The 72,089-nt window shown below is 37.2% G+C and overlaps 4 protein-coding genes across 4 annotated transcripts; 1 reads left to right on the top strand and 3 right to left on the bottom strand.

Moving 5' to 3' along the window:
* Nucleotides 1-17,411: 17,411 nt before the first annotated feature.
* On the bottom strand, nt 17,412-27,706 carry ccdc51 (coiled-coil domain containing 51). The gene is made up of 7 exons (XM_059329047.1): nt 27,598-27,706; nt 26,634-26,726; nt 26,339-26,531; nt 25,110-25,247; nt 24,018-24,182; nt 23,013-23,219; nt 17,412-20,048 (listed from the first exon to the last, which is right to left on the bottom strand). The coding sequence occupies exons 2-7, from the start codon at nt 26,636-26,638 to the stop codon at nt 19,389-19,391; spliced, it is 1,368 nt and encodes a 455-aa protein (XP_059185030.1). The 5' UTR covers nt 26,639-26,726; nt 27,598-27,706; the 3' UTR covers nt 17,412-19,388.
* Nucleotides 27,707-27,730: 24 nt separating this feature from the next.
* Nucleotides 27,731-33,663, top strand: tma7 (translation machinery associated 7 homolog). The gene is made up of 4 exons (XM_059329048.1): nt 27,731-27,857; nt 30,982-31,037; nt 31,250-31,337; nt 33,149-33,663. Exons 1-4 carry the CDS (start codon nt 27,842-27,844, stop codon nt 33,181-33,183), a joined length of 195 nt encoding a protein of 64 aa, XP_059185031.1. The 5' UTR covers nt 27,731-27,841; the 3' UTR covers nt 33,184-33,663.
* Nucleotides 33,664-36,461: 2,798 nt separating this feature from the next.
* Nucleotides 36,462-49,636, bottom strand: LOC131968250 (inter-alpha-trypsin inhibitor heavy chain H3-like). The gene is made up of 20 exons (XM_059329046.1): nt 49,479-49,636; nt 47,701-47,861; nt 47,491-47,595; nt 46,734-46,896; nt 46,528-46,638; nt 46,023-46,151; nt 44,713-44,829; nt 44,415-44,583; nt 44,212-44,322; nt 43,826-44,007; nt 43,522-43,701; nt 43,306-43,427; nt 42,010-42,332; nt 40,495-40,563; nt 40,301-40,366; nt 39,957-40,064; nt 38,985-39,153; nt 38,141-38,289; nt 37,380-37,464; nt 36,462-36,691 (listed from the first exon to the last, which is right to left on the bottom strand). Exons 1-20 carry the CDS (start codon nt 49,548-49,550, stop codon nt 36,577-36,579), a joined length of 2,706 nt encoding a protein of 901 aa, XP_059185029.1. The 5' UTR covers nt 49,551-49,636; the 3' UTR covers nt 36,462-36,576.
* A 1,508-nt stretch (nt 49,637-51,144) lies between these two features.
* On the bottom strand, nt 51,145-70,245 carry LOC131962983 (deoxyribonuclease-1-like). Its single transcript, XM_059328106.1, has 10 exons — nt 70,124-70,245; nt 63,816-63,900; nt 59,168-59,256; nt 57,771-57,857; nt 57,213-57,325; nt 56,855-56,967; nt 53,405-53,562; nt 52,579-52,675; nt 52,410-52,494; nt 51,145-51,568 (listed from the first exon to the last, which is right to left on the bottom strand). The coding sequence occupies exons 2-10, from the start codon at nt 63,894-63,896 to the stop codon at nt 51,402-51,404; spliced, it is 990 nt and encodes a 329-aa protein (XP_059184089.1). The 5' UTR covers nt 63,897-63,900; nt 70,124-70,245; the 3' UTR covers nt 51,145-51,401.
* Between the last annotated feature and the right edge of the window lie 1,844 nt (nt 70,246-72,089).

Below are 72,089 nucleotides of genomic sequence, written 5' to 3'. Positions count from 1 at the left end.
AAAGGAAACACCAACAGTATCAACAGCAGTAGCTCCACATTCAGATGTTTTGTTCCACAGTTTGTTCCACAGTGAAAATGATCTGGTAGCTGTACATCTAGTCCCGTCTGCTTCATGGAAACAGATAAAAAACAAACATTTCTGATGCTGAAGGCCTCCGTCCTCACAATAACTTAGTCGGGTCCACCCAAAACGTTCTGCAGGTTTAAACACCAACATTTGTTGTTTGAGTAGCTTTGACGTCTTAGGTCCCTCAAAGAAGAGATTTACTTTTTGTCTCAGACGATGCATCATTTGGGTGTGTGTGTGTGTGTGTTTGTGTGTGTGTGTGTGTGTGTGTGTGTGTGTGGGTGTTATATAATAATGAATAAACAAATTCTTTGAGAATGTTATAACAGGCCAAATGTCAGAAGTCTTTACTCATATTTGAGATTGATGTGGCGTTTAATCCTGACAGGAACAGGCGAACCTCTGATTCACCAACAGCTGATTGGTTCAAACTGGTTAAAGAAACAAACCGAAACTCTTAGAAAACTCACAGCACCCTTGTGATGGGCGAGCCGGTCGATTTGAGACCTTTTTAGTGTTTGTGAGACCACAACTGTGGGAGGAGTAGTCGACCGAAAAAAACACGGAAGAAACGGAAGAATAAAATCTTGGATTAAGCCTGTGGATAGTATATAGTGTGATTTTTCAATAAAGTTTCAACCCGAAAAAACACTTTAAACTATATTTCTTTTTTAGATTTTTTAATTTTTGACCCGTAACATCACTGGAGGGCTTAAAGACATAAAAACAGATTTCTGTGGGTCTGTTTTCCCGTTAGAGAACGTTTTGGACTAAAACTGAGGATTCCAGAGTCTGAAAGGACCAAATGAGCCTCCAGAAGGTTCAGAGGTCGTCCAGTTCAGAGTGTTGGTCGTAACTCAGCTCAGCGTCTCTATGGGAACAAGCTGCATTCACCTGTCAGATCAGACATGAGGAATGTTAAACCTGTCGGGTCGTTCGTCTTTACGTAACCTCCAACCTGCTGCAGCAGCAACTACTAACCCTCAGCCTCAGAGACTCTGCTGCATTCCTCCTGAAGGAGAGGTGAGAAAACGGATTTTAATCTCAGAGCTGCTGGCGCTCTCACGCCACTTCTCCATCTCCTCAGGCTGAGATGATGTGACTCCATATCAAAGATGACAGATCTGATTAGTTTAGACTCAACTAGATTTGGACTGGAGCCCTTTGACTGGGAAATACTTGTTCCTTTCACCAAAACAACAACAAACAAGTAAATAAATTCATCTTCATTCCCTAATAAACTGATGTTACTGCTTTTACGGTAAGATCATTTAGTTTGATTACAAAAACTACGAGGAAGTCTTAAAAAAAACTCCAAACCGTAACCCTTGTGTTGTCTGACCACCGTGTTTAACAGCACAGGAAACACACTAATGATCTTTTTTTAACTTGAAATTCAACGACTTTTCTATTAATGACCCCAACGTGAGAAAAAGTTAAACACTGCCTTTGTTCATATTTCCATGAAAGCTGAACACCAACAATCTTTTATGAGAGGTTCTAAAATAAAACAAACTTCTCCATCTCCTCAGGCTGAGATGATGTGACTCCATATCAAAGATGACAGGTTTGATTAGATAACTTGGACTGGAGCCCTTTGACTGGGAAATACTTGTTCCTTTCACCAGAACACAGATTAAAGAGTAAGCTGTTTTTTAAACGTGTCCAACAAACAAGTAAATAAATTCATCTTCATTGCCTAATAAACGTGTTATCGCTTTCACAGCAAGATCATTTAGTTTGCTCACAAAAAAAAACAAGGAAGTCTTAAAAAAACGTAGCCCTTGTGTTGTCTGACCACCGTGTTTAACAGAACAGGAAATACACTAATGATCTTTTTTTAACTTGAAATTCGACTTGAAAACGACTTTTCTAAGAATGACCCCAACATGAGAAAAAGTTAAACATTTCCTTTGTTCATATTTCCATGAAAGCTGAACACCAACATGATACAATCTTTTATGAGAGGTTCTAAAATAAACCAAAGAAAACTATTATGACAATCCAACAATGTTGTAATGAAAACAGGTGGATTTCTGCACTGTGAAGGTGGGTCATTGTTTTACCCTGAGAGAATCCATGCTGTGATTTGGTATCAAAAAAGTTTGATATTTTGTAGATTTCTGCAGTTTTTCTGCATTTTTGGAATTTGAGCATTTCTTTTCTCTAAACTGCTGAGATATTGTGAATATAGTTTGGGAGAGCCATCCATCCTCTGAATGCTCCAGGTCTCTATGATGAGGCTGTGCTTATCCTACACTGTAAAAAAAAAAAAAACTGTTGTTTTTACGGTAAAAAAACCGGCAGCTGTGATGCCAGAACTTTACTGTAATAAAAACAGAAGAACTTTTTTTAATATTACGGTAAAAAGATATTGGCACTGTTGATTTCACATTTAAGATTGACATTTTATTCAATTTTTTACTGTATAAATAAAAGGTTTTTCCATCAAAAGAAACGCTGTTTTGTCATATAATTGACAAGAAAATACTTTATAAATGAAAACGCATAAATTAAAGATTTTACCATTGAATATTACAGTATATTTTTGTTAGAGGTACAGTGTTTAGTACATTTTACAGTGAGAAAATTTATTTTTTCCAAAAGATAAATGCAAAAAAATTACAGTGGTGGCTTGTATATTACTTACTTTTTAACTACGCAATGTTTGACTTGTGCTTTTTATTATTTTATCTTTTTATTATTTTATCTCTTTTTTTATCCTGCTGTATCTTATTTTATCCTATTTGTATTTTTATTCCTATTTCCCTGTTTTAATTGACTGTTTTTACTGTTTTCAATTGTGTCTTGCTGTTTTTAATGTTTATGTAAAGCACTTTGAATTACCTTGTGTTGAAGTGTGCTACACAAATAAACTTGCCTTACATTAAATACATATTACAGTGTATTTTACAGTGGACTCATGTCATTTTCAAAAAACAAAACTGTAAAAAAAAAAAAAAAACTGTTTTGGCTGAAATATACATTCACGCTGTTTCATTGTTACTGAAACTGAATTCATCATTTTATGTCTTTTATTGTCGTGGTTTAGCAGTTTTTCACCGTAAAATCCACAGACATTTTTTACAGTGTGGAGGTTTCAGCAGCTCATTTTATACACTGAGCTCAAGTTTCACCACAGTGAGAGAAATATTACAATAAGCCTCTAAAAGTCAATCTGACGATCATTAAGTGGCTTTAAAGGTGCAAAGTTACCAAACAAACCAAAACCAGCATGAAGAGAAATCTTTCTTGATTTATTTTTATTGATTATGAAGAACTTCCTGCACTGAAGAAGAGAGATAATTCTCCTGATTATTGTTGAACCTGAATGAGTTCCTGTGGATCATCAAAGCTTCTGTCACTGTTTCACTGTTTCATCGCCTCTTTAACACATTTATTTTTCCACCGTTTCCTCTTATCTCTGCAGTAACTTTCCCTCCTTCATCCAGTCTTCTATCTCTCCGCTCTGTCGTCAACATTTCAGTCTAAAGTTCACTTTTACTGCTAAGAGTTTGTTTTTTTGCAGTGTTAAAGCAAAAAAAAAAACACAAAACTATTTGTTATAAAGCTGAGATAGCTTTTAAATCTTCACATTTAGTTTCTCTGAATGAGAAGAAAACAGAGAAGAAGAGTCAGATTATGTTTAAGAAACTATTGAACAGCTCAGATTACATAACGGTGAAATGTAAACATGACAGATGAGTGTTTGCTGATTGAATTTCTTTTGTTTCATGTGTCGTTCTGCATGTGAACATGTTTCACCTGGTAACCCACCAGCCGTTCTTTGTCTCGTCTTGTTCAGGACGTTTGTTTTCTGCAGAAACAGACAGAAAGACGACAGCGTTGCTAAGAGACGATGACGAGCAGCGACGCCACCAAACCTGCTGCATCTGCAGCTCGTTTACATTAAACAGGCCTCAAATTACCTGGAGGCAGCAGCACAATGAGCAAAAAAAGACACAAAATTACTAAAAAAGACACAAAATTATCTTTAAAAAGACACAAAATTATTAATAAAAAGACACAAAATTACTAAAAAAGACACAAAATTATTAAAAAAGACACAAAATTATTTTTAAAAAGACACAAAATTATTTAAAAAGACAAAATTATAAAAAAGACACAAAATTACCAAAAACGACACAAAACGACCAAAAAAGACACAAAATGACAAAAAAGACATAAAATGACAGAAAAAAAAATTACTCAAAGAAGAAACAAAATGACCAAAATAAAATAGAATTACCAAAAAAGACACAAAATTATTTTTAAAAAAGACACAAAATTACAAAACAGACACAAAATTATTTAAAAACGACACAAAATTACAAAACAGACACAAAATTATTTAAAAAAGACACAAAATTACAAAACAGACACAAAATTATTTAAAAACGACACAAAATTACAAAACAGACACAAAATTATTTAAAAAAGACACAAAATTACAAAACAGACACAAAAGTATTTAAAAAAGACACAAAATACCAAAAACAGTAATTAAAGGGACCTTCCACACAACACGGTAAAGTGCCATTCATATAAAACTCATATTAAACTTTCATATCAAGGTGGGGGCCACAAAATATCATCACGAGGGCCACAATTGGCCCGCGGGCCGCCAGTTTGAGACCCCTGCTGTAAACATTGGATATTTGGATAAAACTGAAATTAGATACATCAGTTGACAGGTTGATGCTGTCTGATGTTTAAACTATTAAAACTTTTTTGACACTATATATAATGCAGAAAATGTTATTTAGAAATGCTGTTAGCTATTAATTAATTCATTAATTATTTTTTAATCGTCAGCAATTGACTGAAACGGAACAGTTGTGATGTTTATTTTAATCCTATTTCTTCTTTGTTTTCTCTGAACAGTTCGGTCGACTGTCAGCTACAACCTGATTTTCATCAATGTCATAAAATAAACAATAAGCACAATATTTCAGGGTGAAGAACTAAAACCACCGACACATAAACAAGATATTCTTGGTAATAGAACCAGAACGGTTTTGAGGGAAATCCGCTTTTATGTAATATACCGGTATGTGAATTTTTTAGACTTATATTATATACGTATTTTCTCAACATTGTATTTCATCTTTAAAATGTATAATAATGTTATATATCATTTAATACAGTTTTATGTTTGATAAAATAGCTCTCTGGGTACATTTGCATGAAAAATTGGTGCACAATCCACTTAAAAAATAATCGAAACTAATCGAAAATAAAGTTGAGAATAAAGTTGAGATGTCGAGAATAAGACTGAAATACGATTTCAAGAAAAAAGTAAAAATGATGAGTAAAGTCGACTTTTTGTTTTGTGTAAAGTTGTAAAGATATTCACAGATTTGAGTCAATAAGTGATCAGAGGAACATTGTTTTCTATCAGAACAGTTACTGCAACTACAGCCTGATTTCATTAATATCATAAAATGAGCAATAAACACAATATTTAAGGTGTAGTAGAACTAAAATCCCCAGATACATAAATGAGATATTCTTGGTAGCTACTACAACTATTGTTTGGGGGAAAATCTTCTTTTATGCAATTTATGTGAATTTTTTAGACATATATTGTATTATATTATATACGTTTTTTCTCAGCATTGTATTTAAATTTTAATTTTAACTTTAAAAAGGTCCAGTTTAAAAAAAGAAGTATCTGCATCGGCCTCAGAAATCTCATATCATATCATATATTTTTTAATCTGAATATTTTATTTTTAAATGTGTTTTATAGTTCCTTTAACAGCAAAACGTCTTAGTGAGGCTTCAGTCTCATCTGTCCTCTGGACCGGCTGGCTTCATGGACTTTAACGCTCTTTATACTTCATCACCATCATATTTTTATGATATTATATTATATTATTATATTATACCTGAGTCCCTCAGGCTCCTTCAGGACTCTCTGACTGTTAGAAAGTCTTTAAAGTTAATTAATAAGTTAACTGGTCCAGTTAGTTGGTGAACGTGTTCTTCTGTCTCTGAGTCACAGCAAAGATCAGAAGAAGCTTCCTGCTTTTTATTTAACGAGGTCTTTGTTCCTTTATGAAGACCTGAAACCTTCAAACGTCTCTTTGAATAAAAACACAGCGGTCCCCACAAAGACAGAAGAACAAACACACGTCATGCCAGCAGCCGGGGACACGTCTAGACACGTTCAGTCACATGGTTGACCCCCGACCCCCCCGAGTCAACACACACACACACACACACACACACACACACAGGTCACACACACACACACAAATACACACGCACACGCACAAAGGTCACACACACACACACACACACACACACACACACACAGGCACGCGCACACACACACACACACACACACAGAGGTCACACACACACACAGGTCACACACACACACACAGGTCACACACACACACACACACACACACACACAGGTCACACACACACACACACACACACACACACACACAGGTCACACAAACACACACACACACACACACACACACAGGCACGCGCACACACACACACACACACACACAGAGGTCACACACACACACACAGGTCACACACACACACACAGGTCACACACACACACACACTCTCTCTCCGTCTCTAATCTTCAGTCTGGTGAACTCGTTGACCGTCTGAACAGAGAAAATCTCGACAGAATGTTTAATTCTTGTTCTTTTATTTTTTTAATTTTCGTAGAATATTTTTTTTGTTCTCAACTTTTATTGTGAGCCAAAAAATGTATTTTAATAACTGGTTGAATCCTCGTCAGTCTTTTTTCTGCCTCCTGACTAACTTGGTGTTGTTCAGCAGGTTTAAGCTGCTCTGTAACATTCAGAGTTCCATGAATGAAGAAACTTCCTGCAGATTAAAGCTCATGTTGCCTTCAGGGGGAGCTACGAGGTCAGGGGGAGCTACGAGGTCAGCGGGGAGCTACGAGGTCAGCGGGGAGCTACGAGGTCAGGGGGAGCTACGAGGTCAGGGGGAGCTACGAGGTCAGGGGGAGCTACGAGGTCAGGGGGAGCTACGAGGTCAGCGGGGAGCTACGAGGTCAGGGGGAGCTACGAGGTCAGGGGGAGCTACGAGGTCAGCGGGGAGCTACGAGGTCAGGGGGAGCTACGAGGTCAGCGGGAGCTACGAGGTCAGGGGGAGCTACGAGGTCAGGGGGAGCTACGAGGTCAGGGGGAGCTACGAGGTCAGCGGGGAGCTACGAGGTCAGGGGGAGCTACGAGGTCAGGGGGAGCTACGAGGTCAGGGGGAGCTACGAGGTCAGGGGGAGCTACGAGGTCAGCGGGGAGCTACGAGGTCAGGGGGAGCTACGAGGTCAGGGGGAGCTACGAGGTCAGCGGGGAGCTACGAGGTCAGGGGGAGCTACGAGGTCAGCGGGGAGCTACGAGGTCAGGGGGAGCTACGAGGTCAGGGGGGACGAGCACTAACAACAGCAACAACATTTTTCAGTTTCTGCATTTTTTTAAAGTCCTGCATTCAGAACTTACTGAAGTAAAAGTACAAAAGTATCAGCATCAAAATGTACTCAAAGTATCAGTAAAGTCTCGATATGCAGAACGGACAGATTGTTTAATAGATTCCAAATATATTATTAGGTTATTATTATTGATGCATTTATGTAAGCAGCATTTTAATGTTGTCAGGATGAACCAAGGCTCATTTTAACTACTTCATATACTTTCATGTGCTTTAATTTATGACAACAATTTTAAATCGATCATGTTTTTGCAGAAGAGGACTCGGGCCACGGAGGAGGAAAAAATATGGAGGATTTTTTTTTTCATTATGCAATTCGAGAAAAAATGTCAAAATAACGAAAATAAAGTTGAGATGTCGAAAATAAAGTTGAGATGTCGAGAATAAGATTGAAATACGATTTCAAGAAAAAAGTAAAAATGATGAGTAAAGTCGACTTTTTGTTTTGGGTAAAGTTGTAAAGATATTCACAGATTTGTGTCAATAAGTCATCAGAGGAACATTGTTTTCTATCAGAACAGTTACTGCAACTACAGCCTGATTTCATTAATATCATAAAATGAGCAATAAACACAATATTTAAGGTGTCGTAGAACTAAAATCCCCCGACACATAAATGAGATATTGTTGGTTATAGCTACAACTATTGTTTGGGGGAAAATCTTATTTTATGCAATTTATGTGAATTTTTTAGACATATATTGTATTATATTATATATTATATACGTTTTTTCTCAGCATATTTAAATTTTATTCTCGTCATTTCAACTTTTTTCTCAAACTTAATGATTTTTTTCTCTCTCCTCCCTGGTCCTAATCCTCTTCTGGATGTTTTTCATGTTAAATCTCAGACAGAGAGGACAGGTGAGGTGTTAGAGGAGATGCTCTCAGAGCCTCTGAAGGTGATACATATATATATATGTAGGCTTCACACAGCTGGTCTACATCAGGTAATTAGAGACACACCTGAGCTGACCTGGTCACTGATCACTAGCCAACATGGTCTCACAGGAATCCGTGGAATAGCCACGGAATCACTCAAATTTCCGTGAAACTGACACGGATTTGGCTACAATGCAAGTTAATGACAATCATATCCCGTGGCTATTCCAACATACAAAGTGATTATGTACATTCACTGAGTGAATATTTGGAAAATAAAACATATATAATATATCATGCTCTAATTTTTTAGTTTTTTATTATTTTCATCTTTTTATCTAGCTTTTTTACTTTTTTAGTTGTTATTTACTTTTGTTTTTATTATATTTTATTTTACCTTACCTTATTTTATTTTATTTTTTATTTATTTGATCTAATTAATTTCTAAGCTGCCTCCAGTGTTTCCTCAGTTTGTTTATAATGGGGTGGAGGGTGTTTGCTTGTTTTTATGTTTTATTAGGGCCTCGGGGCAATCTCCCCAGCACTGGTCCCATCCAGCAATATCTGTAGGGACCAGTGCTGCACTACTGTTATACTGTGGATTTCTTCTTATTCCTCTTCCGGACGCAATTTCGTCCCGCTACTAGTGTGCGGTTTGATCGGGATCGGTGTGCTATTACTTTTCTCTACAGAATACAAATTTTTTGCGACATAAGTCGCGAAAAACTGGCCAAAATTTTGCATTGAAATGAATGGGACGGCCGACAACAAATGAGCGAAAAAGAACAATAATTGTAGATTTTTAAACGTCTACTTCTCCGGCATAATTTCACCTAGAGACTCCATTTAAACTTTAAACAGTAGACACAAGTCTTGTGTATCGGTGTATTAATCCACGTTTCGATAGGTCATATAGTTTTTTATCAATCCCTGTTCAATGACCATGATCATTTTTGGAGAAATTCTGAGATTATAATGGGTGTGTATTGCACGGAATGTTCGTGTCACAGTGTGTGACATCATCGCCAGAGTGTAGAGGGAGAGAAAAAACTGTCAAAAAATAAATTTGAAAACTGCGCTCCAGGCCGCAAATTCCACTCTACAGAAATAATTTATACATAGAAATGTAGGAAAATTAGTCTTCTCCCTCACAATCCTCTGGTAAAGCTGTCAGAGTTATAGTTTGGGCGTAGGACGCAGAGATGATCCACCAACACCACCAACAGCCTCATTGGCTCCCATATTAAAAACGCAGGAAGATTTCTGAGCTGTCTGAGATTTAACAGTTTTTTTAGATCGCTCTAACAAAGCTATTTTTAAATTTTTCTTCACAAAAAACATATGTAGACGTTCAGGAAGAACTCAGGACGCTCAAAGTGAAGTCGGATCAATGATAGGTATTATGGTTTTGCCAAAAATGCTTTCTGTTCGAGGCCAGAAATTCCAGTCTGTCCACCTCTGCTGTCACTATGCGGGAACAGGTGTCAGTTAATTCTGTTGATTGCTTTGATCTTTGATGTGATTACAGTTACAGATACACACACACACACACACACATGCGCGTAAGCGCTCACACTCCTCACACATGCATATGGGGTTAGAACACTGACAAAAATCGCGCGAGCGCAAACACATCTGCACGCGCATTATTTCGTGTCACGCGCAGTTGAAATTTTCAACTGCGCACGCACTTTTTTGATCTTCGTGCACATATTCAGCAACCGCGTGAAGCAGATTCTCCCCCGTGCTCGCTCGTGGTGGAGCTCTGCTCGCGTGGAGCGAGGACTTTTGACACATTGGGGGCGGGGCCAAGGCTGACCCCGGGCCTCTTATGATTGGTCATTTTCCAGCCCTCCACGTGGCCTTTTCAGTTTACTGCTGACAGCTGGTAGCGGCGGCATCATCTAAACAACAACAACGGTTGTTTCATGACGTTCACGACCACAACTCTACGCTTAATCACTGGTAATAAAATGGTTAAAAAATGCTCTTTCTTGTTTCTAAATGATCATACAGTATCTCCGCAGTCCGTCAACACACACCGGATCCGTCTGTGTCCCGAGGACGCACGAGATCTCGCGAATTCACGCGTAATGAAGTGATATAAACGGAAGAGAATCAACATCTTCTCATTAACAACTGGAGACAAATCCAGCGACTCTTAACGAGCGCTAACGAGGTCGGCCGGAGCCGACAAGAGCCTCTTGTTAACAAGCCGGCCGACCTCGTTAGCGGCAGTTAGCTCTGTAGCAGTACAGTGTGTATGTGCTAACAGGCTAACAGTTAGCTCTGTAGCAGTACAGTGTGTATGTGCTAACAGGCTAACAGTTAGCTCTGTAGCAGTACAGTGTGTATGTGCTAACAGGCTAACAGTTAGCTCTGTAGCAGTACAGTGTGTATGTGCTAACAGGCTAACAGTTAGCTCTGTAGCAGTACAGTGTGTACGTGCTAACAGGCTAACAGTTAGCTCTGTAGCAGTACAGTGTGTATGTGCTAACAGGCTAACAGTTAGCTCTGTAGCAGTACAGTGTGTATGTGCTAACAGGCTAACAGTTAGCTCTGTAGCAGTACAGTGTGTATGTGCTAACAGGCTAACAGTTAGCTCTGTAGCAGTACAGTGTGTATGTGCTAACAGGCTAACAGTTAGCTCTGTAGCAGTACAGTGTGTATGTGCTAACAGGCTAACAGTTAGCTCTGTAGCAGTACAGTGTGTATGTGCTAACAGGCTAACAGTTAGCTCTGTAGCAGTACAGTGTGTATGTGCTAACAGGCTAACAGTTAGCTCTGTAGCAGTACAGTGTGTATGTGCTGCTGCTGCAGGAGGTGTTCACTTAGCGATCTCTGTTTGTTTCATAGACTGTATAAAAATAAACTTCAGGTCTGTCCCCGCCCATCATGACGTCTTCAAGTTGTGAAATACGTTAACCTGAGGTACTTTATTTTGAAAATGTTTTATTTTGTGTCTGTGCACGACTTCCTGTCCCGAACGATCTGCTCTGTGCTGAGATTATCACGTGGAGGGCTGGAAAATGACCAATCATAAGAGGCCTGGGGTCAGCCTTGGCCCCGCCCCCAATGTGTCAAAAGTCCTCGCTCCGCGCGAGCAGAGCTCCGCGCGAGCAGAGCTCCACCGCGAGCGAGCACGGGGGAGAATCTGCTTCATGCAGTTGCTGAATATGTGCACGAAGATCAAAAAAGTGCGTGCGCAGTTGAAATCTGCACGTGACACGAAATAATGCGCGTGCAGATGTGTTTTTGCTCGCGCGATTTTTGTCAGTGTTCTAACCCCATATGCATACACATGCTTCAAACACGTGCGTGCGCGCACACACACACACACACACACACACACACACACAGGTAACTTTATGTGATTTTAATTACACAGACAAACACACACACAGACACACACACACACACAAACACACGCACAGGTAACTTTATGCGATTTTCACTACACACACACACACGCACACACACACAGGTAACTTTATGTGATTTTAATTACACAGACAAACACACACACACACACACACACACACACACACATTTTGAGGTTAAAGGGCATAGTTTGAAATCTCTGAAGAATCTCATCATAGTGTACACACACCGGCAGTAGCCCCCGTGGCCCTTTCAAAATTTCCCCAGAGGAAATTTTCTAGTTATTACTATTATTATTATTATTTATTTTTTTATGTGAAGCATTTTGTGTAACATCTCTCTTGTGTGAAAAGTGTGATACAAATAAAGTCTGATTGATTGATTGATTGATAGTTCAGAAGCTTCTAACAGTGAATGAAACAAAAGAAGCAGATTGAAACTGTGTTCAGGATCTTTTCTAAACGAACCGGCAGATAATAAAATGTGCTGATGAAAGAGCCTCATCTGGTAATAAACTATGAGTGTAAATATTGTGTTTGCATAACGTGGATGTTAGTCCTCTCGTCCTTATCGCTCAGTAAATAATGTCACATGACACATGACGCAGCACATGACATAACATCCTGTCATAAAGTCTCACTCATCACTAATGTCACTCACAGTGTGACTTATGAACAGAGTTGGAGTGGTTTTATTTGTTTTCATGTTAGTTTCATGGCAGTTTGTTTTTATTAGGACTAATCTCTCATTCGTATATAGCTATAAATACTTTTTTTTCTTTCATTTTAATGTTTTATTTTTGCGCTAAATAAAATATCTGATCTGACAATTGTGGCATTTACTGAAATGTCAAGTTAATGTTTTTATGGTTCAAGGTCACAAGAGTTGCTGATGTTAAAAACTGAAAATCTAAATGTTTTTACTTGGAAATATTAATTCAGTTTAGTTTTTCTTAAGTTCTATCATTTTGTTTAGTTTCGGTTTAATAATTATATTTTTCAAAAATATGATAGAATAAATAATTAAACAGATACAATAAATATATATTTGTATTATTATTATTATTATTAATGAGAGAAACAAAAACAATAAAAAAATAAAGCTCAATTAAAGAACAGATTTAAAAGGAAAATACAATAAATAATTAAACAGATAAAAATAATAACAGTAATAATAACAATAAAGCTCAATTAAAAACAAGGATAAAAAAGTAAAATACAATAAACAATGAAACAGATAAAATAAATAAATCATTGTTATTAATATAATAATAATAATAAATGAATGACCAGATTAAAAAATAACAATACAATCAAAAATTTGACAGATATATAGATAAATAAGATATATATTTTCAGATTAGTTTCAGTTTTAGTCTACAATAATAACCCTGTTTGTGTATTTATTTAAGTTAGTGAAATGATCGGTGGTCAAAGAAATATGAGAACATCTGGAAAAAAACTGTGTTAAACTGTTAAAGAACATAAACCTGGTAATAAACCTGGTAATAAACCTGGTAATAAACCTGGTAATAAACCTGGTAATAAACCTGGTAATAAACCTGGTGATGAAGGTAAAACTAAAACGTGACTAACAACCACGTGCTGTTTTTATTTACAGTCAAAGCGTTTTAAACTTTTCCACAGTGAACGTTTCATCAGCGAGTCTTTTTCTCCACGAAGATAACAGAACAATGACGGTTAAAGTTTAGACGTTTTTACAGTCGACGGCTGTAAAACTTTCCACCACAGTGTCGCTGCTGTTTAAAAAAACAACAGAAAAATTAAATTTAATGTACCACAGATTCACATCTTAAACTTCCACTGTTATTTTATTTTTCTAAATTTTTTAAAATGTATTTTTAAGCCTGATTTAAGTCTGTTTTCACTGCTGGTGTGTTAATGGAAATTTATTTCGTTTTTTCCAGTGAAAAAAAGTGAGATGTTGTGTAAACAGACTGGCAGTTAAAGTAAGAATATCATTAAAATTTGATATATTTCAGGCTGAAGTAGTTGTTAAAGACTGACTTGTTCATAGTGGAAAAAAATATGTATATATATATATATATACATATATAAACACTCGTTTAAAGTGGAAAAAAATATTGATATATATCTATATATAGAAGATTTTTACAGCAGTTTTTGGTCGTTTTGTGTCTCTCGGGACAAATTAATCCTTTTCTTTAAGGATCACATGAGATTTATATGAACTGAGAGGTTTGTTTGAAGTGTCAGTCGGCTGCTGAATCATCTCAACAGAAAAAGAAAAGTCACTCTGACCTAATTCCTCCTTTAACACTCAGAGTTTTATGCTTTCTCTTGTTAAGTCCTCGTGATTTAAGAGCTGTCTCACTGAACACTCAGCAGAATCTGGTTGACCTTTCTGCAGACTTTTCTTCAGGGGAAACTCCCAGAATGCATTGCACCGTCAGCGTCAGCATGACTCTCACATCCGACAAAAGGAAATCAGATAAAGACAGAAGAGTTAATGACCAACACTAAAGTGTCTTCAGCTCCAACAATACAGTAACAACAACAGCTTCAATAAGAATAGAAACTAAAACTGAGGAAAGGAAATAAGAAATAAACACCAGAGACAGCAACCTGTACCAAGAGGTAAAAATAAAATAACATTTAAATTAAATTAAATAAATAAATCAAAAAGCTCAACTATAGCCATAGATAGATAGATAGATAGATAGATAGATAGATAGATAGATAGATAGATAGGTAGATAGATAGATAAATAGATAGATAATTATATTAATAATACTGTACAATAAATTATCAGACAGATATATAAATAAATAAAGCTCAACTCGCGACACTAAACGCAAATTAAAAAGTAAATAATTGGACAGATAAAAAATAGATGAAGCTTTATTAAAAGGCAACTAAAACGATGGAATAGAATAAATTATTGAACAGATAAATAATAAATAAATAATTAATAATAACAATAAAGCTCAAATAAAGACCAGACTAAAAAATAAAAATGCAATAAATTAGGCAGATAATGATAATAATAATAAAAAATCTCAATTAGAGTAGATAATTTCAATATAATTAATAATTAGACATATATTATTAATAATAGCAATAACAACAATAATAATAAAATGCAATACAGTAAATAATTAGACAGATAAATGAATAAATATCTATTAAAGCCAGACTAGTGTTTGTCTATAATTCATGTGTTGTTTTGTTGTTTCAGCTGGTTGTTGACTGAAAGTTTTTCCTCTCTGTAATCTTTTCCTGAACAAACTGTTTATTCAGCCTGAACTTTAAAGAGCTTAATGAAAGAACACAGACACACATCACAACACGCCATGGTTAATAATGTGTGTGTGTGTGTGTGTGTGTGTGTGTGTGTGTGTGTGTGTGTGTGTGTTGGTCACTGTGCTAACTAAAGCCCAACACCTGCTGCAGAGGATTTAGAGACAGTGGAGAGAGATGAGGCCTAAAGTTTGTGGACACCTGAACAATTGTTGAACACAGTTTAAAACAACCTTCGTCTGTTTAATTAGTATTATTATTATTAATCGCACCGAGCACTAGTGTTATACTGTGGATTTTCTTCTTCTTCCTCTTCCGGACGCAATTTCGTCCCGCTACTCTTCAAATTGCAGGACAAAAAAACGACGTAAGAGTTAGACGTAAAAACTGCCCAAAATTTTGCATTGAAATGAATGGGACGGCCGAAAGAAAATGAGCTAAAAAGAACAATAATTGGAGATTTTTAAACGTCTACTTCTCCGGCATAATTTCACCTAGAGACTCCATTTAAACTTTAAACAGTAGACACAAGTCTTGTGTATCGGTGTATTAATCCACGTTTCGATAGGTCATATAGTTTTTTATCAATCCCTGTTCAATGACCATGATCATTTTTGGAGAAATTCTGAGATTATAATGGGTGTGTATTGCACGGAATGTTCGTGTCACAGTGTGTGATGTCATCGCTCAGAGTGTAGAGGGAGAGAAAAAACTGTCAAAAAATACATTTGAAAACTGCAATCCAGGCCGCAAATTCCACTCTACAGAAATAATTTATACATAGAAACGTAGGAAAATGAGTCTTCTCCCTCACAATCCTCTGGTAAAGCTGTCAGAGTTATAGTTTGGGCGTAGGACGCATAGATGCGCCACCAACACCACCAACAGCCTCATTGGCTCCCATATTAAAAACGCAGGGAGATTTTGGAAAAAGTGAGATTCAACAGTTTTTTTAGATCGCTCTAACAAAGCTATTTTTTCATTTTTCTTAAAAAAAAATATATGTAGAGGTTCAGGAAGAACTCAGGACGCTCAAAGTGAAGTCAGATCAATGATAGGTATTATGGTTTTGCCAAAAATGCTTTCTGTTCGAGGCCAGAAATTTCACCCAACGCTTTGATGCTTTGATGTGATTACAGTCACAGATACACACACACACACACACACACGCACATGCACATACACATACACACACACATATGCGCGCGTAATCGCGCACACTCCTCCAGATACAAATGTTTCACACACACACATGTTGAGGTTAAAGGTCATAGGTTGCTGTATAAATAAATACTTGTAAAGGAATGCTTGTTGTAGGTGTGCTCCTTGTATATTATATAGTATCATAACATTACTAGTATTAATTGTTTGAAATCTCTGAAGAATCTCATCATAGTGTATACACACCGGCAGTAGCCCCCGTGGCCCTTTCACTATTTACCCAGAGGACATTTTCTAGTTGTTTTTTATCATATATATTTGTTGGGTATTTTATTTAATTTAATTTTTGTTATATTTTAATTATCTGATTTTATTTGCCTCACTACAGTCCTGAACTGTTTTTTTAGTGTGGGTAGGAGTTCCATAAAAAAAACGAATAAATCTGTAAAATTAAAAAATAAATGTGGATAAAATTAGCAATAAATAAAATAATAAATAGTATATTTTAAAAATGTGGAAATATAAAATCTTTAAAAAAAATAGAATATATATTTTTTAATGATTTATAAATTAAATATAATAAATATATTTATTGCATATAGCTTTTTGTTTTCTCTATTTTTTTCCTGTGCATTGTACTGTAGATACAGAACAAACAGCAGATTGATGAAGATGAAGACGAGAGAAAATAAATCAGACTGAGCAGGTTTCAGGTTTTCTTTGTGTCTCTCTGCTGCTCCCTGCTGGCCGCTGCTGGAACTACCACACACTTTCTAAAGGGATTCACTAAATATATTAAAAATGGACAATTAAGAGAAAATGCTTCAATTTTAACAAATCGATATTGTCACAAACTGATTAATTATATTTTCTGTTTTTTGTATTACACGTTTTCTGAAACGTTATGTTTAAATATGACAGATTACCTTGTTAAATAAATCTGTCAACAGCATTTTTTTTTCTAAATGGAGTTTTACGTATAAAAATGCTAAATAAACCAGTCGATGAGAGTTAAAGAAACTTTTAGACTATAGAAAGAAACTAGAAAGTTTTACTGAAATGGAGAGATTTCTGCATCAAGTTTGAGAAGAAAAATAAAACTCATTTTGAGAAAATGGCCTTTAAAAGATATGTATTGTAAAAGTCCATACATTATCAAGACACTCCAGCTGAATATATATATATATATATATATATATATATCACCATGCAACTTCCCCAGGAAATTACTCACATTAAGACACATTTAACAACATTAAGACAAGTTATCTCAGATTTTGTGTTCACAGATGGAAATGATGATTACTTCTGGTGAATTTAGGCCTCTACAGTTCTCTGAACTCTACAGATGTAAATAGACAAATGCGTATTATGGATGTTATCTTGGCTCATCTTTAAGAACAAAAAACAGCAAATAATATAATATATAATATAATAATATGACAAAGCTAAGTTTTTGTCTGCTGTATTTAGGTCATTAATTATGTAAACACGCCAAAAGAAAATAAAAAAAAAGCTGGTTTCAACCTCACAAATGTGGAGATTTCCAGTTTTTCTTTGTCTTATATGATAATAAACTAAATATTTTTACAATTAGAATCATTCAAAAACATTTAAAAAGGCGAAAGTCCTCAGAGCAGATCATCATCGATAATGAAAATAATTATTATTTACAGGCCTCAGTTTTGTTTGATAATAAACAGGAATAATTCTGTAGAGCTCGTGTGAAACAATGAATCAAGTCTTTCTTCATCAAACAAACAGTGATTTAGTTTGTTATTAAACAAACAATAACTCAGCAGCACAGACAGTTTAATAACAGAGTTCATCATCATCATCATCATCATGTTCAAGCAGCAGGAGGTTCAGACCTGCAGAGACTCAGTCTGCACCTCTCCACAAAGGTTTTATACATTTTAACACACAGTTCATTTCACTTATTTATATTTGATCTAAAGAGCAGAAAAGACTGCAGCGATTAAAGGCAATCAGAGCTTTGTAAAACTTTAATAATAGGGCTTAAATTGGTAATTTTTATTTTGTCATTCATAAGGACTGTTTTCTAACATGACAGTTAATTTATTCTTGTTCATTTTTGCTCCTTCAGGTGTTCATACTGACCTTCATGTCCTGTGGAACGTCATAAATTAACATGTTGGAGGTTTTCCTGACACGTCTGGCAAAAAAAGTCAAGTGCAACTCATCAAGGAGCTCTCTCCCTCTGAGGCTGACGAGGCTGAATCAAAAACTCACGTGGCTCGACTAACTTTGCCTAATATACCCATCAATTACAGTCATGGAAAAAAATATTAGACCACCCTTGTTTTCTTCAATTTCTTGTTCATTTCAATGCCTGGTACAACTAAAGGTACATTTGTTTGGACAAATATAATGATAACAACAAAAATAGCTGATAAGAGTTTAATTTAAGAGCTGATATCTAGACATTTAACATGGTTTACTTGATAGTAACCAAAATCATTATCAATGAAACCATGTTAAATGTCTAAATATATCAGCTCCAACTCCAACGCTGCTCTGCTGGGGAACAGTTTACCTCACATTCTTTGGTCATTTTGTTGGTAATTTTGCCCTTTTTGGGGGGTAATTGTGTGTCATTTTTGTAATTTGTGTCTTTTTTGATCATTTTTACATATTTTTTGGGTCAATTAGTTTCTATTTCGATAATTTTTCGTCGTCATTTTTACATCTATTTTTTTGTTATTTTGTGTCCTTTTTTGATCATTTTTACATCTACAGTCATGGAAACATTCTTGATAATGATTTTGGTTATTATCAAGAATGTTTCCATCACTGTAAATGTAAAAATGATCAAAAAAGGACACAAAATTATCGAAATAAAAACAAATTGTTAAATGTCTAGATATCAGCTCTTAAATTAAACTCTTATCAGCTATTTTTGTTGTTATCATTATATTTGTCCAAACAAATGAACCTTTAGTTGTACCAGGCATTAAAATGAACAAGAAACTGAAGAAAACAAGGCTCTAATATTTCTTCCATGACTGTATAAGCTCAGTTATTGTTGTATTTTGGCTCCCAGTAGCTGATGGTGGTTCAGTGCATGTGAACATATTTATTAATATTATTATTTTAATGGTATAAAGTCTATCCGGCTCCTCTGAGCAGCAGGTAGACGGCAGAGATGGTGATGGCGGTGGCGGTGTAGGTGAACACGGCGTTATAAACCGTGTTAGTGTGGATCCGTTCTCCCAGAGTCCTCTGGGTCTCCTCCAGACGCTTCACCACCTCCTCCGCCTCCCACTGCTCCCACTGCTCCCACTGCTCCGCCCTCTCTGGGCTCACTGGAGCTGGAGCTGGAGGCGGAGCAGCCTGAGGGTCAGCTGGAGCTTCAGATCGTGGTTCAGATCGTGTTTCAGCTGGAGCTTCAGATGGTGTTTCAGGCTTCGCTCTGGTCTCCAGCAGCTTCCTCACCACCGACATCTCTCCCTCCACTCTCCCCAGTCCTCGCTCCAGCGTTCCCAGTTGAGGCTGCAGGGCCTCCAGGAGGGCCTCAGTCTTCTGGCGGCCCGTCTGGAGGTCTTTGAGGACGGAGAGAGGCAGCGTGGGCGGGGCCGGGCTGGGAGCTTTGCTGTCCTGGAGGACGGCGTCCCTCTGAGAGTAGGCGTGGCTCAGGGCGAGCCCCAGGCTGTCGATGAGCGTCTGCAGCTCCTCCTGCTGGGAGCGATGGTTTCCAGCCTGGACCCGGAGCGCCTCCTGCAGGCTCTCTGGACCTTTCTGAGCCTCCAGCAGCAGATTCTTCAGCTCCTACAGATGACAGAGAGACTAATGCTGAGCTTATACCAAAACATTCCCCCAGTCCCTAAAGACTAGAAGCTGAAAGTCTTTAGTAAATCTAGTTTTACTGGAGTCACGTTGCTCCGTCATCTCCATAGTTAGTTTAAGGTAGTAATCTGTTTCATATCAGTCTTTAACTAGTCTTGGTTTGGATCATATCAAACGTGTTTGATATCTCAGTGACGTAACACAATCACCAACCAATAGATGAGCAGGGAAAGGTCCCCGGTTCAGACCGGCCAGTAAAACCAGTAAAACCACTTCCACAGGAAAAAGGAACATCACAATAATGCCTCAATAAAAATATAGTGATGTCATATATTTAGATGTTTCTTAGTAAAGAGAAAGGAGACCCAGTTAACATGTATAAATAAATCTATACATAAATAAATAATTGATGATTAATGTATGATTAACTAAATGGAAGTTGATAGAGCTGATAAATATAATTATTCAATTAAACACATTATAATTAAATAGGACGTAAATGTATATCATAATGTATATTCAAAAGACCTCTATGAGGCGGACCCATGAATATCAGTGCACCTCGCCCGGCACGGGTAAACCGGGGCCCCCTCCTGGAGCCAGACCCGGGAGGGGAGCACGCAGGCGAGCGTCTGGTGGCCGGGCTTTTGTCCACGGGGCCCGGCCGGGCTCAGCCCGAAGAAGCTACATGGATCCGCCGACCTGTGGGCCCACCCCCCGCAGAGTAGGGCATAGGGGTCGGGTGCAGTGGGAGTCGGGCAGCAGGCGAAGGCGGGTACCTGGCCGTGCTGACCCCCGGCTCCAGCGGCTAACTCTGGGGACGTGGAACATCACCTCGCTGGCGGGGAAGGAGCCCGAGCTTGTGCCGGAGGTGAATCGTTACCAACTAGAAATAGTTGGGCTCACCTCCAGGAACGTCTAGCGGAGGCCCCTGTCTGCAGGGTCTTCAACTCACACCTCCGGAAGAATTTCTCCAACATCCCGGGTGAGGCTGGGGACATGGAGTCCGAATGGGCCATGTTCAAAGCCTCAATTGTTGACGCGGCTGGTAGGAGCTGTGGCCTGAAGGCCGTCGGTGTCGTGGCGGCAACCCAAGAACCCGCTGGTGGACACCAGGGGTGAGGGAGGCCGTCAAGCTGAAGAAGGAGGCCTTTCAGTCTTGGCTGGCCGAGGGGTCTCTGGACTCAGCAGACAGGTACCGTTCGGCCAGAAGGGCTGCAGCACCGGCAGTCGCTGAAGCGAAAACTCGGGTATGGGAGGAATTCGGGGAGGCCGAATTCCTGGCAGAGGTCGCCGAGGTAGTCAAAAAGCTACCCGGCGGCAAGGCGCCAGGGTTGGATGAGATTCACCCTGAGATGCTGAAGGCTCTGGACATTGTTGGGCTGTCATGGTTGACACGCCTCTTCAGTGTCGCGTGGAGGTCTGGGACAGTGCCAGTGGAGTGGCAGACTGGGGTGGTGGTTCCCATTTTCAAAAAGGGGGACCGGAGGGTGTGTTCCAATTACCGTGGAATCACACTCCTCAGCCACCCGGGAAAGTCTACTCCAGGGTGCTGGAAAGGAGGCTCCGGCCAATTGTCGAACCTCGGATTCAGGAGGAACAATGCGGCTTCCGTCCTGGTCGTGGAACAACGGACCAGCTCTTTACCCTTGCGAGACTTCTGGAGGGGTCATGGGAGTTTGCCCATCCAGTCTACATGTGTTTTGTGGACTTGGAGAAGGCTTACGACCGTGTCCCTCGGGGAGTCTTGTGGGGGGTACTGAGGGAATATGGGGCACCGGGCTCATTGCTACGAGCTATCCGGTCCCTATAGAACCAAAGTGAGAGCTGTGTCCGCATACTTGGCACAACGTAAAACACGTTCCCAGTGGGCGTTGGCCTCCGCCAGGGTTGCCCCTTGTCTCCGATTCTGTTCGTGGTCTTCATGGACAGGATATCAAGGCGCAGCCGCGGGGAGGAAGGGATCCGGTTTGGTGACCTAAGAATTGCATCTCTGCTTTTTGCAGATGATGTGGTTCTTTTGGCTTCATCAAGCCGAGACCTCCAGCACTCACTGGGGCGGTTTGCAGCCGAGTGCGAAGCGGTTGGGATGAGAGTTAGCACCTCCAAGTCTGAGGCCATGGTTCTCTGCCGGAAAACGGTGGACTGCCCCCTCTGGGTGGGGAGAGGTACTGCCTCAAGCGAAGGAGTTCAAGTATCTCGGGGTCTTGTTCACGAGTGAGGGTAGAACAGAGTGTGAGATGGAGGCGGTTTGGTGCAGCGTCAGCAGTGATGCGGGCGTTGTACCGGACCGTCGTGGTGAAGAAGGAGCTGAGCCGGAAGGCAAAGCTCTCGATTTTCCGGTCCATCTACGTTCCAACCCTCACCTATGGTCATGAACTTGGGTAGTGACCGAAAGAGCAAGAGGGCGCCTCTCGTTAGAGGAGTTCCAGGTCCACCTGGTAGGAGGACCCGGGGAAGACCCAGAACACGGTGGAGGGATTATATCTCTCTCCTGGTCTGGGAACGCCTCGGGGTCCAGGAGGAGCTGGACGTTGTGGCTGGGGAGAGGGACGTCTGGAAGGCCCTGCTTAGCCTGCTGCCCCCGCGACCCGGCCCCGGATAAGCGGAAGAAAATGGATGGATGGATGGATGGATAAATGTATATCATGAATTCATTTCTAAATGTTCCTTTCCTTTATTCTTTCTTATATCTATTTTTACTGTAAAATAGTCAACTTTTCATGTGATAAAAACAGAAACCCCTTTTCAGCTTTGTGAGGGGCATTTTCCATCATATTCTAATTTATTGAGATGTTAAACGGAAGAAATCCTGTCAAAAGAATCATAAAAATCCCCCGACCTGGCCTCTGAGTGTATCAAACAAGACATTTCCTGTCTGTTTTGTCATTTAAAATGTTATATTTAGTGCGTTAACTATGAGTAAAAGCGTCTTCTCCTCCTGACCTGCAGGCGGACTCTGTTGATGTAGGTGGAGCCCATGACCCCGATCAGGGCCCCCAGCACCGAGCCCAGGATGGACCAGTTCTTGGTGCGTTCGGCTCTGGACCGCTCCTTCTCGTGGCTCGCCCTGACGCCGGCTGAGAACAAGGAGAACTTCTCCCTCTCCGAGCCCTCGGCGTTCTCATACGCTGTGCGGAGACGCCGCTCCTCCTGCAGGAGAAACAACAAGGTTCATTAGGATTTATTTCAGCTGATCTCTCTGTTTGACCAAACACTATATTTCCTATTATAGCAGCACTAATAATATCATTATAATCATATTAGGGATGCTAATATAGAAGCTATATCAGAGAACCTTAAAAAACCCCGGTTGGTGTAAAAAGTATGTTTGTTTGTTTTTAAACTGCCAAAAATACAGCCTTTATTATAATAAGTAACCAAAAGAAGCTTAAAATTGTAATATTTCTTTAAAATCACGTCTCATTTAAAACGACGCCAGAAATAAACCGTTTGCAGCAACTGGATCCACTTGGGCACTTTGAAAAGTTTTCTATATATTGATTGTGTTTAATTAAAATGTTTTAAAAAAAAATTTATCAAAGAAATTCAACTCAACAATAATAATAATAATAATAATAATAATACATTGCATTTATATAGCGCTTTTCTAAACACTCAAAGATGCTTAACAGGAAATAAATAAATGAAAAAAAATTATCTTTTTTTAAAAAAGATTTATGTTGTTATAGCAGTGTTAGACTGCAGACTGATGAACTGTATTTAGAAAATATATAGCAGCTATTATATATATATAAATATAAATATTTTTTATTATTGTTATTATTTATGTCATTATTGTTTAATATTGTTATTTTTTTACTTATTTTCACTAGTTAACTAATAATATTAATTAATCCAAATTCTCAGTTAATGGTTAAACAGTTAATTATGAAATCCCTAAATAATATGATTACTAAGTGGTTTTATTTCCTCTTTCTGTCCACTAACCTGCAGCAGTTTGTGCTCCAGCGTGGCCAGCTCCAGGTAGTGCGCCTCCTCCCTGGAGACTCGGTCCAGCCGGTCTCTGACCTCCTTCAGACGGACCTGCAGGGCCTCCAGGCTGCTGTGAGCCTCTCGGACCATCCCTCTGGCCACCATGAACGCTGACTCAGCCTGGAGGAACGGAGACACAATGAGCTGTGGAGACCTCACAGTCTGTGGAATATCTGGTGGTTTTCACTGACTATCAACAGGCTTATTTATAACAGAGACACAACAGAAAAAAAACAAGAAGCAACCCTGAAGGGCTTATCTCACACACAAAACTTACAACAAATACAGAAAATGCTCATACAAACATCATGTAATCGACAAAAGTACATAAACAGGCTAAGAATAACATTAATTATGCAAATAAATAAATAAAATAATATAATATAATAAACAAAATTAAATAATTTATAAAATATAGTTAATACAATATTTTTGAATAAATTAATATAGTAAATAAAATAAAGTATTTAAAAATAAAATAAAGTAAATAAAATATTTTTAAATAAATGAATATAGTAAATAAAATAAAGTATTTGAAAATAAAATATAGTAAATAAAATACCAATTTAAATAAATTAATATAGTAAATAACATATTTTAAAATAAAATATAATAAAGTATTTAAAAATAAAATATAGTAAATAGAATATTTTTAAATAAATGAATATAGTAAATTAAATAATGTATTTTAAAATAAAATATAGTAAATAAAATATTTTTTAATAAATTCAAATCATAAACAAAATTAAGTATTTAAAAATAAAAGTAAATAATAATAATAATAGTAAATTAAATATCTATTTAAATGAATGAATATAGTAAATACAATATTTTTAAATTATTGTAATTAATTAAATTATTTGTAAATTAAATTACAAAATAAATTAATACAGTAAATAAAATTAAATGAAAATCTTTTTGATATAATAAAATAATATAGAAGATGAAATAAAATAAAATATTTTTTATTTTATTTTATTTTCTTTATTAATTTATTTTATTCAACTTTGGATTTCCGAGGTTTCCCGCTCCTTACTGTCTGCTGACCTCTGTGACCTTGGTCTGGGCCTCTCGGACCTCGTTGAGTCCAACAAACTCCTCGTACTTCTCCCACCAGTAGCTGACGGTGGCGTTGGCTGCCTGAGCCGACCTCTGACCCCACTGCTGACCCAACTCACCTGCATGCTGGAGGAGGGAGAGAGGGGGAAAAAGGAGGACGGCATTTTAGTTTAGTTTCAACTTTTTTATTTGAATCAGGCCTGGAGCTCTCAGAAACATCTTCAGCACAAAGGCAGACATCAGTCTTTTGACAAAATATTCAACTTTATTTCTTAAAACGATGGCAGCCCTGAAAGCGAAGACACATTTTATGTGTCTTTTCTAAATAGTTTTCGCTCCTGTCTTTATGACTTAAGAACAGGTGAAAAAATAAGTTCCTAAGTTCTTTACTTTTAGAAAAAAAAGATTGGACAAATTATATTATTATTTTGTCTGGATCTTTTTCTTTTTGCATTTGTTGTTGTAATACTCTTTTTGGCCACAAGAGGCTGAAAAGCACCACTATAGAACTAAAATCTTTTATGTTAAAACCTAAAGTTTTAACCCCGACGGGACCCGACGGGGCGGTGTGTGGACTTCAGTCGGGTGGAAAAAAGCAGTGAAACACGTCGCCACGACGACTGCCGACTACACAGCAGCCTGTACGTTCTGCACTAGCGCGAGATGCAATAAGTCTCCCTAACAACGGGGGGCGCTAGTCTCCTGACTGTAATCCAAAACAGGAAATGACGTAACAGAGAAATCATAGAAGAAGTAGATGGAAGTAACCGTGGAGATTAAAAACAAAGCCACACAGCATGAAGCTTGTTATTAGTTTTGAGACGTTTTGGACGTTTTGTAGAACAAAGCTTGGCTGCAGCTGATGGAGCGAAGCTTTGCTGGTCGCTCTGACTGAGCTGATGGTCGTTGTCTGCTCTCGGACTCGTTCTTGCCCGAAGATAGTAATTAATTAATAGTCTCCGCCCCTCCCACACACCGCGCTGATTCGCTAGAGCACCACCAATCAGATCCACCATAGCTAGCACACAGCCAATCAGAGGACCTAATGAGTCTACTGTCCCGACGGCGGACGCTCCCCGACTGAGCCTGTTGAATCGGGCCGACGAGGCCGACAGCTTCCCGACGCAGATGAACAGACGCGTACCGACGTCGTCCGACTGTCGGGGACAGTCGGACGGTGTGTTCCTGGCTTAAAGAATAAGAGGGACTCTCTGTACCTGGAGGGCAGCCAGGGCTTGCTGCTTCACCACCTCAGCCCGGCCCTTCTCATCAGGAGGCCTGGGGTCTGTGGGTGGAGGCTGGTTGTAGGTCCGGACCAGAGCCAGTCTGCTGGGCAGAGATCCAGGCAGGCAGAGCCGCGACAGACAGCAGGAGCCCGGAGCCCGGAGCCAGACCTGAGCTCCTCTGGACCTGACACAGGAAAGAGAGTCCATCATCAGCTTCAGGGTTGTTGTTTTTTACTGGAACAAGTTAAAACCAAGTCTCACTATGAGCAACGTTGTGCAGAAATACCTCATTGAGAAGAACAGCAGTCAGAAATGCAGCTGGAAAACTGTCACAGCTCCACGTTTACTGCAGCTCCAGAGTCCAGACTGAACCAGGGACCTGAGAGAAAAACAGATCAAACAGATCAATCTGATCAAGTATCAAGTGAGCATGTTGCAGAAGTTCAAACCATCAAACATGTGATTCACTGTTCAGTTATTGACCAAAACATTGAAGAATGACATATTTCTTTAAATGCAACTCTTCGTTTATTTAATAACAACAAAAACAGCTAATAATGGTTTAACTTAAGAGCTGATATCTAGGGATTTCCCATGTTTTTCTTGATAATGATTTTGGTTATTATCAAACTCTTATCAGCTATTTTTGTTATCATTATATTTGTCCAAACACATGTACCTTTAGTTGAACCAGCCATTAAAAATCTCCAACACTGCTCTGCTAGGGAACAGTTTACCTCAGATTCTTTGGCCATTTTGTTAGTAATTTTGCTGATTTTTGTTTACTTGGTGTCTTTTTTGTCATTTTGTGTCTTTTTTTAAACCAATTTTACATCTATTTTTTGGAATTTTGTGTCTTTTTTTAAAATCAATTTTTACATCTATAGTCATGGAAACATTCTTGATATTAACCAAAATCATTATGAATAAAACCATGTTAAATGTCTAGATATCAGCTCTTAAATTAAACTCTTATCAGCTATTTTTGTTGTTATCATTATATTTGTCCAAACAAATGTTCCTTTAGTTGTACCAGGCATTAAAATGAATAAGACATTGAAGAAAACAAGGATGGTCTGATAGTTTTTTTTCCCATGAATATTTTTCCTCCAAGGTTAAGTGATTCATTTCCCTGTTCCATTCACGGCTAGTTAGCATTTAGCTCCACGTTGCTGTCAGTTACCGGTAAACCGACTTTCAGGTAGTTTTTAAAGAGTCTCTGGTTGTTTCTCTCAGACATATAAACGAACCTGTTTTCCTCAGTGTTGTCAGATCTTTCATGTCACACGGACCAACTTTCTTTTGGCTAACTAGTTAGCATCTTGATGTCAAATTAAACAGCAAGCAGTTAGCTTTCAGTCAGGCGCGGAACGGTCATACTACTTCCGGTTCAGAGGTCACCAGGGGTCCTCACAGCGCGGATCACTGAAACCGACCGGCGGCGTCAGAAACTGATTATTTCTCCTCTTTACAACACTGAGATCAGATCTAAACATGTCTGGAAGAGAAGGTGAGTTACACCTGACCATTATCATAAAATATATATATATTTATATATATTTACTGTTAGTGGGATGAAGCGTGTCGTAGTTTGTATAAATCAGATGGTAGCATGTGGCTATTAGCCAGCAAGCTAACGGCTGCTAACGTTCTCTTCTTTCACCAAACTGCATTAAAAAAAGCCACATAAATGTTTCTGTTGTTGTCGTGAAATAAATACGTAGAGAATACATTGTGTTGAGATCAGATACGAATCACTACGGTCTTCTGGGGTTTTCGGCGTATAAACATTTTCTCCCAACAGCTAAAGGAGGCTAAATAAAGCAGATATCTCCTTCAGGCTGCTCTACATTGTTGGTAAAAAACTAATTTAGCTGTGATGCACCCACACACATTTCTGTGTTTTTTGCTTTTATTTTCTAGCATATTTTATCCTTTTTTATTCATATGTGTTTGTGCGTTTTTGATTTTATTTTTTCATGTATTTTTTTGTATATTTAGCTTATTGTCAACAACGTGGCCTGAATAAGACCTGTTAATTTCCAATCAATCAAAATCAAAATTACTTTATTTATCCCCGAGGGGAAATCCAGTGAGTCTGGTAGAATGAGACAGCCTGATGGCTGCAGGAGAGAATAATAATAATAATAATAATAGGAGAGAAGGATCTTCTGAATCTCTCCGTCCTGCAGCAGAGAGAGAGGAGCTCCATATTGTTTTGCTCCATAAAGGTTTTATTAGCAGATGATCTGGTATTTCAGGATCCTCCAACATGTTGACAGGTCATCTCTCCACCACCTCCTCCAGTGGTCCAACCTGGCTCCAACCACAGAACCAGCTCTTTAGACCAGAACCAGCTCTGTAGACCAGAACCAGCTCTTTAGACCAGAACCAGCTCTGTAGACCAGAACCAGCTCTATAGACCAGAACCAGCTCTTTAGACCAGAACCAGCTCTGTAGACCAGAACCAGCTCTATAGACCAGAACCAGCTCTTTAGACCAGAACCAGCTCTATAGACCAGAACCAGCTCTTTAGACCAGAACCAGCTCTATAGACCAGAACCAGCTCTGTAGACCAGAATCAGCTCTATAGACCAGAACCAGCTCTTTAGACCAGAACCAGCTCTGTAGACCAGAACCAGCTCTTTAGACCAGAACCAGCTCTGTAGACCAGAACCAGCTCTGTAGACCAGAATCAGCTCTGTAGACTAGAACCAGCTCTGTAGACCAGAACCAGCTCTGTAGACTAGAACCAGCTCTGTAGACCAGTCTGATCATCTCTGTGTGTGATGCTGCAGCATAAAACAACACACTACCACCACAGACTGATAAAACATCTGCAGCATCACTACACATGTCCAGAGATCTGAGCTGAGAGAAGAAAAAGAGGAGGCTCCGCCCCTTTTAGTAGAGAGCGTCTGTGTTTAGGGACCAGTCCAACTTATTATCCAGGTAAACACCTAGATAGTCTCTGAGGTGTTCAGTAGGAGATAGTTCTTCTGAAGGCTTTTATCAGATCCTATATTCAGATTCCTGATACACGCCTCAATAGCAGTGTCTTCTGAGTACTTCTGGATTTGTCCTTGCTCGAATAAAAAGTATAGTCACTGTATCCACATCAGACATGTTTTGGCTTTGGTGTCACCACCATTCAGGCCTTCTTTGGCCTCCTTCTGTTTCTGGCGTCTTTCGGTCCCACGGTGAAGCAGTCTGCAGCCTGTGGATGACCAGACGGGACGGCAGATCTTTCTGGCCACCATGTCTACCAGAACTTTGCCATACCGGGGAAACTGCAAATTCTGGCAATACATGCCCATGAAGCCAGCCAGCCATGGCATAAAGATGTGGGTCACCTGCGACGTACAAATGACATGCATGGAGGGTTTCTGTTCACACCAGCTGATCAGATGGAGAGCCGTCAGAACTAAACCAAGGACAGAGAGAGGGTGGTGTTGGACCTGACGGAGGAGCTGAGAGCGCTGACTGGGACCTGCGATCATTTTTTTCCCTCCTACGGGCTGGAGAGGAGCTGCTCCGAAAAGCAGGTGGGGGCCCATGGTCCTTTTCTTCAACATGCTGGGAAGAAACTGGTCTCCCCACAGAGAAGCCTCCCACTGACAGCCGGGGCCTCCAGCCTCATCTTAGAAGCTCGGGGTCCCTCAGGGGCCCCTCCTCAGACCACCGGCCCCGTGTCAGGAGGAGGCAGGTTGTGCTCTGCACTACATGGAGAGTTGTGAACCTGCAGAAAATGTGGAAAACCTGCATGCAAGGAGCATTACTGCACCATCTGCAGCTGCTGCTCCCCTGAGCTGTTCTCTATGCCGTTGTTGTCTTATGTTTTTGTTATGTTCATTTTATAGATGCTGTTTTATCTTGTTATAATAAAGTGGAAATGTTACCTGGGCAATAGGTGAGTTTCTTTGTTATAGCACAAACATTATGAATATTTGGTATCTGTGATCAGGACTGAAGCAGGTTTAACACATTTAAATTCAAAGAAAGTAGAAAATCATTCATTAAGAATATTGTACAGATTTTTGTGCAAAGGGCTTAACGTGAGTATTAGATGGAGCAGCGTTTCTACTCTGAGCTCCTCCCTCTCTAAGGCTCTAAGGCCCAGTCAGCCTCATTTCTGCCGCTTGTATCCTCCATCTTGGTCACTCCCAAAGCTCCTGACCAGAGGAGAGGGTTGGAACATGATGGAGCGGGAAATCGAGCGATTCGCCTTCTAGTTCAGCTCCTTTTTTCACCACAACGGTCCACTACAACGGCACAACAAACAGCCTGTCATGACAAAAACATACCAATTTAAGGGTTCAATTTTTAAAAAAAATAATATTTGATATGTCTACTTAGGACTGATGGTTTTTTTATGAGCACATTTTTGTGCACAGGGACATTAACTTAACAATTTTGAATGTGCATGAAAAGGTGAGATGATTAAATGTTAAAGAATCGCTATACAGTGCCTGTTGGATCGTTTGTGTTTGCAGTCAGGCAATATTTCTTGATAAGCAAATTCATATTTATCGAAGGTTTTTATCTTTGGCGTTCCGGTGACGCCAGAACAAATAAAGAGTCATTCCTACAGGGCAGTACTCCAATTCTAATATTTATTAATTTGTTGTCCACAGGAGGCAAGAAGAAACCACTGAAGGCTCCCAAGAAGGCGTCCAAGGAGATGGATGACGTGAGTATCCTTAAACACTCTAATGTTATTTTTATTAGCAGTTAAAGTAGCAGCTATTTTCTTTAATACTTTATACAATGAACATGTGCACATCTTCTGAGACATTATGTACATCCTGTTATTATTATCTTCACCACTTTATAGCTCTTTAGATTTATAGCTGAATGAAATAATGACTCTGATTGACCAAAGTTAAAATAAACTGTGTGCAGGATGAGATTGCCTTCAAGCAGAAGCAGAAGGAGGAACAGAAGGCTCTGGACGCGTTGAAAGCTAAAGCTGCAGGGAAAGGACCTTTAGGTAAGAGCTGGAAACCAGCCATGATGTTTGAGACGTGGACAGGTTCATCTCAATAAACTAGAATATCATAGAAAAGATTATTTATGTCAGTACACATTACATACACATTATATAGATCCATTACACACAGAATGAAACATTCCATGTCTTCATTTATTTAATTTCTTCTAATCATAATGATTATGGCTTACATTTAGTGAAGACCTAAAATTCAGTGTCTCATTACAAAAGACCAATTTTAAAAAGTATGTTTAATATGTAAATGTCATCTATATGACTCAGTACTTGGTTGGGGCTGTTTGACTTCGACTACTGTAAATTAACTTTTCCATCATATTCTAATGTATTGAGATGCTCCTGTATGTATGACTGGAGAGTTGCCGGTTCGAATCCCGGTACTGACAGGTCTAGGACTGAAGTGCCTTTGAGCAAGGCACTAACCCCCCTGCAGCTCCCCGGGGCAGTAATGTGCTGCCCACTGCTCCTTGCATGGTGTGTTCACTTGTGTGTAAAAAAGGATAAAGGGTTAAATGCAGAGCTTGAATTTCCCCATTGTGGGATTAATAAAGTAATTAATCTTAAAGGAAAAGGTTTAGACTTTGACTTTTACTGACTTAATGCTAGGGCTCAGCCTGAAATGATAGACTATCTGATATAAAATGACCTGCCAAATACAGTTTGTCAGCACGTTCTTGTCCTGTATTTATGCTTTTTATTTGCACTGTTAAGATAAGGAACTATTAACTAGCTTCTAGTCTTTGGGGCCTGACGTCGCTTTAACTCACTGCACTGAATGTCTCCTTCATTTCACTCAGCCACTAAAATACAGACAATACTAGAATAACATCATCCACAAAATCCCTTTTAATTAAACCAGTAGAAATATGCTTTCCATTCCCGCCCAGTATGTAGAAAGTTATGCAGATGTACAAACTAAAAACTAAAACTAGTCATGTAATTAGGGCTGCAACTCACGATTGCTTTCATTATCGATTCATCTGTGGATTATTTAAAAGAGGAATCGATTACTTGTTTGGTCAATAAAATGTTGAAAAATCCCAAATCACAAGATGACGTCCTCAAACCAAATATATATTCCGTTTATTGTCATAAAGGAACAAAGAAACCAGAAATATTCACATTAAAGAAGCTGAAATCAGAGAATTTGGACTAATTGTCTTTAAAACCAACTCAAACCAATTATTTCATTATCAAAATAGTTGACGGTTAATTTAATAATCGATTAATCGAATAATTATTGCAGCTCTACATGAAATATAAAATGACAGCTTCTTTTCTCTGCTATCACAAACACACTACCAGAAGTGTTTTTACAGGTTTAGAACCGACTTCAGCTCTCGGCAGCTCTGATTACTGGACCAGACATCAGTTACTCTAAGTTATCACTGTATATATCTACTGATACACTCACTAGTTATTACGGAGGGAAATCACCTTCAGCCAGTCTTTAAAACAAAAACCCACCAATGAAAAAGGGAACAAAGCTGAAGAAAGTTCTCAGAGCAGCAGCCAGACCTTCATGCACCGTGCAAACATTAATCACTTGAATTCAAAATTTTTTTTAAATCATTTTTAATTTTATTTAATTAAATTATTATTATTATTATTATTATTTATTTAACTTGCCATTTCTTAACTGGCATTTCTTAACTCCCACTGTCTTAAGTTGAATGATGTGTGCCTCTTTTGTGTGTGTGTGTGAAAAAATCTAAATCTACCTCTGGCTACAAATAAAGTAACTTGAATTTAATAGTTTCTTATGCAGACTATTTTTACTTTTCTCCCTCCAGGCGGCAGCGGCATGAAGAAATCTGGGAAGAAGTAAGACGTGACCCTGACGCCGTGTTGATCGCTCCTCGCTTCCTGTCTGAGACGTTTGTTTGCTGCTCTGAAGAAGAATCCAGTTTGTTTATTTGCTGTTAGACAAGAACCCAAAAACCCAAAACCTGCCCTGGTGTTTCTCCCCTCCACCAGAGAAATGTACAGAATGAGTTTAAGAACGGACCAGGAGTATCTGCTGCCAGCCAGGCCCGGTACACGCATCATAACCCTCTAATGGCATGTTATAACAGGCTTCACAGTGATGGTTGTTGTTGTTGACGGGTCACTCAGTCACACTGGCTTTAATCTCTAGAAGTCCAGTTTACTAATTCAGTTCTGCAGCTTTAGAAAAGGAAAGAAACATCCTGATGTCCACCGTATTTCATTTGGTTCCACATGAGACTAACAGAAACACAAAGTTCCTTTTTCTTCTGGTTTTTGTTGTGTTGTAAAGAGGGAGATACTAATAAAGATTTTGTAATTACTGCTCGTCATTTTAATTCATGGTTGTTTGAAAAGGAACCGGTCAAGAATCTTAAAAATCAAAGTGTTTAGAGTTACAGAAATCCTAAAGTTTTTCTTTTAAACTGCAAGTAATTCACTTCTACAGACCTCCATTTAATAATTAGTTTAGTAAGTACAGTGTATTTTAATTAAAGCAGAAGATATGTTTTAGTTTCTCCCTAGAGTAGCTTTCCCATCACTGCTTCTCAAGCAGATACGGATTTTCACAGCAAGTTTTCTGTGTTTATATTGGTTAGAGAATCTGATCAATTTGATTGTAATTTTAAGTCAAATGCTTAATATAAAATAATAATATTAATTTTTTTAGGTCTTCATTTTAGGTAAGACATACTCATAATTAGAAGAAATTAAATAAATTAAGACATGAAATGTTTCTTCTGTGTGTAATGGATCAATATAATGTGTTATTTCCACTTTTTGAATCTAATTACTGACATAAAAAAACTTTTCTATGATATTTTAATTTATTGATATGTGGCTTAAAACAAGAACTATTTATACTTTAAAACAATCCAGCACTGAGTCTTATATTATTCACCCCTGTAGCCATTTTTAAGGTTAAGAAAACATTAAGAATTTGGAGAAATACGTTAATATACTGTCTTGGCAAGTTAAATGAGAAGATTGATACAACTCACTAAATACTGAGCTACAGTTAGCAGCTGGTTAGCTTAGCTTAGCATAAAGACTTGAAACAAACAGGAGGAAACAGCTAGCGTGACTCTGCTCAAAGGAAATAAAATCCATCTAAAGCTCACTTACTAAAACATTATATTGGTAAAAACTCTTCACTGTTTGCTTGGATGTGGCTTCATATTTAATATTTACTGCATAGACAATCTTGTCATTTAAGTCTTGACAACGTTGAACTTTCCCGCCATCGAATACATTTGAAAAATTCCCCAGCAATGCCTGTCTCCAGAAACAATGAGCCAGTTACTCAGACCTTGTTTTGCAGTTTATTGTAGGAACTATTTTCTGTCTAGTCGGTGGATTATTTTGAGTAACCCGGTCATGATTTCTGGAAAGAGGTGTAGCTTTTGAGTTTGTTAAGTTATTTTTTTTGGCACTTGCCAAGTGCAATCAAGTTCTATTATATTAGAGAGAAGGCAACTCAAAACTATCTGGATTGATAAGTAGCACTACACTTAGAGGAGGAAAAATATGTGTTTTTGATTTTGTGTTGAACCAGAAAAGAGTGACATGAGAACTTGACTTTGACCTGTGTGGAGCAAGGTTATTATAGTTAACGAAAACTAACGAAATAACGAAAACTAGAATTGAAAAAACATTTTCGTTAACTGAAATAAAAATAAAAACTAGAGTTTTTAAAAAAACGATAACTAACTGAAACTGTATTTTGTGGTTACAAAACTAACTAAAACTAACTAAAATTATAGTGGAAATGTCCTTAGTTTTGGTTTTTGTCAACTTTTTTCATTCATAATTCAGTGTTTCTATTTGAACATGCAACACATGGTGAATATGTTTACTGAGACTGGGATGTTTACACTAGAACCAAAATTCAAAACAGTTAATAACCTTACTGGGGCTGAGATGATAAACCAAAGGAAATAAAGGAAACATTTATTATGACCTCTTTGAATCTGGCACCAACACATAGCCCATTACAAAAAAACTGAAACTAACACTAAAACTAATAAAAACTAAACTAAAACTAAGCATTTTCAAAAACTAAAAACTAAACTAAAACTAGAAAACTCACTCTAAAAACTAACTAAAACTAACTGAATTTGAAAACAAAAATTCACAACAAAATTAAAACTAAAACTGATGAAAAATCCAAAACTATTATAACCTTGGTTCCACACTGGCTTCCCCCTTCAGGCCCTGAAGTTATCACATCTGTGTGCATGGCTTCTTTTTCCACAGCTGTGTAACAGGATGTATGACACTTTGCTTTTCCCTTTATCGGTGCCTTAGTTAACTTATTTACTTAACATTGGCTACATTTGATTACAAATTTACATAATTATGGTAGAATTACCAGCGATTACCAGGTTTCTCAACTAAAACATAAACAGCAGTGTAACATCCAATTGCTTACACTTTCAGTTTTCATTGTGCAAATGGATTTATACAGAGCTGTAAGTACATTTTGAGGCATCCTTTACCCACAGGGTACTAATATGCTGAACAGGAGCAGAGGCTATGTCATTTACAGCAGTAGTTCTCAACCTTTTTGAGTCGAGACCCCCAATTTAACATGCATGTTGTCTGTGACCCCCACTCACTTAACAGAATCTCACACACAGTTCAGATCACCCAAAAAAGACACAAAATGACCAAAAAAAGACACAAATTGACCAAAACATGATCAAAAAATACATAAAATGAACGAAAAAAGCCAGAAAATGGCCAGAAAAGACACAAAATGACCAAAAAAAGACACAAATTGACCAAAAAAGACACAAAATGACTAAAAAAAACACATTAAATGACCAAAAAGACTAAAACACATGAACACTTTAACACAGTGGAGACAGAGCTGACTTCCAAAATGATTTGGCGACCCCCAGAAATCATCTCGCGACCCCAATTGGGGTCCCGACCCCAAGGTTGAGAATAGCTGATTTAGAGACTGAAGGATTTTAAGTCCAAACTGTGGCAGCAAGTTTTTAGAACCAGCTCATTTTCAGTCTTTGTAGAATGAAGTTTGAATTTCGAAGAATTATTCCTAACAAGTTCATTTTTCAGGTAAACATTAATTAAACAAGTTCATTCAAGACCAAGAAATATCTGGAATATTATTTATTTGTTAATGTTAGTAACAGGTCTTTCTTCCATGATGAATGACTATTTGACTCATCTTTTGAATGAAATCTCTGCAAGTGATTCAACATGTTCCCAGTTAAAGTTGTGTAACCATGAAATCCTCCAGGCGTCTCTGCAGGACGGACCCAGCAGACATGAGCCAGCAGTCCAGAGTCGGAGGGGAGACGATACTGTAGTCGACAGCATCGGCCCTACAGAAAATACATAAATAGCCAAATATCTTTGTGTATACACTGTAAAAAATGTCTGTAGATTTTACGGTGAAAATACCGTAAAATACCGTAAAATGATAAATGAGTTAATTCAGTTTCAGTAACAATGAAACACTGTAAATATATATATCAGCCAAAACTGTTTTTTTTAAATACATAACTCCACTGTAAAATACACTGGCACCTTGTTTGTAACAAAATATATTGTAATATATATACAAGCCATCACTATAATTTTTGCATTTATTTTTTGTAAAAATACTTTTTCTCCCTTTTAAATGGACTAAACACCATATCTCTAACAGAAATATACTGTGATATTTAATGTTAAAATCTTTGTATTATGCGGCATTTATAATTATAATTAGTATTAGTATTTTCTTGTCAATTATATGGCAGAACAGAGTTTCTTTTGATTGAAAAACGTTTTCTTTTTTACAGTAAAATACGGAATAAAATGGCAATCTTAAACATGAAATCAACAGTGCTAATATCATTTTACCGTAATATTAGAAAAAGTTGCACCGTATTTATTACGGTAAATTTCTGGCAACCACAGCTGCCAGGTTTTTACCGTAAAAACAACAGGGTTTTTTTTTACAGTGTAATAGAGATAAAATAAGAAAGCTGTTTAAGAATGCTTTATTATTATTAAACTAATATGTACCTGGTTACGTCAACCTCCTGGTCTTTGATCTTCAGTTTGATTGAGGGAGTTTGTTGCAGCTCCTCATAAACTGCTGGCTTCAGAGCTGGACACACAGAGGACAAACAATGAAGCAATGACACTGAAAAACACCTTTTAATGAATTATTTCGCCATTAACCAGCGCGGCTGGATGTAAACACTGATTCAATACATTGTCCTCCTTAACCCATAAGAACCTATGGTGACACAGGTGTAACAAACACTTTAAATCTTCTAGAATCTCCCATATTCAGCTTTATTTTTCACCTTAACTCATTAAATCCCTAAGTGACTGGAAACAGAAATGTGGAAAAAGTAGCTAATTTCAAAAAGTTCATTTTTTGTTATAATTATAACTAATTTAACAATTCTATTCTGTTAATATGGTGCACTTTATTGCATTTAAACCATTTAACAGCACTAATAATGTCACAATTTTAATATATGTTGCGGAGATGCAGCGAAAAATGCAAATTTGTGTCTCTGTAAGCAGAAAAGGTGTTGAGTTTATTTATATTAAAAAAAGAAATATCATAAACATAAATACCATAAATGCCCAATGTGACATATATGTCACATCACAGATCTTTGACATTTAAGGGTAGTATTTAAAAAAACATGATAAATGTGTTCTATGTGGTCCACTTGGTCTGTGGTAGATCTCCCATCATTTTCTTTCAAGGATAAATGGGTCTGGGTTCTTATGGGTTAAATAGAAATAATTCCATCTTTTTCACCCACCTAAAATTCCTGTGACGTTGTCTTCCAGTGGCTGCTGTCTTAAAACCGGCCAGAGGAGTTTTTCTCCGTCCTTCACATGAAGTAGGATGACCACGCGTGTGTCTCCAACTGCAACATCTATTTCCTCGTCCCGCCTTATCACGGACAAACTAGAAAAATATGTGCATCGTCTTAACTTTCTTTTGAATAGTTTGTACTTACTTACAGGAAAATCTTAGTCACTTAAATGAATATACAGACAACAGTAAATTAGCTTAGCTTAGCACAGGGGTAGGCAACCTGAGGCTCCGGAGCCAAATGTGGCTCTTCAGTGGCTCCCTGTGGCTGTGACAAAAATTTTTTGCAAAGCTATTTGTATTCTTCAATTGTAAAAATGTATATATTTTATACATTTTTATTATGCTATATTAAAAAAAAAAGTTCACATTTTAATCAACTAAATTTAGTGTATTATAGCTTCCAAAAGTCTACGTTCCGGCACCTTAACCTCTAAATTTTGCCAACTTCAAGTGAAGTTTTCCATAACTAGGCTAGCTTTCGATTCCACATTTGCACTTGGGTCCTGGCTGCATTCTGATAAAATAATATTAATAAATGCTCATTATAACCTATTAGTAATATTTGTAGGCTAATTTATACTAGCAGGCAGTTTCATCTCCATTGCAAGGCTCAAAATAAGGTTTGCGGCTCCATTCCAACATGTTTTCTCTATTTTTGGGCAAAAATGGCTCTTTTGTTAGTAACGGTTGCCGACCCCTGGCTCAGCATAAAGAATGGAAACAGTGTAACAGGAAGTGGTGGGCCTGACTATTTCTTGGTTGGGAACATCACAATGCAACGTCACCTTCCAGCTGTGAAGACATCCTGTCCACGGTGGCGTGTCAGCGTCTGTCCATCTCGTACAATGATTTTATTGGTGTCCACCTCAACATGCAGGTCAGTGTTTAAGTGGATGACAATCTTTTTGAAGCCTCCATTCATGACTGAATCAAGCTCACCATTCACAGACAGCTCTGATACAAAAGACAACAGATTTGGTAGAGGTTTGACAAGGCTGTTGGAGGAATTTAACCCATAAGAACCTATGGTGACACCCGTGTAACAAACACTTCTTCTAGAATCTCCCATATTCAGCTTTATGCTTCACCTTAACTCATTAACTCTATGGAGTCTTGGGCTATTTTGTGCATTTTTGAATCATTTTCGTGTCTTTGTAAGTAATTTTGTGTCTTTTTGTGTCATTTGTGTCTTTTTGTGTCTGTTGTTGTGTCTTTTTTAGTTATTTTGTGTCTTTTTGTTTGCCTTTTTCAGTCTTTTTTGGTCATTTGTGTCTTTTTTTGTCATTTTCTGTCTTTTTTAGCCATTTGTGTCTTTTTACGTCTTTTTTGGTCTTTGTGCCTCTGTTGTGTCATTTTTAGTTATTATGTGTCTTTTGTTGGTCATTTTGTGTCTTTTTTTTGTCATTTTGTGTCTTCTGTGGGTTTTTTTTGGTTATTCTGTCTTCTCATTTTGTGTCTTTTTTGGTGATTTAGTATCTTTTTTGTGTCTTTTTTAAGTAATTTAGTGTTTTTTTTCAGTAATTTTGTGTCTTTTTTTAGTAATTGTGTGTCTTTTTTAAGTAATTTAGTTTTTTCTGTCATTTTGTGTCTTTTTTTTTAAGTAATTGGTCATTTTGATACTGCCTCCAGTGGCCCCCAGATAATTTGAGTTTGAGACCCCTGTTCAAGAAGATTTAAAGTGTTTGTTACACGGGTGTCACCGTGGGTTCTTATGGGTTAAGGAAAACTGTGATGGCACAAAGAGGAACATCACTGACCCCTGGTGGGATGATGAAGTAGTTTAAGGCGAACATCTCCAGTGACGTCGAAGCACAGTGGAAGAGAAAGATTCTCAGATTTTAGCAAAAACCTGTGGGAGACAGGAGCTGGAGAGGAACACAGAGACACATGTTGGGAAAATGCTTTTGTTCTCAACACCAGTTTACTAACCAAAATGTATTTTATCATGTTTAATAATGGTTAAACAGTGATCATCAACATGCCATTTGAGATTTAAATATGTTCAAGGTAAAAACAGGCCTGTACTTGTTTGGCATTGACAGAAAGTATTAAAGACTATCATGAAAATAATAATATATGCATAATACATTAAATATTCTACCTTTAGTTGCTCTGTCTGGCACAAAGGTGGGACGCACTTTCCCCCTCGCGGTATCAACGTGAGGAGCTTCAAAACAAAGCAGTTAATACACACATTATTTTAATATTTGCCAGTCATCTACACAACTATTTCTTACAGAAAGGGTTTGATTTTAAATCACTAACAGCATGAATTACATCCATATTATACACTACCACGAGATGGTGTGAGCCCAGTCTCTGGCGGAAAGGGAAGCATTCCAGACATCAAATAACTTTCATCATCTGTAAACAAATGAAAACAAAGCTGGTTATACAAATATATATTCCAAAGCAGTGGAGGATATTTCTAGATATTGTAATTATTGACACCCATATTCTGACACCTAACCTCAGCTCCAAAACAAACCCACTAAATACATGTGTTAAGATGCAAATGCAGAAAAATGATATTCATTGGATCAAGAACACCTGGAGAACATTGACGTTTGAGAATTAACATCTGTATTTATCTTGCATTTGTATTTTCTTTAAAAAAATAACAACATACATATAACGTACATATTTGTCACAACTATAGCAAGTAAAATATAAATAGCTTCTAAAAGCCCAAAATATTAGACATTTCAAATTATTGCAGTGTTTCACCAGAATCACAGACGCATTCATCAAAGAAACAATTATAATGTTGATAAAGTGAAACTATTCAATATCAAGTAAATGATCCCATATAGTACAACATGAAAGCATTATGGGCATAGAGAATGTTTTAATGTGTCTTATCCTCTCTAGTCAAGAGCCTGAGATACTTTACCTGAGGAAGAATGAAACAGCATATCTGTCCCGTTTTAAAACTGCAACTATGTTTGTTTTTTAAGAGTTATTAGCAAATAACTTATTTTGTCATTTGGGGTTTTCGAAAGTGTTGTTGATAAGAACCACCTTATTGACACTTCTTCTAAGAAGAAGGTGAATATTACACTGTTACGGTGCGTTCAGACCGGACGCGTAGCGAATATTTCGCGCGACAAGATTACATACAAAGTCAATGCAAACACGCGAATAGACGCAAATTTTTGCCGGCGGCGCGAATCGCGGGTTTCGCACGACGCGAATGCCGCGATTGACGCGAATGTCGCGGCGCGAATGAAACAACGCGAATTCGCGTGAGTTCAATAAATTCAACTTTGGCGAAATATTGGCGTGACGCTGTGTCGGGACAGCCTATCAGCGTTGAGATTCTGGACGACAGTGTCCGAGATACATGAGAGAGAGGAGAAAAGAGGCAGGAAGGAGGAGTGGGTCGGCAGGAGGGAAAAAGGTGGAAGTACTCTGCGGTCCTCTCTCCGTGCTGAGTGCGCCTCCGGATGATGTCACTCACCCAGACACGACGGCGTGTTTTCCGACGTATCTCGGACTTCCAGAGCAGGTACAGGGACGCTATGCTTGTCATGGTTGATGACAGAATGAAATGGAGGGAATTATTTGGCGCTAAATAGTCTCTTGGGCGAAAATTCGCGAGTTATTTACTCGCGCGAGTAACGCGACGCGAAAATTCGCTACGCGTCCGGTCTGAACACACAGTTACAGTTGTAGCATACATGCTTTTGTTTTCAGGAAATATAAAACCTGAGACACTGCAGCAACATGCACTGTAACCACCTAACTACCCAGACACTCACACATTTGTGTTGTTACGAGTAAAGGTGGTGTGTCTCCTGTGAGATTTACCTGGAACTTGAACTTGGTGTGGTCTGGTACTTAGCCTTCTTCTACCTGACGCATCATGGAGCTGCGGTGAGAAACCTCCAGATCTAAACCGTCCAGATCGTATGGGTGGACTGTACCCTACAGGATAGTGCTGTGCCCATGTTCCACCTGACATGGGTGGACTGTGTGCTTCCCCTTCCTTGGGTTTATGGAGCACATCTGTCTTCTCCCCCGGAGGCTTGGTGACCACCATGGATGTGAGCGGGGTCACAAAGTTGTACTTCAGCGACAGCTCCAGGATCTCTTTCTTCACATTCTCCTTCTCAGCTCCAGATAACAGCAGCCTGTGTTACAATGTGTGCAGTGGCGGAAAAGGTATTCAGATCCCTTACTTAAGTCAAGTACAACACTGTAAAATTACTCCACTACAACTAAAAGTCCTGCTTCAAGAATTACTTAAGTAAAAGAACATAAGTATCAGCATCGAAATGTACTTAAAGTATCAAAAGTAAAAGTACTCTCGATGCAGAATGACCCCACTCAGATTGTTTTATATATTCCAAATATATTTTTACATTATTTGTATTAATTATTTTATGCAAGCAGTGTTTTAATTTTGTAAAGACATGTAATTATTTAATATACTGTTGTAAGATCTCATTAAAAAAAAGTCTAATCACTTTAAATTGAACTTGAACTTTTTTATGTTAAATCTCAACCTGTATAGTAACTAAAGCAGTCAGCTAAATGTAGTGAAGTAAAAAGTACAATATTTGCTTAAAATGTAGTGGAGTAGAAATATAAAGTTACATAAAATGGAAATACTCAAATAAAGTACAAGTACCTCAAAATTGAATTTAAGTACAGTACTTGAGTGAATGTACTTAGTTACTTTCCACCACTGAATATGTGCGCATATGTTCCAAACACAGACATCCATCTTATTATAGTCAATAGTAGAAGGCTAAACTTTGGACCTTGAACGGTCAATCGCAAGCCAGAAAATCAAACAACAATTGGAAATTGTGAAATAGTCATGGTCCTTCTCTGAATATGCAGCAGCACAGAAAGATGCTTGTTCAAAGGTTTCAAAGCATTTTATTGACTTAATTAACTGAGTAGAAATATGAGATTTGCAGCCACTCAAAAAAGAATTCTTTACAAATCTTTGGAGGTAGTGGTTGTAGTCTTTTTTTCTTTGTTTGTCATGTTTGAGTGTGGAACTGAGCAGTATCAGCTGGAAGTTGCTATCAGAGCATGCAGCTGCACGGAAAGATGCTTGTTCAAAGGAAAAGAGTTGGTCGACACCACACTTACTCTTTCTCCAGAAGCTGTTTGACTGTGAGGTAGGCCCAGACCCTCTGGATGTGGCTGTTGGAAACTGTTCCAGTGGACTCCACAGTGGTGTTAGTTTCAGAAAAGGTCACCTTTCTACTCCTCTGTCATAGTCAAAATTAATTAATAACATGTCAGTATAATTTCACCAACCTTTCAGAGGATTATGGATGCTGTGCAGTGCTGAGTGATCCTTACCGAAATGGCCACAACTTGTGGAGTAAAGGTTTCGATGTCATTGTCAGTGATCTGACCAGCCACCACGATCTCAGAGCCATTATAAAACTGGCTGAAGTTGGTCTGGGTTAGGTTGGTCCCACCGTTATAGATCATTGTCACATCTATCAATAGAGGAGTAGCCACCTCTTCATAGAAACCCTGTTGACAGTCGGTATGTTGGTTTAATCTCTCCACAGTAAACCATAGTAAATGTTATTTACAGAAATGTACAAAATCACATCACAAAGTAGGCTATTTATGTTGGAGCAAGTGATTTAAAAACCTTCAGCTGTAAATCTGCATCAGAGTCTTCATAAATCCGTCGGGCCACACCGTTGTTCTGCAGTGACATCTTCTCAAGGAACTCAAAATTGACATCAAAACCAAAACCAAGACAGTAGAGTGGGAATTTATCTGCAATGGCCTGCCTGACATTTGAATGGATTACTTCGACATTTGTCACCCCTGTAAAGAGACAAGACATGCAGTCTAAAAAGTCCAATCAGCAACTGTCCTGTGATTAGAAGAAGTGTGTACATGACCACATTCTATAACTAAAGTGTAAACCATTTTGATTTTATTTTCATTTAAATATCCATGGTCTGGGTGAAAAAGATCTGAATATCAAGACCCCATAATATAAGTATTTGCTGTGTGTGTTATTGTAACCTGAGGTTGGGTCTCCATCGGTGAGAAGTATGAGGATGGACGCTGAACCTTCTCTGGGATGTGCATTCAGCATACGTGCTCCTTCCAACACTGCTCTGTTAATGTCTGTGGCTGTATTAGGATGAAAAAGTATCATTACTGCCATTCTGCTGCAAATGTTTGCATCCCTTCGTAAAAACCATATCCACTTTAAAAAACCTCACCTCCTCGATCTACGATATTCCGTGCAAATGTCTTGGCACTCTCAACGTTTTCCTTGTTGGCCTGAACAAGTTCTCGTTTCCAGTGAAAAAGGTTGCTATCAAAAGTGAAAAGACCAAAGTGGTCCTCCTCTGCCAGGTCGCTCAAGATGTGGATCAATGCTATTCGGGTCTGGGCATAAACATCATTCAAACATCAAGATAATATGTGCCTTAAGTTATCCCAAAAATGGGAATGCATGAACTTAATAGGAATTAAAGTGTTCTGTAAAGTGAATGACAGAGTGATTATTGACTGTACCTGTTGTATTTTCTTGCCGTGCATTGAGCCACTTTGATCAATAATGAAGACAACATTTTTTGGTATGCGGGCAAGACTGGATGGAGCAAAGTGATGAACGAAGTATCCATCTGATTTCTTGGGGGGAGGAAGAAGAAAGTTTGATTAAACACAGACAAAGAGAATTTCAGTCTTAATATTGCTGGATCTCGGTGTGGCATTCGACACAGTTGATCACAACTTATTACTAGACTGACTGGAAAACTAGGTGGGACTTTCTAGCACAGCATTAAAATGGTTTGGATCCTACTTGAAGGACAGGGACTACTTTGTGTCAATAGATAATTATGCATCTGAAAATGCAAAAATGACATGTGGAGTTCCCCAAGGCTCCATACTGGGGCCTCTTCTGATTAACATCGGTAATGCTAAAAACCACAAACCAAGCCAGAAACTTAGGTGTAGTCATGGACTCAGACCTGAACTTCAACAGTTACAAAGTCAGCCTACTATCACCTAAAGAATATATCAAGGATTAAAGGATTTATGTCTCAGCAGGATTTGGAAAAACGTATCCATATAATTATCTTCAGCAGGCTTGACTACTGTAACAGTGTTTTTACAGGTCTCCCTAAAAAGTCGATCAGACAGCTGCAGCTCATTCAGAATGCTGCTGCTCGAGTCCTCACTAAGACCAGAAAAGTAGATTATATTATTCCAGTTCTGAAGTCCTTGCACTGGCTTCCTATCTGTCAAAGAATTGATTTCAAATACTATTGTTGGTCTACAAAGCACTGACTGGTTCAGGGCTGAAATACATTTCTGATCTTCTGCTTAGCTACAAACCACCCAGAACTCTCAGATCATCAGGGACTGGTTTGCTCTGTATTCCCAGAGTCAGAACTAAACATAGAAAGGCACCACAAATCTGGAACAAACTACCAGAAAACTGCAGGTCTGCTGCAACTCTCAATTCTTTTAAATCAAGACTGATTGCCACTGCCTTCAGTAATACTGCACTGTAACTAATACATTTCTTGCTTTAAATTTTAAAATTTTAGATTTGAATTTACTTTTGTATTCTTTCTTGAATATTTTATCTGCTTGTTTTTCGGTCTTAAAATTGTATATTTGAATGTCAATTTATATAGCTCTAATAATGTAAATCACTTTGAATTGCATTGTTGTTGAAAGGTGCTACAGAAATAAACTTGCCTGGCCTTGTCTTGGTTAGAGTAAGTTGAAAACAGGGGAAGATAAAATACTAAGTATGATATTTTTTGAACAAACTTAAAGTCAACAATCTTCTAGGAAATGAGGTCTTGCTGTACCTTGATTTCTCCCAGAGAGGTGTCCCTGTTGACATCATACACAATAACCAGATCTCCATTCATACCCTGCTCCCCACAGCTGTCACACGTTTTCTGTTGGTCCTCTGTCGGGTAGAAATACACCCACGCCTGGAAAAGGGATGAATCAGGTTTCACACACTTTCTATTGACCAAGAAGTTGATGAATGGGTTTTATCAGTGAAAGACTTTCTCACTGTTGAATTTGATTAGATTCAACTTTATTGTCTCTTCACAGAGTGGAGCACTACTGATACAATTAAATGTCGTTTGGCATCACACCAGAATGCAAAAACTGTTGAAAAAGTGCATATAGATATACCAAATCAAAAAAATTATGAATAATACTTGGAGAGTTGCAGAATGATGCACAATAACACCGTATGTAGAACGTCCAGAGCAATTGCGATGCCAAACAGTTTGATATGAGTCAAATTAAGATACCAGTGGAGTTGAATACAGGATTGTGCATCACTGCATGCTGTACCTGTTTGTCGGCGTGTGTTTTGGTGATGGCATTAGCCAGGGCTTTGGTGCTCAGTCCTCCTTTAATCTCGATGAAATTGATGCCGGTTTTCTCGTTAATGTGCACATCAACCTGGCATTGACAATCAAATAAAACAAAATGTAATAGTTAGAAGCTCTGGCCGTGGGAGATGTTTTTACACCAACATGGTTTTTTGAAAGACACACCTTGAAGTCTTTGACAGGCTGCATGGGTCGAGCGTGGATTTGCAGCTCGTACTTTCCAAGCGTTCGCTTCAGCAGCTCCTCATATGTGAGTTCAAAGGTGACCTTTTTGTGAGCAGCCACAGTAACAGAGGTTTTGAATTCCTCCAGAGTCCTCCCTACAGAACTGCAACAGACACAATAATGATTGCATTAAAGCAGTGCTTTCCCCTTCTGGCTTGTCACCCCGTAAAATTAAACAATGCCTATTTAATGCTCAGTTATGACCCATCATCACAGATATGTGATAGTGTCATCGTTCAGAAAGAACCTCTGACACCACCGCTCTTTCTCTCCAGCGTCTGAGACAAATGGTCCTCAGAGGACAGGACACACATCTGAGGAAGACTTCAAAGATCTTCCCCCTCTCCTCTTTCTTTGTTTATGATGTTACGACTCTTTGTCTGTTATTAATGTGGTGTTTTGGCTCATTTAGGTAACCATCTTGCCTTATATCAACCACCCACACACACACACACACACACACACATATGAGTGATGCCAACCTCTTCTATGAAAAGCATTACAATTTTCTTCAACTTGGACTTAATATTAAGACAGTAATTTTTGTTATAATTATGAAATAATTGAAGAAATACTGTTTGGCTACTTTATGAGACTGATTTTGTTGAAGATTCAGTAAAGTTTTAGTTTTACTGGTTTAGTAAAAGACTTTGCAATAAAGTGATCCATTGATCCATTGATCCATTGATCCATGTACCTGACCAGCCCAGCGCTTTCACCACGGGACACGGCCTCCGTGTACTGCTGCCGAGCGCTCTCTTTACCTTTCACAACACCATCGTACACTTGACCTTCTATAAACCTGAAGAAGACAAAAGAAAAAGTATTTGTTTACATACAAACTCCTAAATAACCCATGATGTATTTTCCATGTATTTTATTATAATTATTATTATTTTTCACACACATTCTGAATTTACTGATGAAGGCGTTCTTGGGAATCCGGACTTGGAATTCTATTTCCTTTGACTCGTCCATCCGATTGGCCACGCGGCTCGTGATGACAGTGGTTGCATAACGACTGGACACTGTGGAGTTGATGTGAAAGCTGTAGATGTCCCAGTCGTCCTGAGCAAATACAAGAAGAGCCACATTTCACAATTAAATAAATGGCTTGGTTAACCTTGTTGGCTGACGACCAGCTGACCAAAGATCAGAAAAACAATTGGTGGGTGGTATCAGTCACATTTTGTTGGTGAAACTGCAGAAACATATTTTGATTTTAAATGGCAGTAATCCCGAATACTTGTATCGTCAACGCAACCTCAAAAAGTCTTAACCCTAAGATGCAATAGCTCAAAAGTTAAGCGACACAATTGTAACTTTTGGCCCATTAACATGGTTATTACATGTTCATACACACAATAAATAAAATATTTTTTGTCAAAACATTGCATTGTTTTCTTCTTATAGTTCCCTTGACTTGCTGCTTTGACATAACCCAAACCATATACCTAGTCTGAACCCCATTATTGAATGGCTGAATGTCATTTGACGTTGTTTGGTCAACTGAGGTTGTTTTTAAATGTGCCCTATAAATAAACTTTGACTTGACTTGACTTGAGCAAAGTGCTGTACAGTTATTAAAATACAATAAAAATCATACACAAATATAGAAATTTAAAAAAGCAATGAAAACAATAAAATACTAAAAAACAGTAAAACAATAAAATAGTAATACAAACTCGAAAACATCTACAAAACAGAGTTAAAAAAGGAAATAAAAGAATAATAAGTAAAAAAGGCAAGGATTCTTGCCTAGCTGGGACTGAACACCAAGGAGAATAAATAGGTTTTAAATTATGTTTTAAGTGCTCAAAAGACTGTGCAGCTCTGACCTGGAAAGGTCGGCTGTTCCAGAGAAGGCTCTGTCCCCACGAGTACAGAGTCTGGACCAGGACCAGGACCAGAGTCTGGACCAGGACCAGGACCATAGTCTGGACCGCGGTACAACCTGGAGCAGCTGGTTAGACCACCTAAGTGCTCTGGAAGTACTGTTGGGTTTTAAAAGCTCTGATACATACGACGGTGCCACACCATTCAAGCACTTAAAAACAATGAATAAAACCTTAAACTATATCCTAAAATGTACAGGTAAAATGGGGGTAATGTGCTCACGCCATTTCTTTCCAGTCAGCAGGCGGGCGGCTGCATTTTGGACTACCTGTAAGAAGTGCACTGCTAACAGGTTGAGACCAACAAACAAAGAATTACAATAGTCTAGGCGTGATGTGATGAATGTATAAATTACTCTGATAAAGATAAGTCTTTACTTTTGACAGTAGTCGTAGCTGAAAGAAGCTAGTTTTGACTGTGGAGCTTATCTGTTTATTAAACTTGAAGTCAGTGTCCAGAATAACACCAAGGTTCCTTGCAGAGGGGTGACACAGAGATTTAAGGTTACCAATGGAGCTGTCATAGCCATCTAAAAGGTTTTGTTGGCCAAATAAAATAGTTATTCAACAACAGTAAGCCAAATACACACACCCGCACCCACACAAACCATATAGTAGCGAATAATATGAAACAACAATAAATTTGACGGTCAGCAGGTCACTAAACCTGGTAGACAGATACTCCAACCACTGTTTGTCTGTTCATTAATCAGCAGTAAGATACAGATAATTGAATTGATTCAATGTCCTTGTAGTGGGAAGCTCTTTCCTTTAAGTTTTGTGATCTTACCTTGTTTGGTAGTGTGGTAGCCAAAGCCAGCAGCAGCCCAAAGACGGTGATTCGCACCACAGCTCTCTCCATGATGGCTCCTACCAGAGTGCAGCTGAGGCAGCTGAAACTGTGGTTTTAACTCAAACTGATAAGGACAGCATGTATGTGTACAGTTTTTTTAAAAGGGCAAACTCCCCTTCCCACTTTCCTCCTCTGCATTCTGCCAGGAATCACTCACATAACTAACAGAAATCAATCGTCGTAGCATCATGTACAGTCTGCCCACTTTGCTAGGAATTTTCATGCAAACACAGAATACATTGATTTGAAAAGAGATATACAGAGATAATTTGGCTTTAGCTCAGTGCGGTTTGGAATTGGTTGGATTTTAGCGATTCTGATTCCAATTCCAATTTGGCAATAAAGAAAAGAGACACTAGAAGGCAAAGGTGCCCTTTATATCAACAGCTTGCGTTTCTCTGAATACACCTGAATGCACCCAGAAGTCCCCGTTGACACCCACATGCTTTACCGTTTGTTGTTTACATGTGGTAACTCATGGGGATGTCCTGACTAGGAATGGGCGTTTGGAAGAAACCTGCCAACTCAATAATTATCAATCTGTAAAGATAACGTCAAGGAGTTTAATGTTTTATGTTTTAGCCCCCGAAGAGGTATGAGGTTAGTTAAACTTTACAGATTAATATTTTTTTCTACTTTTTTCTGCATAAACCTCTTAAACAACTTCTGCCCTGCTCAAAACTATTAAACATTCAAAGATTTTGAGAATTTTAACCCTTTAAAAGCCAGTTTGATTGCATGATGTCACTGATGTTTTATATGAAAAAAACCCAAAAATGTAGTTATTTTTCATATAATATATTTTTTTTGGTCGGGGCATTGTTTTTTATCACATCCTTGGATATGTCAAAGATTAAGAACAAAATTGATTTTGGTGCATTTTTAGTTTTTGTGTAGTGTCAGATTTAAAATGTAAAACCCTTTCAGGCCCTTTGGGCTGAAAATGTCCACCTCCAAAAAATGCTATAAAAACTTTACAGATTAATATTTTTTTCTATTTTTTTCTGCTTAAACCTCTTAAACAACTTCTGCCCTGCTCAAAACTACCAAACATTCAAAGATTTTGAGAATTTTAACCCTTTAAATGCCAGTCTGATCGCACAATGTCACTGTTACAGATACTAATAAAGATTTTGTAATTACTGCTCGTCATTTTAATTCATGGTTGTTTGAAAAGGAACCGGTCAAGAATCTTAAAAATCAAAGTCTTTATAGTTACAGAAATCCTAGAGTTTTTCTTTTAAACTGCAAGTAATTCTTTTACAGACCTCCATTTAATAATTTGTTTAGTAAGTACAGTGTATTTTAATTAAAGCAGAGAAATATGACGTAGTTTCTCCCTAGGGTAGCTTTCCCATCACCGCTTCTCAAGCAGATACAGATTTTCACAGCAAGTTTTCTGTGTTTATATTGGTTAGAGAATCAAATAAATTTGATTGTAATTTTAAGTCAAATGCTTACAGCTGAGTAAGGATCACTGAGTGGTTAATCAGCACTCCTGGGCCATATAAACCCTATAATCCTACATGTGAAAAATACTGTAAAATGAGTTTGCACTGACAATCAAAGCTGAAGAAGAATTTGACCAGATATATGAAACAGATGAGGCAGTTATAATTTATTTCAGAATGAAAAACAACTTGATACTTTGGTTCAGTCAAGAGAAAATGAAACGTAAAGTGGAAAGAGTTATTAACCTTTCACCTGTTATTGGTGAAGGGTTGAAGCAGCACAGTGGAGCCTGAGGTACGTTAATGTCCAGTGAACCGTTAGTGTCAAGTTTAAAAACTCAAGTTGTGGATTTCGATAGGAGTTTATTGCTTATTGGTGAACGTTCTGGACGGATCGAGCCTCCTGAGTTTAAACTTCGTGGCTCATCTTGGCCATCTTCAGTCGGAGGATCTGGATCTCCAGGCTGAGCTTCTCCCTCTCCAGCAGCAGGTTTCCTCTCTTCAGCTCCAGCAGGTTTTCATCCACCAGCACCAGCCGAGGCTTCGTCGGCTCCAGCTGCTTCTGATCCTCCACATCTGCAGAGAAAAAGCACCAACATTAATTCATATTTATTAATATTTTGAATTGCTTTATGTTAGTGGTGAGACATTTTTAGGTAGTGAATTCCATTCTTTCATACCTCTAAACAGAAATGTGCACTTGATGGCGTTAGATCTTGCTTTAGGTAATGTAAAGTTACCTACAGCTGCATGTCGTGATATATTTATGACTCTGCACTAAAAGCAAGGTTTTTAAACAAAATAAAAGGTGCTTTTAGGACAGAAATATTTCTAATAATTAGCAGTGAGTACAATCGTCTGTCTTTGACCAATAACCAATTAAGTTCCTTGTGCATTGTGCTTGTGTTTAAAGGGAATCGTTTATTTTTTATTTCAATTTTCTTGAATATTTTTGTCTGCCTACCAGCCCTTCTAAAGCCCACCCATTATATCTTACTATTTAAAGACAATAAAAACATATAAAAGTGTAAAAACTACAGTTTTCTGTTTTAGAGGGAGTAATGAACCCTTGGATCAGCAGTAATGTTGCCTTTCGCAGTCATTTTGACAAATTGGCAACCAATTCTTGGCCTTTGGTTGCCATCAGTGGCAGCCACTTCTTAGGATTTAAAAAATAGGGACAAAGACCAGCAAAACTTGCGCTCCAAAATAAATTAAATTTAAATAACTATAGCCTAAATTTTATTTAAATGTTGCTGCTACAGTCCGAATCGTACCGTTTTTCAAAGAAACCAGGAATCAAGGGAGGTGTGTTAACTGATGTGATTTAAATTTTGTATCAGGTAAAATACCAACCAGACTAAACTTTGTTTAATTACTGCTCTAATATATATATATATTTTTTTATTTTGGTTACCATCTTCGTCTTCTTCGTCATCTGATCTGTTGGTCAAAGACTTGAGCTTCAGCTCCACAGGGTAATGGTCGCTCACTTTCAGAGCCTGGAAAACAAAAGATGTCACGTTATCTGATATGGTAAATAGAAGAATTTATTACTTTTAAAAGGAAAGTGAAAAACTTTAGACCTGCTCGTCAATGAGTCCATATGCCTTCTGGAAGTTGAAAGGTTTGGCAGAGTTTGGCACGATAGACTGGACCATGTCGTCCCCGTAAACCACGATCCTGAGGAGAGACACACGGTGAGGTTTTTAATCATATTACTTATTAAAGTTACACTGAAAAGGACAAAGGAAATGTGTGAGTCTTTAATTTCAGGCAGTTTAAAGGAGTAAGTGAGATGTTTGGGAGAACCCGGTACAAACCAAGGTTATAATAGTTTTGGATTTTTCATTAGTTTTAGTTTTAATTTCGTTGTGAATTTTTGTTTTCAAATTCAGTTCGTTTTAGTTAGCTTTTAGAGTGAGTTTTCTAGTTTTAGTTTAGTTTTTATTTTTTGAAAATGCTTAGTTTTAGTTTAGTTTTTAATAGTTTTAGTGTTAGTTTTAGTTTTTTTGTAATGGGCTATGTGTTGGGTGCCAGATTCAAAGAGGTCATAATAAATGTTTCCTTTATTTCCTTTGGTTTATCATCTCAGCCCCAATAAGGTTATTAACTCTTTCAGTTCTGGGTGTTTTGAATTTTGTTTCTAGTGTAGACATCCCAGTCTCAGTAAACATATTCACCATGTGCTGCATGTTCAAATAGAAACACTGAATTATGAATGAAAAAACGACTAAAACTAAGGACATTTTCACTATCATTTTAGTTAGTTTTGTAACCACGCAATACAGTTTCAGTCAGTTGTCGTTTTTTTAAAAACTCTAGTTATTATTTTTATTTAAGTTAACGAAAATGTTTTTTCAATTCTAGTTTTCGTTATTTTTCGTTAACTATAATAACCTTGGTACCAACCGGTCGTATGTGTGGTTGTTCTTGGTGCTGGCCGTGGTGTCCACATCATCTGCAATCAGCCAGTGGAAGTTCTTGTCAGCACGTATACGGATGGTCTTCATCTCACGTTTGGACAAGTACGAGCCGTCTGCGTTGAAGTCGCCCAGGATCATCACGTTCTGGAGGACGGACATCAACAGGCGTCAACAAACACCCAACATTAAATCTCTGCTTAACAGGTGAACATGGCCACGATCTGCTCCTCTGAGACACAAGAACACAGTTCACTGGTTCATCTATTACCTTTAGCTAACTATTTTAACTGTTTATTGATTAGTTTGAGCAGTTTTTTAAAACATTTTAGCTGTATATACATAAGCCTTAGCCAACTACTTCAACTTCAACAATTCACCGTTCTTCACATAGGCCTACTTTTAGCTAACTAATTTAACTGTTGATTGATTAGGGTTTTTTTTTAGGTAACCCTTCAATATTTCAACTGTTCATCCATTACTTCTGGGTAACTTTTTCAACTGTTTATCTGTGTCAGGGAGATGAGAGATGGTACAGACTCAGGGTATCAAAAAATGCAAGCGATTGGATGGGGGAGGGGGAAATATCTAAATAAGGCAATATGAATGGAAATAACAAGCTCCTTTCAATAAAAAGGCTTGGATAAGGATGGAGAAACTAAACCACTGCTGCCGAGCAGCTGACTTAAAAACTAACTTAGGGAACATAAAATAGCCCTTATAAACAAAAAATAAAAATGGCTGTCAAGGAAGCGTTTGAATAACACAAAGAGCATGGTTTAATAAATACCCAGGGCAAACAACCAACACACTAGAAGATACCAGGAGTGATCACTAAATGGTTGAAATGGAAGAGGAGATGCTCTCAGAGCCTCTGAAGGTGAGACAATGAGTCAGCACAGAGCAATGAACCCACCTGTGTATATATAGGCTTCACACACCTGGTCTACATCAGGTAATCAGAGACACACCTGAGCTGATCACTGATCACTGATCAATGTCAGTGAGTGGCAGCGCCCATCACACTCTGATTCTTGTAATTCACAATTTCAGCCATTTATCATCACTAGGTTTAGCTAACTATAAAGAGCTAACTAAATGATGTATTTTTGTAAGACAACCCAGAAGTGGCATCTCCATGGGGACTACTGAGAATTCTCCTTTGGGATTGTTGCATTTGGATTTTGGATCATTGCAGAAAAAAAACTCTGTGGCAAACACACATTTCTGCTGCTGACGCATTTATTTCAGTAGGATAATCTTCACAAATTAGCACCGCTTTTGTGATGTTTGAAGCCAGCAAGTTAATGCAGCTGACGAAAGTAAAAAGCTAACGTCCCTTCAGACGCTCTTCGACAAGCTAACCAGCAGTTTTGACAGCTAGCGAAACCATAGCCAAATAAATTGTATATTAACATAATTTACACTCTACAAGAGTTTGCAAGAGCACTGAAAAACACGACTAGAGGCTGTGAGGCGACTAGTGTTCCCGTCCATGTCCAGCGTGATTTAACCACTTGTTAGCAACCGCCTTTTTAAGGACACGTACAAACTGAGGGAATTTACTAACGTATTTTAGGCCGTACAACAAAAATCCAACATCCATCAGCTTGTGTTAACCACAGACTTTTTTCAGGCATCTAACCATAAACCCCAATCAAAATCCTCATTGAGTTTGAGAGGTTAGACCCCATGGTGCTAAAATGCTAACTGACTTATGGGTTTAAGAACTCATTCCTGTGGAGCCCTATTTAACTTTTTATTGATTCAGGGTTTTTTGTAGCTTTTTTTGTAACTATTCTGCCACATATCAATTAGCCCAACGTTTAGCTAACTATAACTATTCATTGATTCCTTTTTTAAATCTAAATATTTAAACTGTTTATCTGTTACTTTAGCTAACCCTTTCCCCTCCACTGGTGACAGTTGGTTTCAGTTGAAAGTTCTGTTGCTAGGCAGAGTTCTACAGTAGTTGGTTTCAGTTGAAAGTTCTGTTGCTAGGCAGAGTTCTACAGTAGTTGGTTTCAGTTGAAAGTTCTGTTGCTAGGCAGAGTTCTACAGTAGTTGGTTTCAGTTGAAAGTTCTGTTGCTAGGCAGAGTTCTACAGCAGTTGGTTTCAGTTGAAAGTTCTGTTGCTAGGCAGAGTTCTACAGTAGTTGGTTTCAGTTGAAAGTTCTGTTGCTAGGCAGAGTTCTACAGCAGTTGGTTTCAGTTGAAAGTTCTGTTGCTAGGCAGAGTTCTACAGTAGTTGGTTTCAGTTGAAAGTTCTGTTGCTAGGCAGAGTTTTACAGCAGTTGGTTTCAGTTGAAAGTTCTGTTGCTAGGCAGAGTTCTACAGCAGTTGGTTTCAGTTGAAAGTTCTGTTGCTAGGCAGAGTTCTACAGTAGTTGGTTTCAGTTGAAAGTTCTGTTGCTAGGCAGAGTTCTACAGCAGTTGGTTTCAGTTGAAAGTTCTGTTGCTAGGCAGAGTTCTACAGTAGTTGGTTTCAGTTGAAAGTTCTGTTGCTAGGCAGAGTTTTACAGCAGTTGGTTTCAGTTGAAAGTTCTGTTGCTAGGCAGAGTTCTACAGTAGTTGCTGGGTAACTGATAATGTTACGTCCACTGTTTTGTCAGATTTATGACTAAGCTAATATTGAAAGCCATCTTTGATCTAAATACTCCTCAAAACCTTTGTTGGAGTAATATTAATAAGTAGCCTTTTTATTGCACCTGTTTTGGGATTGTTGGTTTGTTATCTTAGTTTTTTTAGTTTTATGATTATCCTACTTTTGCTAACCATGCTAGCTGAAATACAAGCTAGTTGGAGCTAATATGTTGCTAAAATATAATTCTATTAACGTTACTTTTTGGGCCCTTGTTAGGTTTTTATTTTTATTTTTTATCTGTATGTTTTTTACATTAATAACTGTGAGGTTCTTGTCCAGTACTTTGGGTTTCAGGATATAAAATCTTTATAAAAGGAAAGTTTGATTATTTGGGTAACGTTAAGTGCTAACGTAAAGTATCATTTTGGCTTAACGTTATTTAAGTAGACTTTTTAAAAACAAAACTGTTTATCCATTTCTTTTAGCTAACTATTTCAACTGTTTATCTACCACTCCTCTTAGCTATTTCAACTGTTTATCCGTCACTTTTAACAAACAATTTCAAATGTTTATACATTACTTATAGCTAAATTTGAACTGTTTAATGTTAATTACTTTTAGCTAAGTATTTCAAATGCTTATCCATCACTTTAATATAACGATTTTTAACAATTCATCTATAATTTTTTGCTAAATATTTGAACTGCTCGTCCATAACTATTTAATTATTTGTCCCAATTGGTCCAGCTGCTCCACCACTCCAATCATTGTATTAGATCAATGTTTTTACTGCAGTAAAAACATTGATAATGATTTTAATTAACTAATTAATTAACTAATGATATAATCTCCTTACATCAGTCCTCCACTTCTTCTTGACATGCTGGAAGACGTCGTAGAGCTCATCAAGCTCCTTGTCCGAGTCGTCTGGTTTAGTGTGAACCGGGATCATCACCAGGTCCTTCAGCACTTCACACACACACACACACACACACACACACACACACACACACACACACACACATTTAGACAGCTGTAGCTGACAGGAAGTCCGTTACAGATTCTGTTGTAGATTTTGCTTTCTCATTAATTAACCAAAGCTTTAGCCTGTTGTTGGGTTGGGTTGTTGCATTTTCTTAATGTTTATACTTTTTCTACCATATTTATTCTCTCTCAAAACACACGTTTTTTTAGTTGTTTTATTTATTTTTTACCTGTATTGAGGCATCTGAATCTCAGGATGTAGGGATCTCTGGCAAAAACGTCTCCTCCTTCAGTCACCTTGTCATCAAACTGATAGGAGCCCACCAAGTCAACCAGGTCATCCCTACACACACACACACACACACACACACACACACACACACTTGTAAATCATTATATTTTAATTTATGCAGTTTAGAATGATGAGCTGAGAAGCTTTCTGTCCCTGTGATCAAAGATTTGGTAACTACTCAGCTGTTGAACTACTCTTGGTAATCTTTTTTTGCTAAAAAAATGTTTCATTACAATCCATTATACTTAATTCGAGTTGATTGCAGCTGATGTTACATACTTTTTCATGCATCTCTTAGGCTTCAAGATGTTTAATGTTTTAAAGTTTGTCGCTTTGCTTACAGCGCAGATCATTTGAAACTAATCAAGGCTAATAAAGGCTTGTGTCAAATCATCTTTCTAATAAGACAAAGTTTGTAATCCATGTAGGAAGAACAGGAATCCCAGTTTGTAGTTTTCATTAGGAGTCAGTGGGAACCTGCTGCAGGTGAACTCACCTGTACAGGAACATGAACTGCTCCTTGTAGCGCGTTCGGCCCAGACGACTGCTGATCTTCATAGTGTAGTGATGCTTACTGTTGGCTCTGGACAGACAGACAGACAGGCAGACAGACAGACAGACAGACAGACAGACAGACAGACAGACAGACAGACAGGCAGACAGGCAGACAGACAGACAGACAGACAGACAGACAGACAGACAGGCAGACAGACAGACAGACAGACAGACAGACAAAAGTGATGTAAAGATTAATTTAATTTCCTCTCACAGATTCAAAGTCAGATCAAACATCTTTTCAACACTTTGTGTATCATTTCACTCCACGTTGAGAGAAATTCAAATTCAGAACTAAACCATTTTAACACACATTTATTTATCAGTGATGAATCATAATGACTGTGGTTATCTCCTGTCTGTTTCCCTCTAGCACCACCATGTGGTTCACATTTGTGGTTTTTTAGTGAGATGTCTCAACAAGTGTTGGATGTTGTCTTCCAGAGATTCTACCAGACTAACTGGATTTCCCCTCGGGGATAAATAAACACATTATGATTTGATTTGATTGATTTATTGATGAAATTTGGTTCACACCCTCATGTTCTCATCAGGATCATGTAAAAACCCTCTTTTCATCTAACGCCACCTTCTAGTCAACTTTAACCCTCTGGAGTCCATCTATTTATTGTTTTATGTACAGTAATAACTTTATTTATATCTGATATGTAGACAAGCTGAGAAAGCCAGTTAAAGTTCAATCATAGGAGCTTTCACAGTGTCACATTTATGTTTCTAGAACATTTTTAAAATGTGAATTTTCTTTCTACAATGAAAACTATTACTATTATTTATTTACATACAAATAGACTGTTTTGTAGTTTTATTATTTATTATTTTCTTTCTGCTGTTTTTGTGTGTATAAATGGTTAAAAACACAAAAGACACCTGTGTCTTTTGTTTGTATTTTGGGTTCCTGGCAGCTTTATACTTTGTTAATTAAAATAAAATGTAAAATCTGACTGATAGCTAGTTTGTGTGTAGAAAAAGGAGCCATGCATGTGATTTAAGGACAGACTGGAAGATGCTGAACACAGACAGACATTAATGCAGGAAGTTGACACATTTGAACCAAAATCTCCTGGACTTCAGAGGTTTAAATAAGTCCCATACTGTAGTTCATGATCAAATATCTAAAAAACTAAAAACATTCCCATGAGTCTCAGCTGCAGGTTGTGTTGAGTGTTAATCTGTTAATCTTCTCATCTACTCGGCTCTGTTCAGCTGGACTCTTCCACTCTTAGTCTTCTTTTTAATTACTTTGACATAATTAACTTTCCAGTGCATGTAGAAACCTGCAAGGCTGATGAATAACTGTAATAATAATGATAAACTCACTTGTTGAGTGCGTCCAGGAATATCTTGACGGCCTCTCCGCTGATGTCCACCACCTCCAGGATCAGGATGATGTCATAGCGAGACACGATCTGTCATCAGACAGAGACTATTAATAGATTATCTGACTGCATCATGGACTTTATTCACACATTTACACTGTTTTATAATATTTAACAAGCTAACTGATCAATCCAGAGTGTAATTATACACTTATGTTAAAAAAATGCTGCTAATATTGATTGTCTTGCACTATTACAACTTAAAAACTTTGATATATATTTGCTGTGACTTCTACACTGTGACCTCTGATTCTCTTCTCTTCTTTGTTTATTTTTAATGTCTTCATCTACTGTGCACTTTATTTATTGTCTACTTTAGTGTGAGGATAAGTTTGTCTCTATATGTTTGTGCTGTGGACTTTACTGTTGACTTTAAGTGTTAAATGTCTTGTGTTGTGTTCACTGTGGGATAGTAAGAAACATCATTTTGATTCCTTTGTGGGTCAATGACGTGATCTAACCCAGTGTCAGTTTGATGTAGCCAGGTCCCATAAAAATCTGATAATATACAGGAAATAAATGTGAACTAAAATGAGAAAAAAAATACAATCCACGTTGACATTGCGCCACTATGGTATATAACAAATTTTACATAATTTGTCAAAACTTTAGAAAAATATGTTTGTTTTAGAATATGTTCTGCTAAATATTGACAAATTGTGTAAATGTCGAAATACTAAAAAAAATGCAATTTAATGTCATGTTATGAACTTATTTAGTTATTTGTAAACTTGATTTGTACTATGGTGTGCTTTTATGAAATTTTGTACCTGAATGTGTGAAGTACAGTTATTGCCGTAGACTATTTTATATTTTTATTTCCTTGAAATGTTTTTTCTTTATAGTTTTACTATTTATTCTGATGTTTAGCGACATGTCTATGATGAAACCAAAGAGGAATTTCCACTCAGTGGATAATAAAGTTTTCATATTCGTAATAAATACACTGTAGGTGGATCAAGTATTTAATATTTATCATTATTTTGTGGTTACACCATCACTGACCCATGTATGTCTGCTATAATACAGCTGACTTTGACTTTGAATTAACCCTCTGAGGTCTATGATCAGAAAGAACGAGGTCTCATGGAGCTCTGCTAGCAACTTCACTCCAAAGTACAGATTTGAAACTTTCTCACAGTTTTTGTTTGACATTCCTAGATCATGTAAAACCAAAGATATGATAGTTTTAATTTGATGGAAATATTTAAGCGTTGCTGTAGCTCTCTGTGTAATTTCACACATAGTTTGTTTTGAAGAGTTGCAGCTAACAAGGAAAAAAACTACCTATAAATATACATGTTTTATGGGACTTTTTTGTATATAGTTTTATTATGTTAAAATGTTTACCTTTTTATATGTTCATATTTGTATCCTATGTTTACATGTTCAAGTTCCAAAACAGTTCATTGAGCATATTTGTGGTTTTTATTGGAGTAACTTAGTACTGGAGTTGACTTAGATAAGTTCACCCTCAACACAGAAAATGGGACTCCCCTGGAAAGGGTCTCTTATTATAAGTACTTGGGTATTTGGTTGGACGATAAATTGTCTTATAAATTACATGTAGCAGAACTCTTAAAGAAGCTGAAGCCTATATTGGCATTCTTTTATAGAAATAAATCCTGTCTTCCTCAGCACTGTAGAAGGCAGATAGTGCATGCCACATTTCTATCCGTTTTAGATTACGGTGATATTATTTATATGCATGCTTGTCCCTCGGTCCTAAAACCACTTGATGCAATTTATCATTCCTTTATTAGATTTATTACTGGCGATGGGTTCATGACCCATCACTGCACCTCTATCACAATGTTGGTTGGACTTCCCTGGCTCTAAGAAGGGAGCAACACTGTATATTGTTTATTTATAAGGCACTACTGAAAAAACTACCATTCTACTTATCGAGCCTAGTGAGCTTCAGATCTTTTAACTTTCCAACTCGTTCATATAACCCACTGGCTCTTAGATATAATAATATAATATCATATAACCCACTGGCTCTAAATATCCCTGCTATTAAAACGGAGGTTGGGAAATTCGCTTTTGTTTATGTTGCTCCTTTTAAATGGAATAATTTACTGTCACAGCTTCAGTTGGATACACTGATTCCTTTTAATCATTTTAAAGACATTCTTATTAATCTTATGATTTCTGAATGTGTATGTACTCATTGAATTTATTGTGCTTCTGTTGATTATATATTATTATGGATATGTAGTGTAATGTGTTAAATTGTATTTGTACTGTAATCAGGGCGCCATTGGAAATGAGAGCTTGCTCTCAATTGGCCCTCCCTGAATAAATAAAGGTGAAATGAAATAGTATAATTTTTCAACTCGGATTTCATGATTTTTGGCCTCAATATGTTGATCAAGTAGGTTAAACTGAGAAAATAACTGTTAGATCATATAGGTGAATAAAAATTGGATACCAAATATGGGTATAAACATTTTTTTATGTGGTACATGAAGGGCAAAATCAAAAGTATTCAAAAACGGCCAAAATAGTCTCAGAGCCCAGAGGGTTGATTGGCAGATTTGAATTGTTAGTTGTAGCCCTGACACTTATTTAATTTAATGAATGGCTCATAACTGATGCTTTGCTTTAGCAGTTTGATGGTTATTATCATGTCTGTGCGTAGCTACTCCCCCATACTGCTGCACTATTCCTCTGTTATAACCCTTTATGACTGCTCAGGGACCTCTCACCAGTTAGAGTTGCTTTAGTTTATGACGCAACAGGAATCCTACATGAACATGTCGTAATGAGACAGAAGACATTTATGAGTCTCCCTCTTTCACTGTGCTAGGGGTGAAAATGTGCAAGATGGAAATATGTGAACTATGAAAATTACAGTGTTGCCTGAAATATTATCACAGTAATTTAGCAGAAACAACATGTCAAAGAGGATTTAGTGAGCTGGAGGGACGATGGAGTGAGTAACCGGAGGGGACAGACCTGATCTGTAGCAGGCCTAAAACAGTGATTTAAGTTGGTAAAACTTGGAAATATAAATGATTGACATTTAGGGCAATAATGTAAGTTAGCACAACAAAGGAAGCCAGTTGTCTGCTCAAAAACAAGTTGGTGAGTTGTTGTTACTTATATCTTTAAGTTGGGGTTCACAACAAGGGACAATAGTTCTGATAACTCTTATTTCTTTGTTGGGAAATTCGGTCATTAGCGAAAGCTAGCGGCTAACTGATGCTAGCGGCTAACTGATGCTAGCGACGCTGCTTGTTACAGCTACAAGAGTAGCCATTAGCGTATCAATGCTAACTCAAAATTGTGGTCGCAACATTAGCTGACATTTCATAGCGGCGTTACAATCGTGCCAATTCAGCACATTGCAGAAGTTAGCAGAAGTAAGGATTAAAAGTTATTACACTGTAGAATTATTAGTTAGTACAACTTACAGTTGAGTTGACAAAAATCTGAATTCAGAGTTGAGCAAACTCAAAAACAAAACTTAAAATATTTAGTTTAATTGTCCAACTTAAAAATGTATCGAAGTTTGTTGCCTTGAAATGTTGAGTTCACCCAACTTTTGTTTTTTTGCAGTGTGAGTGACACTTCTGGTTATTAACGTTGTTTCTGTTACGATTCTATCTTCAGAAGACTTGAGACAGTTTGAACCCTACACTGTTAAATATATGTGTAGAAATTACAGTAAAACTCTGTCAAATTACATGAGAAATAGGGAGTAAAATAAAAAATTGCAATTCACCATAATAGACACTTTTAATTACCGTAAATCAAGGAATAGTAGAAAACCTTTGAAAACACAGTTTTACTGTAAAAATTAATGGAGAAATACCATATTGTCACAAGGACACAATTACCCTAAACATAAAGGGACGACTCAGTCTAAATTACAGTTTTTAATAATATTTCCATTTAAATTTACAGTAGAAAATTGTAATTGTAATTTTTAAAGTGAAGTTCTGGCGACTGCAGCTGCCGGTATTTTACCGTAAATTAAACAGATTTTTTTCTTACAGTGTAGACGTAAAACTAAAAATTGAATATCACCGTAGTAGATGCTTTTAATTACCGCAAATCACGGAATAGTACAAAACTTTTAAACTGTAGAAAACACACAGTTTCCTCATGTAAAATTAATGGAGAAATGCCATATTTTCACTAGGACACAATCACCCTAAAAATAAAGGGAATATTCAGTCAAAATTACAGTTTTTGATAATATTTACATTTAAATTTACAGTAGAAAACCCACTCACTGTAGTTTTTACGGTGAAATTCTGGCAACCACAGCTGCTGGTATTTTACCGTAAATTAAACAGATTTTTTTTTACAGTGTAATTGGCTTTTTTTTCCAGGTACAGAGGAATCAAAAAGTGTTGATAATGTTTTTGATACTCCTGTAGTTGACAGGAAAGACAGTTACACTTTGAAACATTGACACACTCTGACAGTGTTGAAAGTTGTGTGTGTGTGTGTGTGTGTGTGTGTGTGTGTGTGTGTGTGTGTGTGTGTGTGTGTGTGTGTGAGTGAGTGTGTGTGTGTGTGTGTGTGTGTGTGTGTGTGTGTGTGTGTGTGTGTGTGTTGACACCAGTGGTTGTTACCTTCACCAGGACACTGAGGACATCTGGGTCTGACACTTTGTTTTTTCCGAACTTCTGGATGTTAAAAGATGCGATTTTCATGATGCTGCAGGGGAAAATCAGACGAGCAGGAGGGAAATATTATTACATTATTATATATTATATTATATTACTGGCATCATAATGAGTCTGAACACGTGGAGGCATGAGTGGTATTACTGCAGTTAAGCTGCTATATCCATGTCTGTGTGTGTGTGTGTGTGTGTTCTTGTACTTCCTACATTGTGAGGACCAGAACACGTTTTTAACCAACAGTGAGTGAGGACATTTCGGCCGGTTCTCACTTCTTTAAAAGCTTTTTTGAGATTTCAGACTTTGTTTTAAGGGTTAAAGGTTATAATCAGGTTTATGTTAGTGTTGGGCATTTAGTTGTGATGGTGAAGGTTAGGGAACAAGGTTATTATAGTTAATGAAAACAAAACGAAATAATGAAAACTAGAATTGAAAAAACATGTTCCTTAACTGAAATAAAAAAAAAACTAGAGTTAAAAAAAAAAAAAAGATAATTAACTGAAACTGTATTGTGTGGTTACAAAACTAACTAAAACTAACTAAAATTATATTGAAAATGTCCTTCATTTTTTCAATTATAATTTTTTTCATCCATAATGAAGATGGATCAGACAAAGGAAATAAAGGCAAAATTTACTGTGACCTCTTTTAATCTCCCACCCAACAAATACCCCATTACAAAAAACTACAACTAATAAAAACTAAACTAAAACCAAAGCATTTCAAAAAAATAAATACTAAACTAAAACTAGTAAACTCACTCTAAAAACTAATTAAAACTAACTGACTTTGAAAACAAAAATTCACAACAAAATTAAAACTAAAACTAATGAAAAATCCAAAACTATTATAACCTTGAAAGGGAATTCACTGTTACAATGAGGGTCCTCACAAAGATAGAAGTACAAGAATGTGTGTGTGTGTGTGTCATAAACCCTGCCGTCTTTGTAAACACACCTGTGTAACAGGCTGTAATGTGACCGCGGGAATAAATGCTTGTTACAGTTTAATTACACACTTTATGGATAAATTACTGTTGGCACCGAGTTTCATTAGAGTTTTTCTTTATACAGCGTGTGTGTGTGTGTGTGTGTGTGTGTGTTTACTCTACATTTCTTCAGGGAAATAATAAAAAACAGAAAAAATCCAGGATAAAATGATTAAATGTAAAGAATTTCAAGACAGTTTGATTACATTAGAAGTGATGAGATTAGGTCTATGAGGTCATTTCTAATATTTATCAGCACTTTCTCTCAGTTTAAACAGATAAATTAGAGCATTTAAAAAATAAGAACCCAGGAATAGATTAGCATCAAAGAACAGGGTGAAGTTTAGAAGAGTTTAAAAAGAAAAGTTAAATACAAACTCTTTCTAATCACAGGAGAAACACATGAAGAAATGTGTGATTGAGATTATTAAATAACAGACAAAATTAACGAATACACTTTTGGGGTGTAATACTTAAATACAAATAAATAATTACAATAAAACTAGACCAATACAAATTCTCGTGGTATTTTAATGGTATAAATAACATTTAGGATCATATCTTTCAATCAGCTGTTTTTTGAAGTTGGGTTAAATTATTTTTAGTTAATCTTATATTAATGTTTTGGTTCAACAACGCTTTTGGCTACAATTTTAGCAGATAAACATTCACTCCAAAGTTCAGACCTGAAACTTTCTCCCAGTTTCTGTTTGACATTCCTAGATCATGTAAAACCAAAGATATGATCGTTTTAATTTGATTTAACAGAAATATTAGAGCGTTGCTGTAGCTCTCTGTGTTTGTTTTGAAGAGTTGCAGCTAACAAGGAAAAAAAGCCTATAAATATATATGTTTTTATGGGACTTTTTTGTATATAGTTTTATTATTTTTAAAATTTTTACCTTTTTATATGTTCATATGTGTATCCTATGTTTACATGTTCAAGTTCCAAAACAGTTCATTGAGCATATTTGTGGTTTTTATTGTAGTAAATAGTATCATTTTTCAACTCGGATTTCATGATTTTTGGGCTCAATATGTTGATGAAGTAGGTTAAAGTGAGAAAATAACTGTCAGATCATTTAGGTGAAGAAACAATGGAACCAAATATGGGCATAGTAAACATTTTTTATGTGGAACATGAAGGGCAAAAATCAAAAGTATTCAAAAACGGCTAAAATATTCTCAGAGCCCAGAGGGTAACAGCGTTAAAGGGCCCCATGAGGAATTTATTCCTTTTTTCCACGTCTGAAAAACTTGTTTCAGGACTTGTTCCAACTGGTTTGGTACCTTTTATTTATGCCGACGCCCCTCACATATCTCCGTCCAGCAGCCCCGCTGGTCTGACTGAGTCTATACCTGCAGCTGTAACTCTATATCTGCTTTACAACAGGACATACCTCTCTAACAGTAAATATTATATATATATAGCTCTCAGCAGCTTTCTGACAGGCCACCCTATAGACTCATATTTACCTTTATCTCCCCTGGAGGAAAAGTCCGTTGGGGGTAAAAAGCAAACAGATGTGCAAATATAAACAACAACCAGTCTGTCATTAAACATGGTTTTTTGTCAGGCCTGTAAAGAAAAAGAAGAAAAACAGCTTCTATATTTCATGGACCACCTACTCGCTTTGACTGAACCGACATTTAACCCTTTGGAGTTTTTGGCTAATTTGTCAGTTTTTGACTCTTTTTCATTCTGCCTGTATATTACACTTGAAAAATGTAAAAACACACAAAAATTACAAAAAGCACACACAAAAATACAAAAAACACACATATAAAAGCACAAAAAATTACATGAAAACACATATAAAACACAAAGAAACATACAAAAAATACACAAAAACACACAGAAAAATATAAAAATACAGAAAAATACAAAAAATGCATCAAACACACACAAAAACACAAACAAAAAACACACAATAAACATTAAACACAAAAAATGTCATTAAAAATGCTGAATGCAAACTGCAAAATTTGAAAAACCTCTGCAAAAACTTCAGTAAAATCATATTTTATATATTTTATTGAAGAAGTTGTGCTCCAGTGCTTTCGTGGACTCCAGAGGGTTAAAGTGAAAGTTCTATAATTAAAAGATGTGATGGACAGTAATATTAAGATAAAAGTTGTAATGTTGAGATAGAGTTGTAGTTTTAAATATAGATATGCAGTCATGGAAAAAATGATTAGATCACCCTTGTTTTCTCCTTGTTTTCTAATTTTAATGCCTGGTACAACTAAAGGTTCATTTGTTTGGACAAATATAATGAAAACAACAGAAACAGCTGATAAGAGTTTAATTTAAGAGCTGATATCTAGACATTTAACATGGTTTTCTTGATAATGATTTTCATTATTATAAAAAAAAACCATGTTAAATGTCTAGATATCAGCTCTAAAATTAAACTCTTATCAGCTATTTTTGTTGTTATCATTATATTTGTCCAAACAAATGTACCTTTAGTTGTACCAGGCATTAAAATTAACAAGGAATTGAAGAAAACAATGGTCTAATTTTTTTTTTCCATGACTGTCTGTATATAATGAGGAGAATGTAGCTATATTTTTATAAGGAAGGAAATCTGAATATTATGAGAGTTCATTCAAAATATAATGTAAATGTCCTCAAACCTCTGATAATTAAATGTGTATATTTAATAACTTCAGATCTCATCCAGACTGGTCTCACCTGTTAATAACTTCATTAAAATAAATATTTTTCATAGAATGTTTTTAAATGACCGTCCTCATAATTTAACAACTTTCGCTTGCTATTAAAATTTAGTTTGAAAAGAAAATCAAATAAAAAAACATATTTTTTTTAATCTCATAACAACTGTAACATCTGAAGTTTTATGTCAATATACTGAGAGATTATTCTCTGAATATTATAAGTGTTCCAACAGGATTAATAAGAGCCTGAGGACAGCTGAGTCTCACCACAGGAATGTTTTATAGAGTAATTAACGTCTTTGTCTTGTAATCTCGGCTGTCAATCAAACAGGACGAACCTCTTTTAGTGGATCAAACACGGCTGGAAACATTCAGGAAACATCACAGCTCAGTCTGGTATTTATGATATTTATGATATTTATGTTATTTATGTTATTTCCTCAGATATAATATCTATTTCTCTGCTACAGGAACCTTTAATCTAAAAGGCTTCGTTCATTATTTGATGTGTATTTAACTGAACTCAAACTAGAACTTGTTAAGAACAGGTAAATATCCTATTGATATGAATCATTCTTTTATCATTTATTCTTTCATTTTGACTATGATGATGAGTGGATTAGGTTTATGTTTTGTTTTGTTTTGTTTTGTTTGTTTTTTCGTCCATTGATGAGATAAAATAACAACAAAGAGAAACATCTACAGAGCAGAAATATGGACATACTCTTTAATCTGATCATTTTTGTCAATCCAAGAAAATATTTTCTCTCTTCTTTGAGTTTTGGATTGATGGATTGAATCATTTTAAGACTTAATTTTTATTTTCCATGACTTTCAGATATTTAGTTCAGGAGGTTGCCGCTCCTCTTAGTCGATTAGTCGACTAATTGCTTGATTTGATCTCAGTTGACAAAGATTTCTTCACTAAATTAGTAATTTATTACGCTTATTTCACACTTTTTTCCAGTGTAAGTGCACATCTCTGGTAAACATGAGTTCAAGTGGTGCTTTTGCATGTTTAGTTCTTTGGTCTGTGTAAGTTTTCTTTAGTTAATGACAGACTTTGGTCATAAATGCAAACGTCAGAGTTCACGGCCCGATGTGGTTTCACAGTAACACGATAAACATGTAAATCCCTTTAAAGAGTATTTACATGTGTACAAAGGAGTCAAACCAGCTTCTATTTAAGCTGCTATCCTGCTGTTTGATCAGTTTACTGCAGCCAATAACACACACACACACACACACACACACACACACACACACACACACACACACACACAAAACAAACAAACACAAAGATCTGATATCAGTTTTGTCCTGACAAGTTTCACCTCTTATGAAACTGTTAAACGGTGGCCACAGTTTGTTTTTACTGGTGACGTTCTGTCTGCTTTCACTTCAGAAAAACAGCAGTGGAAGAAGTATTTAGATAGATATAGATTGATTACTTTATTCATCCCCGAAGGGAAATTGGGGTATTCAAGTACAATAAAATACAATAGATTAAAATATTGAGGTAGAATAAATAAAAACAACAATATAAAAAACACAGAATAGAACAAGAACAAGGACACTAAAGAAGTTAAAAAGAAGAAGAAGAAGATTTTAGATCCTTTACTGAAGTAAAAGTACTAATACTACACTATAAAAATACTGCACAACAAGTAAAAATCCTACATTCAAAACCTTAAGTACATTTTGTTGATATTACTTAATTTAAAGAACCAATATAGTGCAGTAAAATGTTCCCTGTCAGTGTTTTAATATCATATGTGTCATTTTTAAATTAATATCACTGCTGCATTAATGTGTATGTTGCATTTTACTGCTGTGGATGTTGAAGCTTGTGCTCATTTTAACTCTTTATATACTTTATATATAAGATCATCAGATGTTTGTAGCGTCTTTGTCCTGTTAGACCCACAAAGCTCTAAAAAGTCAGATAAACGGCTGTTTTCAGCTTTGTGACGATGATTTTTCCAGCTGAACCAAAAGGGTTTTTAACACAGAAGCAGTTTTGAGGACATGGTTGTGTTTTTATCTATATTATCATCATGATTTCCTCACAGTTGTGCAAGATGCAGTCATGAAACTATTGAGGTGTTGGTTGAAAATGAGCCACAAACAGACATTTACTAAATTACAGCACAAGAGCCTCACATTCCTGCTTTGGCACATTATTCAGTTAGTAATTAGTTACATTCCACCACTGCGTAAAACTAAATAAATACCATAAAAATTGAGTTTTTGTTGCCCCTCTAACAGACTTATCTTCAACTAATCTATTCAATTTTACAGCTTATTCTTGTTTACTTTTACATCAGTCAGATTTTACTGTTACGTACATTTGTCCAGTGTTGTTTTTTTATGTTGAAATAAGAATTTAAATACATTTTTCCACCCAAAACACAAGAACAAAGCCACATAAAGCAACAGTTCTTCAGAGCCGTACCTTATTCCTCCACCTGTTGTTTTATGGCCTACAGATGTTGTCAGACTGTCTCATTGTCTGAAGACGTGTAAAGCTCTCAGGTATTCAGCTCAGCGTGAGTAAAGAAGAAGAGAAAGAGGAGTTGTGTCTCACCTGCAGGAGGAGAATCTGCTGCTGAGACAAACTTCAGACCTTCAGACCGACGACTTGACTCCAATAACAACTAGTGAAGTGAAGAAAAGAGGAAACCTGAGACTGAAAGCTGGGAAAGCTTTGTGATCTGTGTCTCTGCTAGGGGCAATACAGTGTGTGTTGGGTGACCAGACGCACTGTGATTGGTCCAAAGCCAACCAATAGAATGAGGAGCTGGACTCAGACAGAGAAGAGAAGCAAAACAAGTTTACCGCCTTCCTTCATGTTTCCTGTTGCATGTGTACAGTGTGTGTGTGTGTGTGTGTGTACAGTGTGTGTGTGTGTGTGTGTGTGTGTGTGTGTGTGTGTGTGTGTACAGTGTGTGTGTGTGTGTGTGTGTGTACAGTGTGTGTGTGTGTGTGTGTGTGTGTATCATCTGGTCCTCATATTCTGAAAACAAAAAGAAACCATAAAACAGGAGCATTAAAATGTGTGTGTGTGTGTGTGTGTGTGTGTGTGTGTGTGAAAGGATGTTAGTGGTGTGTGTTGCAGCTCCTCAGAGATCAGACAACATGAACCACCAACAGGAAATGGTTTAGCCAACCAACCCCCTGATCCTGCCCAGATACATTCAGTTTGTATCAGATGAATCTTGTATTTCCTGCAGTTCAGCTAAACAGTTTACAGTCTCAGCATCATGTTTGGGGCCCTGGAGACAGGCTATAATAGCTGTGACCTTTTAGTTTAATTTAATTTGAATTCAGTTTTAGTTATTTGTTAATGTGTTTGCTAGTTTTAATTCAGTGTCAGTTTCTCAGAAAGGTTTAGTTTCTGTTTGTGTTTGTTATTATGTCTCAGAAGTACAGGTGCATCTCAATAAATGAGAATATCATAGAAAAGTTTATTTATGTCAGTAATTCAATTCTACAAGTGGAAATAACACATTATATAGATTCATTACACACAGAATGACACATTTCATGTCTTAATTTGTTTAATTTCTTCTAATTATAATGATTATGGCTTACATTTAATGAAGACCTAAAATTCACTGTCTCAAAAAATGTTAATATTACAAAAGACCAATTTTAAAACGTATGTTTTATATGTAAATGTTGCTTTTCAAATTAACTTTTCATCATATTCTGATTTATTGAGATGATCCTGTATGTAGCAACATTTCACCTGTTTAAACCTTTTGATTTAGCATCAACTTGAGTCCTCTTTCAATTACAGAAAGTTTGTTGCTCTGATAGTTTGGGGGTCAACTTTTTATGGTCATTTTTCCCCCCAACAACTATGATACCAGGCTAACGTTCTAAGGGTCCAGGAAATAATAAATGTGTGGTCAGGTCGGGCGGCAACCTCCTGGTCTGAGCAGGGAGGCAAACCAGGAAGTACCTTCATCTGCATTCTACCAAATATTCCAGCAGGGGGCGCTGACGGCGGCTGCAGAAGCATTTGGGTCCATTCATTTTAATGCAAAATGAGAAAACTTCTCACTTGATTAATTACCTCAGAAATGTTTTTTAGGACAACACTATGGTCTCAATCACTAGTAAAAAATCATCTTCAAGACAATTTGATGTCAATAGTGTAAATAATGGCCCCATTTAGAAGAAAATAGAAGATAAAGAATCGTATGATTTGGGGCGGGGCTACCTTTGATTGACAGGTCACTAACAAGGCGAGCCCTCATCAGGAGAGAAGGAAAGTAATAAAGCAATAAAGATTATTATATTTATTACGTCTGGTATCCAGCTGTGAACTTGTTTGTTGTTGTCCGTGTTTCCGTCCAGTTTGGTCTCATAACTTCTCATAACTTTGACCCTTTCACTGTATTTTCACTTAATGACAGTTTATTTGAACGTTTTGTTCAGTAAATGTCTTGTTCAGTGTTTGGTTGGACTAACAGACACTCCAAGGAGTCGCTGCTCAGTTTACTGAGGTCAGTAACAAACATTTTGTTTTTGTTTTATGCTAGCCA

Source organism: Centropristis striata, chromosome 3 (genome assembly GCF_030273125.1).
Source record: "Centropristis striata isolate RG_2023a ecotype Rhode Island chromosome 3, C.striata_1.0, whole genome shotgun sequence".
Classification (NCBI taxonomy): Eukaryota; Metazoa; Chordata; class Actinopteri; order Perciformes; family Serranidae; genus Centropristis; species Centropristis striata.
The sequence above is the reverse complement of the archived record's forward strand: the minus strand, read 5'-3'. Positions and strand labels throughout refer to the sequence as shown.

What these genes read in the sequence shown, in the direction of transcription:
- ccdc51 (XM_059329047.1), bottom strand. An exon ending in CCCAGACCAAGGTCACAGAG is followed by an intron (nt 24,183 to 25,109) that starts GTCAGCAGACAG and finishes CCGTTCCTCCAG; the next exon opens with GCTGAGTCAGCGTTCATGGT. An exon ending in TCAACAGAGTCCGCCTGCAG is followed by an intron (nt 20,049 to 23,012) that starts GTCAGGAGGAGA and finishes TGTCATCTGTAG; the next exon opens with GAGCTGAAGAATCTGCTGCT.
- tma7 (XM_059329048.1), top strand. An exon ending in CGTCCAAGGAGATGGATGAC is followed by an intron (nt 31,038 to 31,249) that starts GTGAGTATCCTT and finishes AACTGTGTGCAG; the next exon opens with GATGAGATTGCCTTCAAGCA. An exon ending in TGCAGGGAAAGGACCTTTAG is followed by an intron (nt 31,338 to 33,148) that starts GTAAGAGCTGGA and finishes TTCTCCCTCCAG; the next exon opens with GCGGCAGCGGCATGAAGAAA.
- LOC131968250 (XM_059329046.1), bottom strand. Translation starts at nt 49,550, where the DNA reads ATGGAGAGAGCTGTGGTGCGAATCACCGTCTTTGGGCTGCTGCTGGCT. An exon ending in GAAAGCGCTGGGCTGGTCAG is followed by an intron (nt 46,897 to 47,490) that starts GTACATGGATCA and finishes TGTCTGTTGCAG; the next exon opens with TTCTGTAGGGAGGACTCTGG. An exon ending in ACGGCAAGAAAATACAACAG is followed by an intron (nt 44,584 to 44,712) that starts GTACAGTCAATA and finishes GTTTATGCCCAG; the next exon opens with ACCCGAATAGCATTGATCCA.
- LOC131962983 (XM_059328106.1), bottom strand. Translation starts at nt 63,896, where the DNA reads ATGAAAATCGCATCTTTTAACATCCAGAAGTTCGGAAAAAACAAAGTG. An exon ending in ATGGACTCATTGACGAGCAG is followed by an intron (nt 52,495 to 52,578) that starts GTCTAAAGTTTT and finishes TTTGTTTTCCAG; the next exon opens with GCTCTGAAAGTGAGCGACCA. An exon ending in TGACGAAGAAGACGAAGATG is followed by an intron (nt 51,569 to 52,409) that starts GTAACCAAAATA and finishes TTTTCTCTGCAG; the next exon opens with ATGTGGAGGATCAGAAGCAG.